This window comes from Populus alba, chromosome 12 (assembly GCF_005239225.2).
Source record: "Populus alba chromosome 12, ASM523922v2, whole genome shotgun sequence".
NCBI classification, from domain to species: Eukaryota; Viridiplantae; Streptophyta; class Magnoliopsida; order Malpighiales; family Salicaceae; genus Populus; species Populus alba.
This window is the reverse complement of record NC_133295.1, coordinates 3,222,567-3,283,514: the sequence shown is the minus strand read 5'-3', so window position 1 is coordinate 3,283,514 and position 60,948 is coordinate 3,222,567. Positions and strand designations below refer to the sequence as shown.

Here is a 60,948-nt window from a genome sequence, read left to right as displayed (position 1 = left end):
ATGCTAGGCACGACAGCCCTTACACTTTCGATTCGGACGTGTTTGGTCTACTCAGCTGAACATGTTCGTTAGATGTCTACTACATGTTGCCATGTATGCCCAAAGTTGTTGTTTAGTTATGGGGTAAATTGAACAAAATCTTAAACTTGGAGGACCGCGTAAATGTAAATTACCTGAGACATGTATGATGTCCATGGCTAGCTGTTGTTGAGGATATATCCCATAATCCGTGAATCCTTATGCCATGACAAATAACAGCAGAAGAAAGAAAGAGAACATGAATAATTGGACTGAAGGATGGTGGTGTGTGTCTTGTTTTTATATCCCATGTCGTATATGTCTCTGTACTCATGTCATATGTTTGTCTTTCCATCCAATAGGAAAAAACAAGAGGAAAAAAAGAAGAAAAAAGAGATATGTGATTGTCCATTGCTGTGTTCGGATCCTTTTGTTGTTATTGCTTTACACATAGCATCACAAGTTGACGAATTGATCAATAATAGTTTGCCAAAATGTTACTGTAGTTATAAGATTTATAAGGGCAAAGTTGCTGAAATTACCCCCACCTCCTTCCCCTCCAAATTTGAAAGAGGATTTCATTTCTCTACTTACTTTAGGCTGTCAACTACAAGTCTCCAAGTCCACTGCATGCCTAAAAGTCAACAAACATACATTTTCTTTGTTGGGTGGGTAGCATTTGTGCTATTACTTCAGCATAAATTTGGTCTTTTGGACTTGAGGTTGCTTCAAAACTCAACTTGCATCAATAGTTTCCCATCAACTTTGGCAAACTATTATCTTTCTCTGTTTTCTTGCCCTGCTTTCTCTGCTTCTTTTTTTATGGAAAGCATGGACCGCCGCCGCCGCCGCCGCAAACAAGCTAAAATTAACAATTCTGAGTCTGAAGGTTAGCTTCATTTCTTTTATCTTCGTGGTGAAAGACTGTAGGTTTCAACTTTTTCTAGACCTTAAAACAGTTTATTATGTGTCTTTGTAGGTGTGTAGGATCTATCTGCACTGAGATAACTTATTGTTAATCTATTTATTTTCTTTTTTTATGCAGAGGTCAGTAGTATTGAATGGGAGTTTATAAACATGAGTGAACAAGAGGAAGACCTCATTCACAGAATGTATAGGCTTGTTGGAGAAAGGTAAGCTAACAGTATATTAAGAATCTCTCACCACATTCTGCTTGTCCTCATGACTTTCTTCTCCATCATCTTCAAGTAGTTTACCATTTCTGGTATCCATTAGTGTTCTTCGAAGGTGGTTTATGCAGAAGCAAGCCTCTGTAAAAACCAAAAAAAAAAAAAAAAAACCCTCAAATTGCCTGCTCATGAAGAAGGGAAGATGCCCTTATCAAGGAAAAGGGAGGAGCAGAAGAAATGGAGTGTTATAGTAGAAAGTTTTGCCTCATTCTTTTCCCCATTATCCGTCAATTTACCTGTCTTTTTTGTAATTGTACCATGGTATGAAGTCATTTACTGCTTCTCAACCCACTGTTTCTTTTTGCTACGTCCAGTCAACATCAAGGCATCAATATCCTTCGTACAAAAATACCTTATCCTAAGATCATTCCAGTATCAATTATTAAATGACCAGATCGACTGGTGGGTTGACAAGAAGTTGCCTTCTGCACTTAGTTGCAGACCGAAAGCTCATAGCATTTTATCCTCATTTACTCAAAAGTTTTTGTCTGGTCCTTCCCAGAACTTTAATCCTTTCAGCTTCAGCAATGCACATTACTTGTATACGCACAGTCATGTTAATGTCTACAGAGATTGATTCTTGGTATCATAAAATGGAGCTCATTTGCAGGTGGGATTTGATAGCTGGAAGGATTCCAGGCCGCAAAGCAGAAGAAATAGAGAGGTTTTGGATAATGAAACACCGTGAAGGTTTTGCTGAGAAACGAAGACTGCATGGCAAAGCGAAGTCTAAGACTTATCGTTAGGCATTAACTTGCAATGTTTTTCAAATAGGTTCTTGATTAATTTTGTCGATTGTTCCTCTTGTATTAATTAATTTTGTTGATTGTTTCCTTTTGTATTTGTATGTTGTTGTTTGGCTTCTAAAATCTGTGCAGGGTTTTGTTTTGTGTTTCTTTTGTCAGCAGAGACTTAATTAACGAAACTTTTCTTCGGAAAGATCAATCCTTACATTGGATAGGAGCAAAGGGAGGCATTGCCCTTCAACTTCAAGGCACATTTAAATTCTAGAGATGATGTTCATGATTTTTAATTTAAGAGTTCTTAATATTCATGTTATCCGGTGGTGAAATGGAATATTGGATTCTATGTAAATAGTTCAATCAACAACTATGTGTTATAAATATATTCTGAACTTGCAACACATGCCCTTTTTTTTAAATACTCCAAATTAAATAGATTAATTTTCAAAATCAAATTTGGTACACAAAAATTACTCATTTTAATCTCAACTCACTGAGATGGCCTAAGATCCGTGTCGGGGGTTTGCTAAATTATTCCTAAAATAATATTGTTTTAGTTGTTTTTTTAAATAAAATAGAGTTGGTTTGGATAAAAAAAAAAAAAAAACATTGCACCGACCGGGTCTCACGTGAGGAAGTTAGAGTGTTTGACAGTACAAGACTTTTTTTCCTTATTTTTTTGGCTAATTATCTGTTTTTTCATGCTTTCATTTTACCAAATAAGATGCAATTTTAATTTTTCCATATATATTGGAGGCCAATGTACTCATAGCAAAACACCAGTCTTACCGAGTTGCGCTATACTTCAGCATATCAAATTCAAAAAACAACCTGTAAAATAAAATTAAAAAAAAAAAATGAAATTGATATAAAAAATCTTCATGACCCAACTCCTTAACTAACTCGAGTTTAAAATTAAATTGTGTAGAATCTAAAAAATAATTTGCATAACTAGTAAAAAAAATTTAAGGATAAAATTAAAAATAATAATAAAAAATTAATAGGAAAAAAAACCCATAAACCTAACTAGTTGTCTCTGCAAGGTTTAAAATTATACCATAAAAATTTCTTTAATATAATTGAGTCGAGTTGGTTAGTTTAAAGATAACACGGATTATTATTTGAAAAAAAAAAAAAGTTAGAGAAAATGACAAAAAAAATAAAGGTTAAATTAAAAAAAAAAAAAAACAAATAATATTCGTGGTCAGCTTCCTTTATGTAAACAATGGTGCCAAACCAATTCTCATGGGGGCTGTAAACCTAGTGCCTGCCCCATCAACAAACCATTTCCAGCATAAATCCTCTTTTTTTTCTCTTGTTTTCTCTTTTCCAGCTCCCAACTGACCAATAAGATGACATGTGCTCAGTCTGACATTGTCCTCCCCATGAACCAATCTACTTGATTTTGACAAAAGTTTTTTTTTTTATGCCTCATCGAAAGATGAGTAAATCACTGGCGTGTAACAGTGAAAAATTTAAATTTAACATGCCTCCAAAATCTCAGTGTCATTCTCCTCTGAGCTCAGCTAAAAGACGGATCTCTGGGCTCAGTTAAGAGAAGGATTTTGTTTTTGGACACGCTCTAAAAAAGAACCCTCGTCTTTTGAACAACGTCTAATAAAATAATCATTCTTTTTTAGGTTACCCCAAGAAATGAATCTTACCTCCCCTGAGCACATCCAAAAAAATGAGCATAAGAGAATGAGCATCTTATGTTAGACACGCTTAAAGAATGAACTCAACTTCCTTTAAACACCCAGAAAAAAATAACCATTCTTTCTTAGATATGTCCAAATAAATGAAAGTTTTCTTCCTCGAACACATCCAAGGAAATGACTCCCCTCCATTGGACACACCCAAAACACCCAAGAAACGAACCCAGCTTCTCTTAGGTTTAAAAAGAAATAGGCTCAACCAAAAAAAGATTAACCTCTCTTGGATCTAACCTATAGAAAAAACTCAATCTTTGTAGGCTCGACTGCATTTAACATCTTAAATCATAATCTTTTTAGATCTTTTAGGTGTATAAAATCTTTAAGAATCAATCATATTTCCATCAAACATTAATATAAATGCAAGAGATATTTATTTATTATTAAAAGCTATCAGAGAAAAAACCACACTTCGGACTCTCCTTTTTATAAAAGAACAAAACTTGTGAGCTTATAAATATATCATAAAACCTTCAAAACAAAAATTTATAATCTTTATTCGCTACTGCATGTATATTTTCAGAACATCTCTTTCTAGAATGCTATTGTATATTTTCTCTAAAGAGATACTTATTTAAACATCGAAGTCCCTATCTCTATCAAAAAAAAACCATTTACAAGTACTAGCCACAAGATATATTGGCCTACAAAATACTAAGTATAAACTATCAACCACTTTGATTATGAAAAATAGATTAAATTACTAGTATCAGTTAATTAACTAATTATCTACCTTGAAAACCGTATTCTAAATTTTTTAGAACATGAAAATTTTGCCAACAAAGGAAATCTACTAAAAGTTATATAAAAAAATAAAAAATAGTTCTAACACCTTGTCAAGATAAGAATTCTTCTGCTAATCAACTGGATTATTGGGTCATAGTTTCTCCAGATGAGACCGTTGTTTAACGGACGGTCGAGTGGATAAGCATCACACAATCCTAAAATTTTGCATAGGGTGCAAGCAATCTGAGCCAAATTGCTTTTCACTGGATTTGCCCCAAGGCCCTGGCAGTCCGATGAGGAACCAGGCCGGGCTTGAAGACCAATTCTCCAGCTTGACCACCCATGCTGGTCCGAAGAGGCTAGCAGTTACCAAAGCTCGAACCCTATTTGAGTTATTGGATTTGTAACACCGTCCTCCAAGGCCACAGAGCATTGTTCATTGTAGTTTAGGTCCTCAATGGATACCCAACAAGATCCAATCTGATGGATTATTTATGGGAGGCATTTTAGCAAATGGACGACGACAGGATATATGCCTCGCGTCCCGTAGAGAACCCAAACCCAAATATAGATTTTCATTAGACATGGCTTACTATATTACTTTTTTATATAAAAAAATAATAATGTTTAGGTGACGTAAACATATTTTTTTTTATAAGAAAAAATAATTTAGAATTGGATTATAGCCTCAACGGGTTAAAAAAAGTTGACTTTTTTCTAATTATATGATATAAAAAAGCAACGAATGGATTAATTTAAAAAAAATATATGATAACCTTAGAATAAGAAAACATTTTTCCATTAGGGGAAAAATTGATGTAGTTTAATTTTCAACCAAATAAATATAGAATGATGAAATTTGATAAAATAAAAAAGATTAAAAAAACAATTAGCCCAAATCAACCTCAATTAGTATAATAAACATGTGATCTTGTTAATAAAAAGCAAGCTCATACCTATATTATCATGAAATCAAGATAACCCAATAGAAACAAAATAAAAAAAACTACAAAGCCATTATTATTGTTGAAATTTGAAATTAAAAAATATAATTAATAAAAAAAACAAATATAGGCTCATGTTAACTTTTTAAACTCATTATCCAATTTATTAAATTGAAAGTACCATATATGGAAATATTACGAAAACTCGATTCCTAACAAATCAAATATTGGAGGATGAAATCAAGGGGGAATCAATTATACAAAAAGATTCAAAATAAAAAATAACAATTAAAAGAATGAGAATAAAAACTGAAATAAAAATAAATAAATTAGAGAAAAACTACAAATTTTTGAATGAATGATGAAATTAAAAAGAAAAATAATTTTAACAAAAGGACAAAATAATGGGATCAAATTAGAAAAAAAATACTATAAATTTGGATTGAATGGTAAAATTGAAAATATTAATTTTTTTATATAAAGGAACCAAGAAAAAAAAATAAAAATCAAAAGAAGAATGCAAAAATTGAAAAAAAATAATATATGAAATATTGTGATTGAATGATGAAATAGATAATAAATAAATTTTTTTATAAAATGACCAAAAATAAAAATTAAAGTTGAAATATTAATAATAAAAAAGATTAATCTTAGTTTTACAGGAGAGAAAGAGAGAGAGAGAGAGGCTATCAAAAACTGCCCTGCTATAACAAATCAAATGACTTGACGGAAGGGTGTTTTTGACTATCAAAAAAACACCACACTTATCAGCTAAAATGCTAGTAATTTTTTTAATTTAAATAATATTTTACCTATATTAAAAGATTACATTGCTACTTATTAAGTTGGTAATAATAAAAAGCCAAAATGAAAAGATTCCTGGACAAAGGTTTTTTTTTTTTTTTTTTAAGGGTAAAGTTAAGATTTTACTGTATTTTGAAAATTTGCCAATTTGTAAAAGTTTTTTCCATGAAAGGCAATTTAATTATTTTAATGTGATTAAAAAAATAAAAATAAAAAAGCAACTTTACCCTTGATTAATTCTTTAATTATCAATGAACTATTTAAAAATACTGAAATTCCCTCAACACTACGAAAAATTGATTTATTTTATTTTTTGAAAGAAAAATAAGGTAATTACAATATTGTAGTTGATGTTGAGTCTATGTGCATAATATGTTTCCCTTCTCCTATAGTATGTGCATGCACATATATTGTTTTTGGTCTTTCATTGATATTTTAAAAATAATTTTTTGTTGAATTTATATTTTAATTAATTATATTTAACTATGTAAAGAGTTATTATAAAATTTAGTATTTTCATCTTTCATCTTGTATATATATAAAATAATTGGTATTTCAAAATAATTTTTTGTTGAATTTGTATTTTAATCATTTATATTTAACTATGTATAAGAGTTATCGTAAAATTTAATATTTATATGAACTTCATATTAATTTTTATATATATATTAACTATTAAATTCAAAAATAATTTTTTGTAAATTAATAGGGAAACCACAGGCTTTCCACCCCACCCCAAACTCGCCTCTCTGCAATCTCTATTCAGGTTTGTACACAGTCAATTGTCCGAAAGGTTAAGAGGACGCTTGTGAACTGTATAAGATATCATTGTATTATATAGGACAGACAATATTACATGTATAAGTGGTGACCTGAAATCTCAAACTCTATCTTGTCTATACTCATGTAGTTAAATATGCCTATGATACAGAACATTAGCATACAGCAATGATTGCTGATGAGGGATCATCAAGAGGGAGAGAGTTGTTTATGCGAACCTTGTGTTTCTGATCAATTCAGACAACATAGCGGCGAAGATAATCCACTCTAGTTGGATGTTTGAGCTTCATGAGTGCTTTTACTTCGTGCTTCCTGACCATTTCTCTTGAGATATTTAAGTTCCCAGCAATCTCTCCTAATGTTCTGTCTCCTTTACCATCAAGCCCGTATCTCTGTCGGACCACCAAGCTCTCCTTTGGTTTTAGAGAATCAAGCTGGAGAGGATTTTCAGAGATTAGATACGCATTACTATCAATGAATTAAACCACCTAATAATGTCAATTGCACTGACAGCTGAACTTTTTGCTTTTCATGTTCTTCCACTTAATTAATATCTCTAAGAGCTTTTCTACATAATGCACGGACGTATAAAATTACATTAGCTTCTATATGCAATGAATTTTATATATATTGGTATAAAGTACCAGTTAAAAGATTAAGGAAATAATAATGCTTGTGGAAGAGTTCTCAAGAGAACTGTTAGTGAAGGGTTTTGCACTTGTGAGCATTCTGCAGAACATAGTGATCTTGACTCAATCGAGGATAAACAATTAATGAGAGAAAGAAATGGAGTATAAAATCTGAGGGAGCATATAATGACTGCTTACCACATCATCAAGTGCAAGCCTGAGAAGAGCTGACTGCCTCCGGTCATCACCTCCATCAACATCAGCAATTCCACCAATAAACTCTTCCTGCGTTGTTTTGTGTCTTGAATGGAGAGACAAAACGGGTTTTGAGGCCCTCGTAACTTCATGGTACCTCTCAGGGGAGATCCCAACTTTTTCAATAATCTCATTCTCCAATGGTTGTCTTTTAAGTTGAAACCACAATTCAAGTTTTGCTTTCTGGATTTCAGACCTAATCTGCACAAGTTGAAGTTGAGTGTTACAGCATGATCCCACTGAGCATCCAACACTAGCTGTACACATTGAATTCAATGGAAGTAATAGTTCTGGATAAATATATGCAATGTTTTCCATTCAAACTCCCTAACCAGAGCACATTAGATGCAGAATTAAAACTAAAGAACTGGACATGGTGAATCATAACATTCACAATACTTGGCCTACTACCATGCACATTGCTATTGTGGTCAATTTCATGATGACGTGTATCTAGGTTGAGAAAATTCAAATATTTGGCCTGCTATGGTGCTAACCTAAGATTACTGTTCCTTTCTTGCAGAGCAACAGCCTAGTTCACAAATTTAAGTTGATTCAGTGCCCTATTTCTTTGAATGATGAATTTCTCAATCTCTACCAAGAACGCACCACTCTCCCTTCTCCAAGGAGGGAAAGAGCTTCAAACACTTATTTGGTGCTTTCTTGCAACTAGAAACAAAAGGAAATGTGTAAATTATTGTGATGTTCAGCAAAAAAGAAAACCAGTTCATGTGTCTCAAAATATCATACCGATTCCAGGCCAAACGAAACGCGTGTAAAGCTTGAGAGTGTCATTGATCGTATGATGGAATGTCTAATCCAAAATAGCCCATAAGTGGAGAGCCGGAATCTCCTTTTGGGTTCAAAGCGATCAATTGCTGTAATAAGTCCCTTCACTCCCGCCTGACAAAGATCTTGAAATTTTGTCCCTTTTGCGATGTCTTGAAAATATTTTTTGATCACAAACAATACAAGCCGAAGATTGTGCTGCAAAAGCATTGAGAATTTACAGTAAATCATTTTATCCCAAGTCATTTAAGTCCTTAAGCATCAGAAAGGACACTGGCAATGTCTTCTGACTTAAAGTTAAAAGAAAACAAAAATACTCGACAAGCACCAAAATCCCGTATAAATTATTTGATCTATTATTACTATGAGAGCCCATGCTTCCTCAGTAAATTGAGTTACTTTAATACAAGTCGATGTCACTATTTGGAAATAAATCGTTACCTTAATGAGCTTGTTCCTTGCAGCTCGACCAACTGCTATTTTCTTTCTTACTTGGAGCACATCCATATTTGTTGCTTTAGCTAATTCAACGTCAGTTGGTTCTCTCCCCAGATTTTCTTGCAGATGCTCTTTCACTTGAAGGAGTGCCTGATATAAAAGAAATGGAACTAAGCCCCAGAAAACTACCTATTCTTACAGCAAAAAACCACAACCTATATGAAAAACTTGAAAGGCATCAGGGGCAAGGGTCAGTACTCACTTTCATAGGCTGCATCAACTTAAATAACCAGACATGCTCTGATGAAGTAAGGACCGGAGGTATCTTCATTTTTTTCCAGTCCAAGCTGACCAAATCAGTTGAAGCAGAATACTCCCTCACAAGCTCATCAATCTTTTCATTTTCATTTTTTCGATCTTTTCTCTTCCCAGCTGAAGTCACCAATTTTTCTTCATTCTTGATCCTCAGAGAAATCCTTTTCTCAAGGCTCAATCGTTTAGCCTTCTTTGCCCGGTTCCTAACAATGATTTTACTAGTTCTATCCTCGGCTTCCTTGTCACCTTCACTAATTTTCCTTTTCCTTTGCCTACCTCTCCTAATCACACCACTTGCGTCTTCCACATCAGAAGTATCAGTTCCAGGGCTAAGCTTGTATATGTTTTCAAGTTTCGCAGCAGCTTCATTGTAATCCACTAACAATGTACACGGAGAAACTTCAGTACGGACAGCTTTTAATCTATTAGAAGATTTTTTGCTTTTTCCAAGTCTCTTCTTCCCCTTCGTTGTTTCTACAGGCAATGGAATTTGTTCATGTGGTGCAACCAAAGATGTGTTGTTGGATTTGTCGGCTTTAAATGCTACAATCAAAGGCCTTTTTGCTGTAGATCCGTAAGTTGAAAACTTTGTGCTCAATCCTAGTGGTGTCCGAGAAGCTGAGCTCGAAACACTTACAACTCCCATGCCAAGTAGTGTTATTACAAGATTTTGAAAGAGTATGAGAACTTTCTCACTGCACAAACACTGCAAACAAAAATGTTGCATTTAGTTGGAATTTATAACTTCACTCGCCGCAACATACGCATACACAAAATCACATAATTCGAATACCCTAGTCCTTAGTTTTGGATAAATTGTTCGAAATTTCTCCTAATCAAATAGTGGCAGCACAGTTTCAACAAAAATAAAATCATTTATTTTGTGTGCATTATGGTTTGCCGTCTTTGATCACATGCATCAACAAGAATATTAACCATCAAAAAACAAATTTCCATTGAAATCCATACAACCTTCAACAAATTTTGGCCGTTTAAGTTTCCTTCAGGATAAATAGCAGTAGACAAATGATTGCAAATCAAGAAATACAACCCCAGCTGAAAGATCGAAGAATTTCCAGCAAACTGTTCCAAAATCACCATTGAAACATCATACAACACCCTCAAAGAATATAATACCCACTTAGCAGCAGGCTAATCTTTCAAGGGATACTTATTGTATTTACAGAACACCAACAATGTCATCACCAAGAAAACATTAAACACAGCAACAAAATTTTGCAATAACTAAGCAACGAATACACACAAGGAAAAAAAATCCCACAAAGAAACTACAAGGATCAAAACATTACAACATGCTACGACATAAAAATCCGAGCATACCTCTGTGAAAAGAGCAGTAGCCTGTAAGAGTTGGAACAAAATCTTGCTCTCTTGTAACAGGCAAATCTTGTTAGAAATACAAGCACGCAGACAGTTTCTAAAAACTCAAATTTTAACATCAGCTCGTAAATTATGGTGTCCGCCAGTTATTCTCCTTAATAATCAACGGCTAGAAAGTTGGGGTCGTTCTAAACAACGGTGGAGAAGTGTCCAGGTATGATAGTGGGACAGGCCGTGGCGAGTGGTGAAGCCTGGTGGACTTACGTGGCAAGTTAGGAGAGGAAGGGAAGATATTTTGTAGAGAGTTTATGGATGAGGTTTTCTACACGTGGATGGTTTTGACTGGGTGCATTGTTGACATTTTGTTTGTTGGACCCTGGAACTTTTGTGGTGGTCTAGGTGCTCTCTACGTTTCTTAATCGTGACCATTTAAAGGAGTGAAATTCCAAAAACGAGAAGCAAAATTACATGTGTGTGAAGATTAAGTGAGATCTTATATTTAAAGTATTTTTATTTAAAAATATATTAAAATAATTTTTTTTATTTTTTAAAATTTATTTTGAAATTAATATATCAAAATAATCTAAAAGTATAAAAAAATATTTAAAATAAAACTAAAAAAATAAAAATTTAATAAAAATATAGTTAGATTATAATACCAAATACCAATCATTGTTATTAGTTTAATATTTTTAACAGCACGTGAATTAGATTTTTTAACATTATATATCTCTTAAAGGATTAAACTGAGTCGTATATATAAAATTGATTAATAAAAAAGGTTTAAAAGTATTTAAAAATACCATCATAATTAATTTAATATTCATAGTACCAATATTCTTCCAAGAAACTAAATATTTGAGAGGAATTTTTATCATCGTTTCTGTATTTTCTTTCCCAAAAAGAAGATGAATTTTCCATGCCATGTCGACGAGATTGAGTACAAACTAGACAAGCATATTTGGTCATCTCTAGCCAATCTTGTGAAGCCACAACCTGCATTCCAATTGTATTCATAGATTAAAAAATATATATAAAGTAGCAACGTGAATACGTTGAAAAAAGAGAGAGAGGGTGTGTATAGATTTTGAAATTTATAAAACTCAAACTAATAATTTTTAAAAAATAAATATAAAATTTGATTAGTTCAATTAATATTAAAATATTACCATATTTAAATATCGAGAAGATTTAGATAGTTTTTTCTTAGTATCTATCATAAAAGCATCCATCTTAGCTTATTGTAAGGGAAGGAGAGACATATTTATTTATTTTATATGCTTTACTGACATAGCATTTCTAATTAAAAAAAAAAACCGAATCAAATTCTATTTTAAAAAAATTTAATTGCTCATGAACACAATCGAAACCAAACAGAGCCTTACCTGATACATTTATTGGATTATGGTATCATTTGGGCTACCTATTCAGTTTTAGGAAATCAACTAAGTAGGTCGGATTAGTGCTAAAGAACATGGGCCTAACTATTGTAGGCCTTCCGATTTCTATTGAGCCTTTTGGGCTATCTATTCAGTTTTAGGGAATCAACTAAGTAGGCCGAACTAGTGCTAAAGAAAATGGGCCTGACTATTATGAAGATGGCCAGCCAACATCCCGAATGAATCATTTAAGGATGATGCATCAATTGCAAGGTTTCAGCCCTCCCTTCATCAGAAGATGGACCTCAATTGAAGCTCCGGTTTCTATTGAGCTAAGCAAAGTGTTTTTTCACCCCTAATTGAATGAGACACATTAAAATTAGTATAGGAAATTCATAATATGATATATTTTTAATATCTAATTAAAAATGAATAAAAAATAATTATATTTTTAAATAGTCTTGCATTTTCAAATTTAAAATGGATTATCCAGGATCCATGTACAACAAATTAAGTTAAAAAAAAAACTAATTTTCCTAGAAATGTTATTGTTCACCAAGATTATAATAGTAAAATTTTGAAATTATTCATGAACAAAAAAACCTTTAAACTAGGTATTTGAGACAAAGTGGTCCTTTCACCATGACACAATTATCTCTTATAAATTGTATGAGGTTAGATTATTAATTTTATCTTTTTTTTATAGTAAAACTACTAATTTAGCCTAAGAATAAAATAATTAATTTAATGCCTACTATTCAGAGATATATTTATAGTTTTATTTTTTTAGAATAATATAATTATTTTGATATATGTTTTTAAAGACAAAACCAACAAAACTCTTATCCAATGGTTTTTTTTTGTCATTTTATATTGATTTTATTGTAGATTTCAAGAGTATTCAAGGGCATTGTTGTAAATTTTATATATATATATATTGAAGGCGAGCCAATTGCCATCTCTAAGAATAATGTCCAAGATCGAGGTGTATAATTAGAAGAATCATGAGATTATCAAGTCAAGGATGAAAAACATTAATATTCAACAATTGGAGACTAAGTCGTAAAATATAAAACAACAAGGACTACAATGAACTTTATCGTCTTCAATCTTCTGCTAAAGTGCAGCGTTAATTTGACCCTCTTCAATATAACAAAAGAAAGTCATCTATCATGACATAAAAATATTTCAGACCCTACTTCTTTTTTGTTTCTTCTTCTTTTTTGTAATGCTTTTTAGTATTATTATAATTTACGAACTTAAAAGTATACCACAGAAGGAAAAAAGAAACCCTACAAGAATCTTAAGTTACACGTCAGAATAGTCCTTGATATATTATAATTAAGTGGACTAAAATAAACTGAATTCCAACTTTAATTTACTAATAATGAATTGAGGTATGTTACAGCTTCAAAATATAATTTTAAAATCTAGCATAACAAGTTGATCAAGAATTTAGCTGATTTAGGGCTGAAACCGAGCTAGATTTTATGAAAAAATAGGGATAGTTAAAAAACTCGAATGACCTGACAAGATCCGGTCAAAAAGCGGGTTGCAATTCATTTACTATTTTTTTATTTTTTACCAAATCAATGTTGTTTTAATTTATAAAAAAATAAAATTAACTTACTAGCCTGATGAAAACCTATTGATCTAATTAAAATTCATGAATTGAGTTTTAAACCGAATGGTCAGGTTTAAAAACATTACTTTAAAAGCCAAAGAATTTCTACCTCAGCTGATTATGCTGAGCATCTATGTCAAATTCACTAGCAATCACACTCAAAGTCTGAGAGGGAGAGAGAGAGAGACTAAGAGGCGTGCTTTTCTCTCTCTCTCTCTCTCTCTCTCTCTCTATACATATATACATACATACACACACATATATATATATAGTTTTATTTTAAATAAATTTAAAAATTAATTTTTTTTAAACTTTAACGATTCAATTAATCTAACAAAATCTAGATAAGATTTAGTTGGATAAATTTAAAATATTTTTTTTTAAATAACATCATCTTAAAATTTATTAAGATTCACTAACAAATTCACAATCTAAACTAATTCATATTCCAAATTTGACATGTTCAATGTATATTATATTTCTAGATAGAGGCATAACAGGAGAGAGGTCTTTTATTAAAAAAATTCCTTGCAAAATAACAGATTTTTGGTACGCCACTCGAACATGATCCATGGAATAATGAATTTATAACCAAGTTATCCTCCCTAAACACTAATCTAAGCATTGGGTAAGAACAACTATTGCTTTCTCAATCCTACAATCATCTTTAACCTTCAACAAACTAATTAGTTGGGTGATCAATGGGTCAAAACGGATCTGGATACAATAGCGTAGCCTATATATCTTGTATTTCTTATAATCGTAGTATGACACCATGTCACAATGTGACCTCCACGTTTTGTACTTCTGTCTAAATTTATCATTTTATATTTGGTAAGATTGCCGCTTGTCACAAACTCGACGTTCAAAAATAGAAGTTCCATGCAAGAAGACACGTATCCTCAACCCTACACAACATATTGATTCCATCTTGCTCAAAACTTTCAAAGATATAGTTCAAAATTTTCAAGTCTATATTACAATTCTTGAATTTCTCGTGTCCTTTTAGCACTGCAAAATATTTGTTGACAATGGTGAAGCTAGCATCAGCTAGAGAGAGTCGAATGTATGGGCCAAGGCTATCTAAAAACAGGGCAGAATACATGAACGCAGGGCTCTATGTGTTTGCAACTGTTGTGCTTATTTGTGGGTTTGTGGCTGAATTGTCAAAGGAAACCAAACCAGGTCTTGTGCTTTTGCTCATAGCTCTCTTACTTATTATGGTGGTCAATCTTCATGATCTTGTTGCCCATCTAGCCGGGATTGATTATCGGTTGCGTCTGATGGCGTATGACACCCAGCTTGCACTAGTTGAATTCGCTGTTCCTGTGATTCAGGCCTTGGGGGCTTTGCTTTCTTTCTTGGGTATTCTTTTTCTTTTTATTCAGGTACTAAAATTAATTAGTAATCGATTTCTTTGTTTAGTAGCAATTTTAGTGTACGAACTGTTATATATAGTAATTATAAGATAAAAAGGTTAGAGTTTTCATCATTCAAGGGATCGATTTTATGTCAAATGTGAAATATTGATGCTGTGACCTGCGTCCACAATTGCAGGAATACAAAGGATATGGTCACTTCAAACTGGAAAGGCATGCTTTAAACTTGCTTGTCGCAGGACCAGCTTTCTGGGTGCTTGGATCCTTACACAACTCATGTCAAATATATGAAAGAGCTGATGGGCATGTGCAAATCTTGCAACAGAGTGTCCACATCCCGTTTTTAATAGGAAGCTCGTTGTTCTTGGTGGGATCCATTCTCAATATTCGTGAGCAAGCAGGATGGGGTCACCATGGACTGGAATTATTGGTAAGCTGCGTTGTTTATTTTTTGGAATATATAATAAACTGATAGAAGCCCAAAACAAAACACCAATCTGCTTACTTAATGCATTGTTTAATCGCGCAATTTAAAGAGCCTGCTTAGAGCTTTGGTAATGGCAAGAGTCAAATTGTATGGGAAAAGCTGGAGGTTTAGGCATAACAAGGTTTCTTAATGCAGGGCAAGGCTTGGGTCTGGATAGGCATCTTTGGAAGTCTAATGTTCTTTATTGGGGGTTTAACAAATGTAGTCAAAGTGTTCGAGATGCAGCAAATTGATGGACTCAGGTTAGAGAAATTGCGAGGAGGAGCTCAAGAGCGTTTGAGACGAGAGAGGGACGGCCAGGCACCGCTAATCCTAGCGGAGGAGAGGAGGGGGAAAAGGATAGCCGGAGAAACAAGAGCAGCGCCTATTCCTACACCAACTCCTTACAAGGATGTACTTGTTGGCCAGTCTTGATTACTTCAATAATTTCTGTGCATCATTCTATGTTTTGTTGGTTTCCTGCGTTGCTTTTTCATCTGATCCTAGTGGGGAGCAGGAAAAGTAGAGAGAGGAATTTGTCAAAAGCTTCCCGTGCAATTATGTTGACTTACTTGGGCAACTTTAAAATAGATGAAATACATGAGCTAAAAGAGTTCTCTAAATCAGCTAAACTCTCTGGTTAGAGATAATGTAAACTCCTTTCTTTTCATTTATGAATTTCCAATTTTTTTCCTTCCCAACCTTCTTCGTTTATATATAATCTAAGAAGATAGCTGTGAAAGTACCAAATATTTCATTAAGTAATGAAGCCAATGAATGGGTCTTTTAGGCAAAAGAAGCTTTGCCAAAACATATATAACATGGAGTAGTTCATAAATAGAAATGAACTAGTGGCCCGCAGCGGGCCAGATGGACTAATTTTTTTTTACCTATAACCTAAAAAATATATTTAGATAATAATAATAATTTCTAAAGAAATAAAAAAATATCAAACTTAGATTATTGAATTGGTACATCTAATACAAATATAAGAGAATATTTTCATCAGTAAAAATTTATTATAATTTATTGATAAAATATTTCTATTTATATTTATTGATTTTCTGGTAATGATATATATATATAAAAAATTATATAAAACTTTTTTTTTATCATTTTTAATGGATTTTACCTTTAATGTTTTTCATTATCTATCTCTCTTTACAAAATGAATTCATAAAAAATAATCAATAAGATATCACATATACTTAGATAGCATCATAAAAAAAATTCTTCGAGTGCCTCAATATATAGAAATTAATCTATGTAACTTAATTACAGAATGAGTAAAGTTTTGATATAATTAATTAAATCACCTTCATTGACTAAATAAAAGGGCACCGTGTGCCTCGATGTGGCATCATCGATCTTCGTTCAATTGGACATTTGAGTTTAAATAATCGAACTCTGACTTGACTTCCTTTTTTGCCCTCCTTTTTGAAGCATTATCATATTGTTCTAGAAATTGCTTTAAAGATGTTGAAGGACGCACGAAACCGCATTTATGTTTTCACGGCAACTTCATTGTCCTTAAACAACCAAATATAGCTCGATCTTTGCATCCTCTTTTGAAATTAAACCACCTTCTTCCTTATTTATATTAATTTTATAAATATTGTGGTTAATAGGATAGACAATAGATCTATTAATGGAAAAGTTAATTTATCTTGATAAAAAAATTATAATTTTATAGATTTAAAGATAGTTAATGAATAAAGATTTGTTTTTTAAGCTTAAATTCATTTTTTGCTAAATTGATATATAAAAAAAATTAAATTGTATATTTGTTAATTAGATATGCTGGCGAAGAGCTGAATAGTTGTTGTTTAAAACTTACTGTTTTGTAGATAAAAAAAAATTAAAATTTGATTTTTTAAAACCACATTCAAAATGTTAAATACACAACAAATTAAAATATTGTGTTTTGGTAAATTTTTAAATCCAATCCTCGTACAAATCTTACTTTTAAACCCTTGATGCAAAATAGAAACACGGTCCTGCAAACTTCCTCTTTGAATGTATTTTATTTCCTTAAAATTAAAATGTATGTTTTAGATGTACACACAAAGGAGGGCATTTTTTAGTGAATTTTTTTTTTTTGTGCTTATAGTAGTTGTCTTTCTTTTTTGATGTTTTAATAATTTAGAGGTGCAAAATAGGATTTTATGACATTTATGTTGATCCGCGAGTTCACAATGTTTGGGAATATGGTGCAAACCGTATTCCATAAAAATTAATTTGTTTTGTTAAAAATTAATTTTTTATGTGTATTTTAGATTGTTTTGATGTGTTAATTTTAAAAAATAAAAAATAAAATAATTTAATATATTTTAATACAAAATATATTTTAAAAATATTTTAAAAAAATATAAAAAAAAAAACTAAGGCAAACTCGAAAAGAAAAAAAAAAACATAATAAAGGGTACTGTAGCTACTGGACTCTTAGTTCGGAGTCCAATGCAGTCCTGGGTCTTTTGACTTCAATCATGAAGTGGTTTTTGTTTTTGAAAAAAAAATAATAAATCTCATGTGTTTTTTTAATTTTTTTTAATGTAAAATATTTTAAAATTATTTTGATATATTAATTTTAAAAATATTTTTTATAAAAAAATAATTTTTTATAAATTTTAAAATAAAAATTATTTTAAAAAACATTTACAATCACTTAAAAAAACAAATTATATCCTGTTGTTTAAGACTACGTGCTAATATTTTAATAACAAGTCTTTATAATCTCCCTCTTTCCTGCCAGCCTTTGACCCAAGTTTAAGATCCTTTGGTTTGCCATGTTTTTATTATATATATATATATATATATAATATATATTATTTTATTTAATGGTATGTATGACACCCCTCATATCCATTTTAATAATTTTATTACAGCCAATATATATTCTTGTATATGGCTAAATTCTAAAAAAATATATGCTTACTTTATTTTTTTTATAAAATAAATACATATATAACACCATTGATGTTAGTGTTAATACTTTGTTAACAATTGTAAAAGGCTAAAATAAAATAGTATTATGATAAGGAAGTTAAACTGCACTGAGCATATATTAGGTATAATTAACCAAATATATATTCTGCCCTATGTCAATGTATTTTTTGTCCAAAAAGATGTGTGGGCATGGGTCAAATCTTATTAAAAAACCAATGCGTTAATAATAATAAATAAATAAATAAAATACGTACGCAGGTGTTCGGTTTCCATGGCGATTTGGTTGACAGATTGCATACTTTAACATATATTTTGTGTTGGTCCCAGGCGCAAGAAAGAGATAGATAAATAAATAAATAAACCCTAGGAAACTTCTGGGAAGTTCTTCGAATGAGTTTATGTTGATGTCCTAGGACGCAACTTTACTCTTTTTTTTTTTTTTTTTTTTGTATTAATTAAGCCGGTTTAATCTCATGTTTTTCTACTTTTCATTTGTTCTACTTTAAAGTAAAAGAATAATAATAATAATAAATAATTTTGGTTGATGTTTGATTGAAATGACCATTACGGTCTTTGTAGCGTTAAGAAATCAACTTTATTTACAAAATTTTATTATTTTATCTAAATTTATATTACGTATTTACAATCCATAGTTTAAAATTAATATTTTTGTATTTTTTAAAAAAATATTTTTGATATTTACACTAATTTAAAAATACTAAAAAAATTAACCATGCCCCTTTTTCCTTCCATCCCTATGGGATTTTGCACTCCTATATATGTGTCAAAGGTATTTTTTGTCAAAAAAGATGTGTGTGGGCATGGGTTAAATCCTATGATCCTAGCCTATTAAAAAAAATTAAAGAATGTGTGGGCAATGGGGGAAATAAAGGCATCAATCTTAAAAGACGAAGACACATTACACAAACTCCAAAAACTCTATTTTCGTTTACAATTATATAAGGTATTTTGAAAAACAACTCTAAAAAACTCCTAAATACACACTAAATCAATAACTCCCAAAGGATTCAATACTTAATTAAATGAGTAAAAAAAACTAAAAACTCTGAGGAAAACTAGATATGGAACTAAAAATAATATATTTAGTTGTAGTCAATTCAATCCTTGTAAATAAAATAAAATTTCCATTGTTTATTGTTTTTTTTTAAATATTTTTTCGCTCTGGGAGGGCATTTGTTTTGTCAAAATACTTAATGGGAAATTATTTTTAATTCTCCTGTGTTATTTTGAAAAGGTCCTGTTGTTTTTTCTCCTTCTATAAAAAGTAGAAACGGGAGAGTGCACATGCACATGTTGCTTAAAGAGAAGTAGAAACGCCACTGCGCCATGCAAAATTAGTGGGTTGTGTTTTGTTTGAAGATTTTTGAAAAAACAGATTAAAAAATTAGAAAAAAATGCTGATCTTGAAATTTTTATTATGAGAAAAAAGATAAACTATTTATCTGCAGCAATAAAGTGGATATAACCAATTAAAACCAGCAGTCGAGGCGCGTATCCATATGCTGCTATAAAAGCCTAAAACAGAGAATTAACAAACGTAATGGGACCCACGCGTACTTCATGGATTGCTACCTTGATGAAGAAGAAGACCTCCAATTAATACAGAAACAATATTAGAAAATTTTAAGATCCTCATTAATCTGTATGAATCTTAATCAGCTTCAACTTCTTATTAATTACGTGCTTATTTCTGAACATGGAAGTGCATGGCTTTCAGAGTCCCTCTATTGGGGCTTGGAATCACCACCAACAATATATATGGCACTGATCAGATTTCCAGGTGCAAGGAGGAGAGAGATGAGACCGTCTCCTCCTTTAGCAGCTATGGAGTAATATGTGTTCTCACTTCCTTTTTCGCTGGGTAATTTTCTTCAAACCATAGGTGATACGTATTTGCAGCAATTGGTTCCGGACAAACTTTAATCCACCCTTCCGGGCCACTAAAATGGGATTGAATTGTGAAACCTCAGGCGGTTAGCACTGCTATATATCATGAAACAAGTTCGGTGATCAAATACATCTTTTGTGAATGAATATGATTTGTCTGATCGATCTCTTTGAAAAGTTTATCGGCATCGACCTCGATCTGAGCAGCTACCACCATCTTAATATCCTTTATGGAAGAAAGCGGTCGATAAAGTACGTGGGGGAAGAAACAGGAAAGAGAAGGTGGGGTGAAGCTTTTTTTTTTTCTCGTGTGATTTGATCCATCTCCATAAAGTGGTTTGATCCATCTCCATCTCCATAACAGTAGCATCCACATTCTGGATCTGGGGTGGCAGAGCAGTCCTCGAGCAGCTTCACTTTCACTTTCAAAAGGTAGGTAATGTTACTCGTTGATCGTTTTGTAACCTGCCATGGAATTGTGGAAATCAAAGTGGCAAATGGATTGGTTAAAAACAGAAAACGTAAAACCAAAGTATTCATTTAAAACCAACGGAATGGAAATTCTGCTGTTGATCTTGAGCAAGCCAACTATGTGATCACCGCGGCACCATAATCACCTCATATATCTGTGAGCATTTGTATCAGGGGTGTGTTTCATTTTTTATTTTCATCTTTACGAACAGAACCTTATCCTAGAAAAAAAAGGGAAAGAAGAAAGATAGGATGTGAGCGATGGTTTCAGCTGGGTTTCAATGTCAATACAACGCAAAGAAAACAAAAAAAGGATGAACATAGTGGACAGAATGGACCAGACACGAAGGAGAAGCAGAATCTAATCTTGTCTGTACGTGAGCTGCTGAATAAAGCGTTGTGTGTTTTATTGCACAATCTGTCAACATGAATCCAGAAAGAAGAGAAAAAGAATGGATGCCCCATTGCAACAGCGGCCAAAGATCTTGTTTGCTATCTTTTCTGTTGGAAAAACGAAGAAGAAGCACAGAATATATAGCCTGAAGGCATGGTCTGCTATTTCTGCCCAGAATAGTCCATGCCATAATCAGCAAGCAGTCGAGTAAACTTCAGGCTCTTGAAAATCCTACATTCAAAAAAGAAAAAAACAAAACCCATAGAATTATCACTCAAAAGCCCGAAATGCAATCTGATCACACCTCACCTCACATGTCCTGACAGGGAAAAAAATGGAGTTCAAGGAACCAAAAATCATAAAAACATTTTTTATATTAGAAAAAAGGAATTCGGTTTTTCACCAAAAGATCGAACAAAAAATCAAATTTTGTTTCCCAACAGAAGATTAATGCCTATGTACTCAACAAAGCCAAAACCCACGGACCCCCACCGCAACCCATCTCCCCTTGCAGTTCTCACCTCTCTCTCTCTCTCTCTCTCGAGAGAGAGAGAGAAACACGACCATTGAACCAGTTACTAATAAAACCACAAAACCACCGCATAGCCGTCAACAAATTAAGAAACGATCCAGCTGCCAGGAGCAAAAAAAAAGGAACACGAAAAGCGAAAACACCGGCAGACTCAAGCGATCACGACAGCCAACGCAACCGTACGTCCAGGCCCACGCCGCTAGTAACTCCACCAGCGGCGGAAGGCCCGCGAAAATAAAAGTGAAAGCAACAGAAGGCAGAAAGACTGGATAGCTGCGAGAAAGACCGCCCTCATGATCAACGTGCAGAGGAGATGGAGTTGGCACCGATCTGACACTCAACGCACCGAAACACCATCGGTTTAAAAAAGAGTCGGATCTGCGATATCGATTTAACAGAGAGTTTCGCTTTGACTGCTGTGCATGGTGAGTGATTGTTTTATGGACGACGTCTTTCTTTTCGTTAAAAATAGAAAGCTCCTAAATCAAGCCCCAGCAAAAAAGAAACGTGCCCTTGTTAAACCCCCCAAAAAAATAAGAAGTAGCAGTAAATTGATAATAGAAAAACGCACTCCAATTAGTATAGTAGAACAAAAGAATTAAAGAAAAAGCCCACAATTCCTTACGATTTTAATTGTAGATATTATATAGTCTAACTCCAACACAAAACTCACACCAACACACACATATATAAAGTACAAATTAAAATGGTCTGATCTCGAATGAGAAAGCAGACCAAATATTTATTTGCAGCAATACAGTACTACATATAAACCAAAAACCAACTGTCGAGGCGCCCGAATACTTCATGGATGGCTACCTTGACGAAGAAGACGACCTGCAATTAATACGAAAACAACATTGGGAAATTTTAAGAACTCATTGTATGAATCTTAAGCAGCTTTAACTTCTTATTACATGCTACCTACTTATTCCCCAGCACTCATGAAGTGCATGGCTTTCGGATTCCCTCCACTGCCCTGCTTGGAATCACCATTACACTCTGTTATACAGCTGCAGCGGCCTCTCATGAGTATATAAATTAAGATAGCAAGGAGGAGCAAGACGAGACCAGCTCCTCCTTTATCATATAAGGAGGAGCCTCCGCTGGCTGAGTCTTGTGCAGGAGGAGGGGAGAAGTTGGCATCATCCATAACTCAAAACTACAAAAACAAATAATTAGAAAACAATGAGTAATGTTCGAAGTAAGATTAGAAATGGATAGTATTGATAACATTACCGAATATTAGAAAACAGTGAGTATAGGGTTTGTGAATATGAAGATGGTGGTGCATAAGTAGCAAGTGAAGAGTAATATTTTTTAATATATTTCTGAATAGAAAATATTATGGAAAATAACCACAAGCTGCTGCTTTAAGCTTTAAGCACCCCTAAAGCAGGGTGACCGAATATCACGCGTTTATATGGAGCGTGGAGGTTAGGTGACTATCCATGGGGGAAACATTTCACTTAATCTCATCATTTCGTTATTCATAGATAGTGGTGACTGAATCCTAGAAGACAGAACTCCAGACTCCAAGGTACACTTCCAATGAATTTCGTAATAATTACATTTCTACCTTAATTTCAGGCTTTATCAGACTCTGTCATCAAAATGAAAAATTGTGTTTACACTCTTCACCGTGCCTAAAAAGCTCTTTTTGTTTAATTGTAGAATAAAACAAAATCATTGTTTGGCACACTATGTTTGATTATGTTTGATTTTAGAAGAGTTAGAACATAATCCCTTCTGTTTTGTTCGACAATATTTTGAGGAAACTGAAAGGGATTTTGAACTCTTGTCTTATTCTCGATCTACTCTACGGTCCTTTGTTTTCAGGTTTTTACAGAACAATAATACTTTCCGAACTCTAAATAATCTTATTGGTAAACCTGGACTGAATCTCTGGTGTGATTGAATGCACAAAGGTTTTTTTTTTTTAATTTTATTAATGCTACTAGTTATTGACCAAATATTCTCTGCCCCTTTTTCCTTACATCCTTTTGAGATTTTGCACTCCCATGTCAATGTATTTTGTGGAAAAAAAATGTGTGGGCATGGATCAAATCCTATGATCCTATCCTAGTAAGCAAATTAAAGAAGAAATGTAATGTATTTTATTTAGAATAATGTCTATTGGATTTTTTATTATTAATTAATGAATTCGTTACTTCACAAACTCCCCCTTCAGGCAATCCTAAAATTAAATTTAAAAAACTAAAACAAGCTTCTTAGATTAATATAAACTTCTCATGCAAGTCAGATCGCCTAAGAAAATTAATATACATTAGTAAACTATACAAATATGGTCTATTTTCTGTAATTGGTTTAGAGTTATCTGATATATATTATTTAAAAAAAAATTAATACTATTAAAAACTCTATTAAACTAAACAATTTCATGACCGAGAGGAAACACGCTGGCCTAGTACAGTCCACTGGAAAAACATGGTACAAGTTTTTATTCCTTAAATACTATACAGTATAGATGATCTTTGATATCTAAATTAGCAAAGTATTTCAGAAAAATAATATATAAAAAAGAAGAACCAAAATACGGAGAGCCTTCTTTTAAATCATTTTGAGTATAAATATATTATTCAACTTTTCTTATACATCCTTGAATATTTATATACCACTAAACTATATGACATTTTATTATGGAGTTACAGACATCCTATGCATCCTCCTCGTAGAATTAACTTGTGAAACAAGGCATTTAGTTAGATGTCAGTGTCACAATGATAACTTGCAGAGGTCCTAAACGTGCCTCGAACCTCGTAATGCCACGTTTGATAAAGAATTTAGTGTTGCTGACACAAAATGGTTCAATGGGCTTATTGGTTGGATTGGGTGCCCTCCTCATTCATTGGGCTTGGTTGGGCCACTTGTCTCCTTTCTTATTTTTTTTCCTTTCTTTTTTTCACTCTTTCTCTTCCCCTTTTCTCCCCCCCCCCCTCTCTCCTCCCTCCTCCCTCCTCCCAGTTAGGCTTCCTTTGACCTTTGAGAAATTAAACCACACTTAACATAAAACTCTCTTCTATGCCTAAGTATTTCAATTTTGTTTTTTTTCTAAGAGCTTCGAAAATAATATTGGAGTTTTTATTGTCATTTTCTTCTGTGCATTAATTAGTAAATTTCTTCACCGAAGATGCTGGAAAGATGGCACAAGATCTCAAGAATTGCATTTTTCATGGCCCCGAATCATTTGGAAAGTTTGGATTTTTGAAAGAACCACAGCTGCAGTTACATTCATCAAAAAATATTTGTTGAAATAGTGTTTTGTGTATTCTTTCTTTCATTTGTCTAGTTTTTTTCTTCTTTTTAGTTTACCCTTCGAACAACCCAATCCTTTTTTGTTGAGTTTCCTTTTCACTTTCATTTTCAATTATTAGATAATTTTAAAAATTATGCCTTATACCATTTTTTTTAGGTCTCATTTGCTCACGATTGCTAATCAAACTCAAAAAAGTTAGGCCTGATCCATCACTTGTTTTGGATGCTCAGTCTGAAACACACTAAATCTCTATTTGATCTCATTGTTTTGGGCCTTGACTTCTCGCTAAGTTTCTCTGTTGCCTTAACCCCTGCAATCATGGGCCTTCAAGAAAAGGAAACCTTTTTAGAACAAAGTATGTCTGATCCATCACTTGACAATTTCAATTGCAATTAGGGTTTGAAGTGAAACTGTCATCATAATTTGATAAAGAACATGGAGTTGACTTGAAGGAGCTAGAGTTTTCTTGCATTTTACGTGGACAATAATATTTCTTAATTTCTTGAGATGAAAGATTGACAACAGTCTATCTTCAGTAATTTTATTCAAAAAAGAACAGGAAAAAAAAAACTATATTTTTCATAAGGTTAGAACATGTTGGCACAACGGGACTGTATAAGGGGGGGCAACTGCATTTTGGATAGGCATGCATTGACCGGTGATTGTTGCTTTAGGAGATCGACCTGACCTGACATGCATTTTAATCATGTCTTAAACTACCAACAAAATCTCAGAAACTACTTGGCTGATCTGTTCATATTTTCCTGGACCGCCACCGCAACCCATCTCCCCTGGCAATTCTCATCTCCCTCTAAAAAAAAAAAACCCAACTGCCCAGCGCAATTCTGCCATGGCACGCCCAACACCAACATAGCCATTGAACCAGTTACCAACATAACCACCAAACCACGGAATAGCCGTAAACGATGAAACGATCCAGCTGCCAGGATCGGGAAAAAATAAAAGAACACGAAAAGCGACAACTCCGACAGACTCAAGCGATCACAGAAGCCAACGCAACCGTCCAGGTCCACGCCACTAGTAACTCCACCAACGGCGAAAGTCGCGCAAAGACAGATGGGAAAGCTACGGAAGGCAAAAAGACTGGACATCCCTCGTTGGATGGCGACGAGAAAAACCGCCCTCATCAACGCGCAGAGGAGATGTAGTTGGCACCGATCCGACGCTCAAACACAAAATTCACACCATATATATAAATCAAACTGATAATAGAAAAATCAAACCACACGATCCAGCTGCCAGGATCAGGAAAAAAAAAAAAAGAACACGAAAAGCGACAACTCCAACAGGCTCAAGCGATCATAGAAGCCAACGCAACCGCAGTGGCAACGCCACTCCAAGGATAGAAAAGCCCATAATTCCTTATCTGTTTTGACGATTTTAATTAAAGATATTAGTTTAACTCCAACGCAAAATTCACACCATCCTTTATTTATATACAAAGTACAAAGTAAAATTGTCTGATCTCAAATGAGAAAATAGACCAAATATTTATCTGCAATAATACAGTAGATATAACTAAAAACCAACTGTGGAGGCGCCCGAGTACTGAATGGATTGCTACCTCGGAGAAGAAGAAGACCTGCAATTAATACGAAAACATTAATATTGAAAGATTAGAAGAATCTCATTGTATGAATTGTAATCAGCTTCAACTTTTTATTACATGCTACCTTCTTATTTCCCAGCATGGACGCTCCTTTATGCATTTCAACGTCCACCTCCACCATGGACGCTCCTTTCTGGCACTTCAACATCCACCTCAAATCTCGCACGAGCGGAGCAGTTTCGGCGCTTGAAGAATACATAAACGACGATAGTAAGGAGCATGACGAGGACAACAGCAAGTCCTCCTTTAGCAGCTGCGGAGTAGCCTTCTGTGGCCGAGTCTTGTGCAGGGGGGTGTGGGATGTAACCATCCATGGCTTAAAACTACAAAGAGGATCGAATGCTTAATTAGAAGAAAATAAAATTTGAGAAAGAAAACAGAGGATGAGGTAATTAGCAGAGCAAGAGAATACGGTTTAAATAGTAGTGTAAGTGTGGAACTTGGTGTTTTTGTGTGCTCTTAAATAGAACTGGTGATGCCTTGGTGTTTTTTTGGCGCGCAGAACTGGTTTTCGTGCTCTTAAAGGAACGATTAAATTAGAGAAAACAAATTTAGCTTAAAGGAACTTTTTTTTGGCGCGCAGAACTGGTTTTCGTGCTCTTAAAGGAATGAAAAAAAATTCAGCAGTGTCTAAACCCTAAACAAACTAAAACAAAAGAAGAGGAAAAATCTTGTTCCGCTTAAAAGTTTTGCATCCTTTTATCTTCTTTTTCTTTGGTTCGGCAATAATAATCTTGAGAGAGGCTAACATGTGTTTTTTACAAGGGCCTGCCCTTGTAGGAAAAATCATTTTGAAACTAAGACAAACTAAACTGAAAATAAATGTTAATTGCATAATAATGATTAAAAAACATTCCAAATAATTAAAATTAAATTTAGTTAATATCACACCTTTTAATTAGTCCAAATAATTTTAGCTGTGGTCTTCATGCATGTACAATGGTAACCCTCCAAAAATTAACAATACCATGTATTTGTATGAATGTGTCTTTTTTATTCAATAATAAAAAAATATTCTCAGTCAATATTTATACTAATTAAAATTGCAATACCGAAAAATAAATAATAAAATTGAATTTTATTTTCAAATAATTTTACAAAGACATCCTGCGCAACTAGCCTTTTATCATCGACAAGAATCTATACAAACTAGCTAGATGAGCAAGCGAAGGGGTCCACAGCATCCAAATCCGCGCCTCTGATTCCTTTTCCTATTGTATTGTTCCACATGTATCCATTTAACTTAATTTAGTTGTTTTAAATAAAAAATTATATATATAAAGAAAAATCTACTTGGCTGATCTGTTTATATTTTCCATTCAAACTACGGTAAAGTCAATAATCTCTTAATTTTATGAATAAGGAGATTTACGTATGCCTAGCGCAATATTTTTATTAAAAGAAAAGGAATGGAGTTACTATGCCTTTACACAAACAATTCATGATTTTAATGTTTTAATATATAGATTTGAAGTTTTAAGCAGTAAATTGATAATAAAAAAAACCCACTCCAAGTAAAGTAAGAAAAAAAAGAATTAAAGAAAAAAACCCAAATTTCCTTATCTGCTTTGACGATTTTAATTGAAGATATTAAGTTTAACTCCAACACAAAATTCACACACACATATATATAAAAATTACAAATTAAAATGGTCTGATCTTAAATTTTTTATTATGAGAAAGGCAGCAATACAGTAGATATAACTAAAAAGCAGCTGTCGAGGCGCCCGACTACGTACTTCATAGATTGCAGCCTTGACGAAGAAGAAGACCTGCAATTAATACGAAAACAATATTGAAAGATTTGAAGGAAAGGCTGTTTCCACTGGGAAAAGTTTGGGATGGAGGCAAAGATCACCCTTTTATTTTATTTTTCAGCGACTTTGTCATTTATCTTACCACGTAGACACCTTCTGGACCCCACGGATCTCGACTCCCTCCACTCATCAACACCCACCTAACCAACTCCTCCGATCTCAGTTACCCCACTGGATCCCTCCACCTCCCCCGCCACCCAAATGGCTAAATCCATCCTATATTATAATTCCTCCAAAATATTTCTAATCGTGGCGCCTCTGAAAAGGTTTCCAAGTTCCGCCCCTCCATAAAACTACCACGAAACCCTTTATTTTCATTCTTTTTTTTGCTTTTGGATTGATTGCTAGATAAATTGTATGTTTATATTTGCATGCTAAACTATATAGATAGCCCGAGTTTCACTGTAGGCCAAGCTGATCTTTTTCTGCAGTGTAAAAAAAAATACCCAGGGGCTATTATTGGATTTTAAAGAATAATAATAATAAAAAATCATGACTCAACACCATAGAAAAAAATAAAAAAAATAATAATAATTATGATCTTCTAGAAAAAAAATATAGAAGAATGAAATAAAATAATCAATAAAAAAAATTAAAAAATAAAGCACTAGCAAAATCAAGTAGGGTTGTCAAAACCCACGAGCAACACTGTAGATTTGTTATTTTTTTATTATAAAATAAATATTGAGAAGATATATATTTAAAAAGAAAAACAAAATCTAAGATTATGATCATCATTCAAGATCAAAAACTATTAAAAAATAATAAAAAAAAATAGTTGAATTAAATTTAATAAATTTGTTGAACCAATAACTGTCTACATGATATTAGAATTAAAAAAAAAAAAAAGAGGAATGATTTAATTAGAGGGAAAAAAATCAGTAATGTCTCAAGTGAGATTAGAAAGAGATAGTATTGATAACATCACCAAATTTTGAGAAAGAAACAGAGGAGGAGGTAATTAGCGGAGCAAGAGTATACGGTTTTAGAGGAAGTCCGTGTCCGTGTAGTGTGATGGTGAATAATTTTTAAAATAATTTTTATTTAAAAATATATTAAAATAATATTTTTTTTATTTTTTTAAAAAATATTTTTGATATTAGTGTATCAAAATAATTTAAAAATATCATAAAAATATTAATTTAAAAAAATTCAATTTTTTTAAAAGTGCTTTTAAAATATAAAAAACAACCGGATCCTTAAAATTAAACTGATTGGCGTGGTGGGGTATTCCGACTCTATGTTAATTTTTATGTTTTAAAAATATTTTAAAAATATTTATTTTTTTTTCAATTAATATTTTTTGTGTTTTTAAAACATTTTGATACAATGACATTTATAATAATTTTTTTAAAAATAAAAAATATTTTATTTTAATATATTTTTAAATAAAAAATTATTTAAAAAACAATTATTTCCTCGCACGTAATTAGTATAAGTATAGGGCACGGTTTTGTGATTTCGTTTTCTTCTCTCTTTTTTTTTTTGTCGTAACAGCGATCCTCCGTCCCCTTTCTTTTCATCTTCCAATATATATATATATAGTTTAATAAAACTATTCTAGGATTCTCTTCATTTGTCTCAATTTTTGCGTGTAATTTTTTCTAACCCCACCATTAACCTCTCTCTCTCCCCTTCTCTCAAACAAGAAAGGAAGGGGAAATTATAAAAAAAGCATATATACATTATTATAAAAAAAAAACATACATAGGAAGATGCTCTTAAACAACCAAACATAGCTTTTCGCATCCTCTTTTGAAAGTAAACCACACCCAAATAACAGATGTAGCCATAGGCATGCATGTGTCCCCCACATTGGTAAAGGGTTGGACTCTTAGATTTTAGCTTTTTACAAGCAATGTTCATAGATTCGTTGCCTATCCTCTTATCTTTAGCTAATAAAAATACTTTTGTAATTCATCATAGCCTCTTTTGAAAGCAAACCACGCCCAAAATGACAAAGGGAGCAAAAGGGATGTCATTCGCATTGTTCAAAATGGTTTTTGTTTTTTTCACATAACATGAGCAATACTTGAAATTATTAGAGAATAATATAAATTACATGTAGTTTAAGTTATTGGGTTGAAATGATGTTTTAAACATGATATCCAAACCTTGAAGACCAACTGATCACGAGTTTAAATTTTATCATCCATATTTATTTGATAAAAAAAATAAGTATAACATAATGTAGTTAAGATAGTTCTTTAACAAAAATGGCATATAAAATAAATAATTTTGTTGGTGATTTTATTGTAATTCTTTATAAAGTAATTCACTGTAGTGTTTGAAGTAATTTTATTGTAATTCTTTATAAAGTACTAACAAAATAATTTTATTTATGCGATAGTTAAAATAACATATATACAATGACATGGGAGTAAATGTTTTTTAACTATATGGAATATACTAAAATTCATATGGAACATTTGTACGAACTTAGATACAGAATATTATATATATGTAATTGTTTGAATAAAGGTAGTCGTGCAGGTCATGTGGATTGCCAACAAAATAAAGCAAAGTTATAGTGAAACAACCAGGAAGTACAAGTCATGGATCCTTTATAAGTGTACTGTTGCATCGATTGTAAATTTCCAGCCTACTTCCCGATCCAAGTAAACACAGTGCAATTTCTTCGAAGGCCAGTGCACAAAAAGACAGATTTATTCGAAGCTAAATATCAAATATCTCATCAAATTATTGAATTATTATCAATTTTATATCCAAACTATTTTCTTAATCAATCTTACCATTACATTATATGAATTAAGATTTCATATTGAGATATTTAATATAAAACATTAATTTCTCTACAAAAAGACCATTTGAATAATAGTATAATTTAGATAAAAACATCGTCAGAAAGCTTTAAAATATATGGAAGTATTTGGTTAATTTTTCTTAAGATCCTGAGGGTAAAATTAATATAAAATAATTTAGTATTTTTGAGGTTTGCTCTTTATTCAAAGGTGCTAATTGGATAATAGCAGTCTGTGCATGTCTACTAATTTTAGTCCACGGAGGCTTAGGACTAAGAATTGATGCATAAACTCACATGGATTTATTTCAACCTATGATCCATTACTAGAATGTTAATGAACGGAGCATTTGAAGCGGGCACCTTGACTCAATTAAAAGGAAAATTAATATATGTATTTATTGAAGATAAATCTAATCCTAAGATACACTTAGTCAAACCATGATAACTATCCCTATTATCTTGCAGCAACAACTCTGTTACAATTGTGATTGTATTTTTGAGTTTTGAATAGCTAAAATATAGGATACAGTATAGGATACAGTTATAAATGTTTGTGCTTAAATAGACAATTATTGTACATACTGAACATTGAGGAAAACAAAGGATTATTTTTCGTTCATCTGTATCTCTCTCTATTTTGATTTAAGTTTGAGATTCTTCATGATATCAGAGCTTTTTTAAAGACTCACGTCTAAATCCTTCTTCAAAAATGTCTGTCTCTCAAACCTCTTCAGCTTCTCCTAATACTGCAAATAATCTTCCCATCTTTAATCCATCTTCTCCCATTCACCTTACCAAACTCACACGGTTGAATTATCCTACCTGGAAAGCTACCATGTTACCATATCTCAAAGGTCAAAAAGTATATTGTTATGCTGATGGCACTATTCAGAAACCTTCAAAGACCATCACTCTCTCTGATGGTTCTACCATTTCCAATCCGGCTTATGATATTTGGGAAACTCAAGATAATCTTATTCTTAGCTGCATCAATTCTTCTCTCTCTGATGAAGTGCTTGCTCAAGTTGCTCATTGTAGCACCTCTGTTGCTGTTTGGCTATCTCTTAGTTCTGCTTTTATATCACAATCTCGTGCTCAAGCAGTTCATGTTCGCTCCCAACTTTCCACTCTGCGGAAAGGAAATTAATCAGCAACTGAATACTTTATGACTATCAAACGTCTTACTGATGACTTAACAATTGTTGGTCAACCGTTGAACTGTGATGACATTATCACTTATTTGCTTGCTGGTCTTGGTCCTGAATATGATACTCTTATTTCAATGATCTCTCACCGAGATAATTCTCTAACTTTGGACGAGCTTTTCTCTATGCTCCTCACATGTGAAGCTCACATTCAGCATCACAATCAGACCTTATCTATTCCTATGGCTTCAGCCAATATTGCAAGTCGCCAACAATATTATTCTGGAGGCAAGAACCGAAACAAATTCTCTGCTCCTCAAGGCAGGGGCGTCCTCAATTTATTGCTCCTCGTGGCAATTACCGTGGTAATAATCCTATTTTATATCAATTATGTGACACCCCTGGTCACATAGCTTCTCGTTGCTGGAAGCGTTTTGATCCAAACTTCCAAACCCCACCACCACGTTCACGTCCTCAAGCCAATCTTGCCTCTCATAGGTCTCAGCAGCAATTACATGAACAAGAGTGGCATCCTAACACTGGCGTGACTCACCATCTGACTAACAATATGAGTAATCTGAATATCCAAAGTACTGATTTTTCTGGCAATGATCAAATTTGCATTGGCGATGGTTCAGGTTTGAAAATCACTCATACTGGAACTGCATCTTTATCTACCTCTTCTTCTTCTTTTGTTCTTAATAACATTCTTGTCGTACCACAAATTACCAAAAATCTTTTATCTGTTCAAAAATTTGCTCAAGACAATAATGTTTATTTTGAGTTTCATAGTTTGTTTTTTTTTATTATTAAGGATTACTCAGGGAACGTCCTACATAAAGGCTTTATGTCTGATGGTCTCTATTCGTTCTCTTCACCACTTCAACACAGCCTTCCATCTGCATTTCTTGGTGTTCGGATCTCTATCCAAAATTGGCATCGCCGTCTTGGTCATGCCTCCTATAGTACTATTAAACATGTTCTGCACAATAATAATTTACCTGTTAGCTCTACTATGAGATATAATATTTTTCCTGAGTGTGCAATGGCTAAAAGCCATAATTTACCCTTTTCTGCTTCTATTTCAATTGTTTTAAGGCCTCTTGAATTAATTTATTTTGATGTATGGGGGCCTAGCTCGATCATTTCTACTTATGGATCTTGATATTACGTTTGTTTTTTGGATGCTTTCACCAAATTTATTTGGATATTTCCTTTAAAATTAAAATAAGATGTTGAACCTATCTTTATTCAATTTCAAAAATATGTTGAACGACATTTTGATTTAAAAATTAAAGCAATTCAAACGGATTGGGGGGGCGAGTATGAAAGTTTAAATAATTATTTCAAATCATGTGGGATTCAACATCGTATATCATGTCCTTATACACATGAACAAATGGGTTCTGTTGAACGTCGACATCGTCAAATTGTTGAAATGGGCTTAGCCTTACTAGCTCACTCAAATTTACCTCAACCGTATTGGGAAGACGCCTTTTTAACTGCAACATATTTAATCAATCGTCTTCCCTCTAAAGTCATTAACAACAAATCACCTTTTGAAATGGTTTATCATAAAAAAAACCCAACTATTTGTTTCTACGTGTTTTTGGATGTGCGTGCTGGCCGCACTTGCGTCCTTCTAACAAACATAAAATTGATTTTCGTTCAAAAACTTGTATTTTTCTTGGATACAGTCTTTCACACCAGGGCTATAAATGTCTTGATTTAGCTTCAGGTAAATTATATGTTTCCCGTCATGTTATTTTTGATGAATCTTTGTTTCCTTATCAAAAAGACCCCTCACCATCTACTCTTTCCACACAAACTTCTCATTTACCCCCTTCCTTAAATCAAACGAGTATTCCTAACAATCAATTAGGATCCAATTCATGTTCCATTACTCCACCAATCACTCATCTCATTCCACTGCATCAGGGTCCTTTGAATATTCCGAATACTCTAACTTGTTCAGCTGGTCATCCTGCGCTAGTAAGGGACACTTCTCCGCGCTTCAATGTTATTGCAGAATCTCCCAGTGACAATCTGTTTCCACGCCGGATGATTACTAGATCCCAAACACAATCACTCAAGCCAAAGACCCTTTATGTTGGTATAGCACGGTACCCACTCCATCACTATTTCTTAACTAATCATGTTTCCTCTGATGCAGAACCTTCTTGCTTCTCAGAAGCTAACAAACATCGCCACTAGCGTGATGCAATGAACCTTGAGTTCAACGCCCTTATAACCAATGGCACATGGGATCTTGTCTCTCCTACACAAGGTATAAACATTGTTGGAAGTAAATGGGTGTTCCGTGTCAAACGCAATGCTAACGACAGTATTGAGCGTTTCAAAGCGCGACTAGTAGCCAAAGGTTACCATCAACAACCAGGTCTGGACTTCACGGAAACTTTTAGTCCAGTGGTTAAAGCAAATACTATACGCTTAGTATTATCTTTAGCAATTACACGTCAATGGACCATTCGTCAAATCGATATACAAAATGCATTCTTACATGGCCACCTTCAGGAGGAAGTTTATATGCAACAACCTCCAGGCTATGTTCATCCTGACTTTCCTCATCATGTGTGCCGTCTTAAGAAGAGCTTATATGGTCTTAAACAAGCACCGCAAGCCTGGTTTTCTCACCTAACAGAAATATTGCAGCAGCTGGGATTTGTTGGTTCTAAAGCAGATACATCTTTATTCACACTTCATCAGCCCACCTTCTCTATCTTCATCCTTATATATGTTGATGATATAATCATCACTGGATCCTCTTCAATTGAAATTAATATCTTCATTTAGCGGCTTGGTGATGTATTTCTTGTCAAAGACTTAGGCATTCTGTCATATTTTCTTGGTGTGGAGGCACTGTTTGAGGGACCTGATCTCTTTCTCACTCAACGTAAGTATGTTGCCAACCTGTTACAGAAAGTTGATATGCATGAAGCCAAGCCATGTACAACTCCTATGAGTACAATGTGCAACATATCCAAGTTTGAAGGTGCCGATTTTTCTGATCCACAACTTTACAGAAGCACCGTTGGTGCTTTACATTACTTGGGTTTCACTCGCCCGGATATTGCTTTCGCAGTCCACCGTGTCAGCAAATTCATGCATCAACCTAAAGATCCACATTGGCAAGCTTTTAAAAGAATTCTTAGGTATCTCAAACATACGGTGGCTTATGGTCTTCATTTCACAAGTGTATCAAACCATTCTCTTCATGCATACAGTGATGCCAACTGGGCTGCCGATAAAGATGACAGACGTAGTATTGGAGCGTACTGTATTTTTCATGGATCTAATCTTATCAGTTGGAGTTGTAAACAGCAACAAACTGTTGCTCGCAGCAATACAGAATCCGAATACAAATCTTTGTCCAACACAACGGCTGAATTAAATTGGATACAATCCATTCTGCATGATCTACGGTTCCCTCTGCCAACCAGTCCACAGTTATGGTGTGATAATATTGGTGCAACATATTTGTCCTCTAATCCACTCTTCCATGCAAGAACTAAACATATTGAAATTGATTTTCACTATGTACGGGATCAAGTCTTGGCAAATAAACTTCAGGTCTCATTTCTCTCTACAAAGCAGCAACTTGCTGATTTATTAACAAAGCCATTGTCCTTTGCTCGTTTCCAGCTTCTACGTGCCAACCTTCATGTTCAAGATTTGCCCATTCGGTTGAGGGGGCGTATTGAAGATAAATCTGATTCTGTTGAAGATAAATCTGATCCTAAGATACACTTAGTCAAACCATGATAACTATCCCTATTATCTTGCAGCAACAACTCTGTTACAAGTGTGATTGTATTTTTGAGTTTTGAATAGCTAAAGTATAGGATACAGTTATAAACGTTTGTGCTTAATTAGACAATTATTGTACATACTGAACATTGAGGAAAACAAAGGATTATTTTTCATTCATCTGTATTTCTCTCTGTTTTGATTTAAGTTTGAGATTCTTCAGTATTAAAGCGTTTTTATGAAAAAATATGAGGATAAATTTTTTTAATTAAGAACTTATTTATATAAAAAATATCAAGTAAATATAAAGATCCAAATAACTTTCTTTTTAAACATGAAGGGACTAGAATGAATGACTAAGCATTTTTTTAGTGGGAAATAAATAAAATAAGCAGCAAAAAAAACCTAAAGGAAAATATGAAAATTCCCCAAGAAAACATAAGTACATTTTGAGATTAATATAATATTTGTTCAGTTTAGAGTTGGAATTTAATGACATTTTTGGGTACGACATCTTTTTGCGCCCTATTTGTACTCACTATTTCTACTCAAATGACATATGACATATGGTATGACGCCATTTAATGGTATGATGTCATTTGAGAATGTGGTTTATTTTATTAAAATTTAAAATTTTTTTATTAAAAATTAATTTTTTAATATATTTTTTATTGTTTTAATATGTTAATTTTAAAAATAATTTTTTAAAAATAAAAATATATTATTTTATTATATTTCAGTACAAAAAACATTTTAAAAAACAACTATAATTACACTCCAAACATGCCATTAAATAAAGGTGTTGGCAACAAAAACTTTGTTATCAATTGGATCTCTTTCTAATCTCACTTGAGACATGGATGGTACCCTGCACCCCTCTGCAGAAGACTCGGCCACCGGACGCTACTCCTCAGCTGCTAAAGGAGGAGCTGGTCTCGTCTTGCTCCTCCTTGCTATCTTAATTTATATACTCAAGAGACGCGGCTGCGCCTGGAAATCTGAGTGTAATGTTGGTGGTGATTCCAAGCCAATGGAAGGCCTCTGAAAGCCATGCACTTCCATGCTCAGAAATAAGTAAGTACGATGTAATTACAATCAAGCTGAACCCGATTAAGATTCATTCAAATGAGGTTCTTAAAATCTTCCAATATTGTTTCATTATTAATTGCAGGTCTTCTTCCTCTTCGTCAAGGTACCATGAAGACCACGTGGACATTACGTTTGCTAATTCTCTGTTAATTTTATGCTGTTGTTGCAGCATGAATACTTGCCTACACTGTTGGTATCTGCTTTATTGCTGCAGATAAATATCTGATCTGTTTTTTATAGTAGAAATTTCAAGATTGGACCATTTTAATTTGTAATTTATATATGTGTGTGAACACGCGTGTGTGAACAAGCGTGTGTGTGATGCCGTGATGGTGTGAAATCTTCAATTAAAATCGTCGAGGCAGATAAGGAATTGTGGGCTTTTTAAAAAAAAAAAAAATTAATTAACATGATGTACGAACCAGTTTTCTTTTAACCCTTTTACTTTCCTTAGAGAGTGGATTTCACTATTAGCAAATAAGTTTCTTATTTGCTGGGGCTTGCTATCGAAGCTTTCTTTTTATAGCCTCTTTAACGAAAAGAAAGTCGTCGATAAAACAATCACTCACCATGCACAGCAGTCACAGCCAAACTCTTTGTTAAATCGATCGCATATCCGACTCTATGTCAAACCCATGGTGCTTCGGTGTGCGTTGAGTGTCGGATCAGTGCCAACTCCATCTCAATCTCCTCTGCGAGTTGACGAGCGCGGTTTTTCTCGCCGCTATCCAGACTTTCTGCCTTCCGTTGCTTCCCTTTTGTTTTCGCGCGCCTTCCACCGCCGGTGGAGTTACTAGCGGCGTGGGCCTGGACGGTTGCGTTGATTGTTGTGATCGCTTGAGTTTATCGGAGCTGTCGCTTTTCGAGTTTTTTTTCCCGCTCCTGGCAGCTGGATCGTTTCGTCGTTAACGGCTATGCCTTGGTTTGGTGGTTCTGTTGGTAACTGGTTCAATAGCTATGTTGGTGCTGGGCTTGCCATGGCGGATTGCGCTGGGCGGTTGGGTTTTTGTTTTTTTTTTTTTTTTTTTTTTTGAGAGGGAGACGAGAATTGCAAGGGGAGATGGGTTGCGGTGGTGGTCCGTGGGTTTTGGCTTTGTTGAGTACAGAGGCATTAATATTCTATTGCAAAGAAAAAATAGCAATGGAGGAAGGGAGAGACAGAAGGAGATTAAAACTATCGACCTTGACTGGTAATTTTCTTAAATGGATCTTTGAATTAATTGTTTATCAGTACCTATATTGGTTGGTTAATAGTTCCTCCCCAGTGGAGGAGTGTTGTGTTGCAGTGATGGGGCATTCTAATATCTATGTTTTAATAACTGATTGGTTGAATGAGATGAATTGGCAGACTATGGAAAGGAGCAGGACATGGAAATCGAAGCATTGGAAGCCATGCTTATGGATGATGAATTTAGAGGTGCTCCTCCCTTTCTTATTTTTTCAAAGTAAACGGACCAATGATATGCAATGGCAGATATTCATTCTAGCGAGAGTGGCCTTGATACTTCCAACCGTCGCTTCAAAGTAAGTGTGTGTGTGTGTGAGGCATAAATCAAAGCTATTTCCCTCCTCAAATTTGGTAATGTTATCAATGCGATCTCTTTCTAATCTCACTTGAGACATTACTGATTTTTCCCCCTCTAATTAATCATTCCATTTTGTAGTTTTGAGTCATGGATGGTTACACCCTGCACCAGACTCGGCCACCGGAGGCTACTCCTCAGCTGCTAAAGGAGGAGTTGCTGGTGTCGTCATCACGCTCCTTACTATCGTCGTTTATGTATTCTTCCAGCGCCGAAACTGCCAAGTGAAGGTTGTTGGGGTGAGTGTTGTTGAAATGCAAGAAAGGAGCGTCCATGCTGGGAAACAAGTAGGTACCATACCATGTAATAAGAAGCTGAACCCGATTAATATTCATACAAATGAGATTCTTCTAATATTCCAACAATGTTTTCGAATTAATTGCAGGTCTTCTTCTTCGTCAAGGTAGCAATCCATGAAGTACTCGGGCGCCTAGACAGTTGGTTTTTAGTTATATCTACTACTGTATTGTTGCAGTTAAATATTTGGTCTGTTTTCTCATTCGAGACCAGACCATTTTAATTGAAGTTTTTTAAGTCATGCTAGTTAATTTCTTCAACAACGATTATAAGTCGTCAAAACCAAATCAATCAGTTCAACCCGATAATGAATGTTATTCTTACCCTACCAACCCGATTATAAGGTTGTCCCCCCCCATTGGTCAAGTATGCAGCATGTAACTGGATTTTCTGCCGGCGCTCCACTGCGGGTTAGGGTTTGAATTCCATGTTTAACTAAGAACGCAGCAAAATCAAAAAGCTTTTTTTTATTTCATAGAACATGAGCAAGGTTGGAAAGCGAAGCAACAAATCAGTTTTATGAGTTGCTTCAGATCCTTTAAAGTAATTACATGTCTCATACACAGAAAAACCAAGAGGTTGCCTGGATCCAAAGTAAACTACTTGATCCTTGTCACAAAAATTAAGTGGTTTGATTCATTTCCATAGCAGTAGCTGTAAAAAAAGCTGATGATGAAGACCACGGCTGCATCCACATTAATCTGGATGTGGGGTGGCAGTGCGTTTGAGAAGAGAGAGGGAGGGCCAGGCGCCGCTAATCCTAGCAGAGGAGAGGAGGGGGGAAAGGATAGCCGGAGAAACAAGAGCAGCGCCTATTCCTGCACCAACTCCTTACAAGGATGTTCTTGTTAGCCAGTCTTGATTACTTCAATAATTTTTGTGCATCATTCTATGTCCTGTTGGTTTCCTGCGTTGCTTTTTCATCTGACCCAAGTGGGGAGCAGGAAAAATAGAGAGAGGAATTTGTCAAAAGCTTCACATGCAATTATGTTGACGTCCTCGGGACATAATTAATGAGTGTCGACTATCAGGCTTGGTGTTACTAAAAAAACAATTAATTAATAAGACAACTCAAAATAAAAAATTAAATTATAATTATAAAAATTAAATTTAAATTTTTTTAAAAAAATTAAAATTAAATGATTATGGATTGAATTAAAAAATAAAATTCAATTAGAAAAAAAATTAAAAATAAAGATGATAAAACAATTAAAAATAAAATACCAAATAATTAAATTAAAAACAAATAAATTGTATCTAATACAATTAAAATATTAAAAATCACGACTTTGCAATTTTACCTGACCAGTATATTTTTTTAATATGTATATTAAAAGCCTTGCGCTCACGCAATCTTATCCTCTTATTAATCTTAATGGAACCAAAAAAAGACGAGCGCCAAAAGCTGTTATAATTAAAGGATCTTCTTTGTAAGACACTTCAAGATTCAAAGAATAAGACACGATAGGCCGAACCAGAAGAGAAGAAAGAAAACAATAAATAAAGGGTACGGAAATAATGTAATATAAAAAAAATTAAAAAAAACTTTAATTTAAACAAAAATTTAACCTCTTTTACTCTTTCTTCTTCTCCTGTGATGTTTTTTTAACTCTTAATACTTGGATTTATTTTCTATTTATAACAAGTATCCATGCCTTTATCTTGCAAAAACATCAATTTATGTTAATTATTTTTATTAAAATGATGTGTTTCGGTTTTCTTATGCATGTCTTGGATAAGATGATTTTGAATTTTAAAATTAGATGTTAGTAACCTAAGTTTAAACAAATTTAAACTCGTTGAGTTATCAAATAATTTTGATGTTTTAAATGCAAAAAATAACTTGATAACTTAACCCCAAACTAGGTCTAAAACACGGTACGATAAGGATAAGCTAAATTAAAAAGGCATAACATTAGGAGGGATGAATAAATGGTTAAAATGACGTGTTCTTTCCTTAACCATCAATCAGAATTCAGTCTAAATTATGAGAAATGCATTTTATCATGAAGAGGTAGATTTAGTCTCCATGCTAAAAAAAGATAATAGAAAAAGGAAAGTAGGGACAAAATCTCAACAGTTTCTTCTGAACTGTTTTTATTTTATTTGAAATGCATAATAAACAAACAAAGAGCTTTTTTTTTATTATTTTTATCTGTATTTTAGAATTGACCAGCCTATAAACAAAATAGAGTTGCAGATAGTAATAAATTAAGAATTAGAGAGAGAGATTATCTCTTTCCATGTGTCGGCGATGACACGGACGGTGACCGTAAAGAAAGAAAGCAAATGAAGATAGAGAGTGGACCCCTCAATCTTTCCATGCTATCAATTCTTTTTCCAAATTGAAATCCTTAAATGAGGTCTCGGAATTGTACGGATGCCTTTTCTAATAGCATGGAAAGATTGAGTGGATGTCCACTCTCTATCTTGACTAATATACCTATAAGGTTTTGACTCTTGTGTTGGCCTATTGAGAATCATGATAGGCATATTAGTGATTGTGTGACTAGAAAGAGAAATTTTGCAGGGATACAACAACGTGATTTCGTTGGAACATGATTGTCTTAAAGTGGCTTCGTTAAGGGGAATCTGACAGAAATCTGGAGCATGACGTCTATCGGGATCTTGTTCTCTCAGATATATAGAATGTGTTTGTCTACGTTGTTGCGTCAAAACGCAGATGCAACAATGTTTGGCAACAAAAAAAAAACAAAATACTATTTATTGATCCCACCAAAATTCATTGAAACGCTAAAAAATAAAAACAGGTTCTACCTGCTGCTGCACCATGCAGCATCTCTCACTTTAGGCATTAAACAAACCTTTTTCCTATGATCCCAATTCCCATGATCCTATCCACTAGCCTCTCTCTCTCAAACAAGAAAGGAAGGGGAAATAGCACTTGAGTTCTTGGCATATCGATGAAAGGAGTTTTTTCTCTTTTTTTTAACAGGTTCAAATTTTACTGTGCATGGTGCCTTATATATGTAGAATTAATCGTGATACGCGTAAACTGACCCGAACATTCATATAAAAAAAAAAAAAGGAAAATAAAGGCATCTTAAAAGACGAAGACAGGGGACACAAACTCCCAAAACTCCAGTTAACTGGCATGCTTCGGGTTTGGATAGCACGAATATATATTGGACTGCCCAATCTCACTGTTTTCATATATATATATATATTCAACTGCCCAATCTCACTGTTTTCATTTAAAATGAGAAAGTATTTTAAAAATCACCTCAACTACAATCCTAATTTTTGCCTTTTTTATTTTTTAGTTTTCCTGAGAAATTGATTTTCAATCCCTACTTATTTTTATATGAAAATCAAATATTATGGCCTTTATGAAAATCACGTCTTCCCAATCAACAAAGCCAAAACCCACGGACCACCACCGCAACCCATCTCCCCTGGCAATTCTCATCTCCCTCTAAAAAACAAACCCCAACTGCCCAGCGCAATTCTGCCATGGCACGCCCAACACCAACATAGCCATTGAACCAGTTACCAACATAACCACCAAACCACGGCATAGCCGTTAACAATGAAACGATCTAGCTGCCAGGATCGGGAAAAAATAAAAGAACACGAAAAGCGACAACTCCGACAGACTCAAGCGATCACAGAAGCCAACGCAACCGTCCAGGTCCACGCCACTAGTAACTCCACCAACGGCGAAAGTCGCGCAAAGACAAAAGGGAAAGCAACGGAAGGCAAAAAGACTGGACATCCCTCGTTGGATGGCGACGAGAAAAACCGCCCTCCTCAACGCGCAGAGGAGATGAAGTTGGCACCGATCCGGCGCTCAACGCACCGAAACACCATCGGTTTGACATGGAGTGGGATCTGCGATCAATTTAACAAAGAGTTTGGCTGTGACTGTTGCGGTGAGTGTTTGTTTTATGGACGACCAAGAGACTATAAAAAGAAAGCTCCTAAAGCAAGCCCCAGCAAATAAGAAATTACACGTGGTTAAAACCCAAAAAAAAAAAAGAGTCGCAGCAACACAGTAAATTGGTAATAGTAAAACCCCACTCCAAGTAAAGTTAAAAAAATATAAAAAATAAAGAAAAAGCCCACAATTCATTATCTGCTATGACGATTTTAAAATAAAGTGGCAGCAACACAATTCAATATTAAGTTTAACTCCAACACGAAATTCACACAATCATTTATTTATATATAAAGTACAAATTAAAACGGTTCGATTCTGCAACAAAACAGTAGATATAACTAATAAGGAGCAGTCGAGGCATCCGTGTGCTTCATGGATTCCTGCAATTAAAACAAAAACAATACGGGAAGATTAGGAAAATCTCATTTGTATGAATCTTAATTAGTTTCAACTTCTTATTACATGGTATGGTACCTCCTTATTTCCACGCTTCTTTCTCCTATTTCAACAATATTGATCACCTGAACGTTCCCGGGGTCGCCCTCCTCGAGGCAGTTTTGGCGCTTGAAGAATACATAAACTACGATAACAAGGAGCATGAAGAGGACACCAGCAAGCCCTCCCTTAGCAGCTGAGGAGTAGCCTGATGTGGCTGAGTCTTGTGCAGGGGGGTGTGGGATGTAACCATCCATGGCTTAAAATTAACTACAAAAAGGAATGGTTAATTAGAAGAAAATAAAAGCAGTAATTTCTCAAGTGAGATTAGAAAGAGATCGCATTGATAATATTACCAAATTTGAGGAGACGAGCTAGCAGAGCAAGAATGGATGCTTAATGTTGTGAGTAACAAGGAGATGTAAGTATGTATAAAAAGGAGATGGGAGCATTTGTGCTCTTTAAATAGAAGGAAAATTGGACCTGGACTACTCTTTTTGCCGACTTTCCTTCTTGCTCCCATCTTCCCTTTGCTGAGCCATCCCTTTCTGCTTCTTCCCCTTTGTGGGTCCCATATCCCCTTTTGTGGGTCCCATATCCCACTCTGTGCTGACCTGTAACCTCCCATTTGTTGCTGACCTGTAACATCCCATTTGTGGGTCCCATATATTTCCTTCTTGCCCCCATCTCCCCTTTGCTGACCCCCCTTTTTGCTTCCTCTCCCCTGCGGAATCTGCGGAATCTGCGGAATCTAGGGCTTCCGAACCCACGTGCTATTATCTATTTGGTTTACAGTCCTTTATTTTTCAGGTTTTTACAGAACAATTATCTCACCGGCCGTATTATATATAATCTTATTGGGAAACCTGGACTGAATCTTAGGCGAGCTTGAATGCTCAAACGGGTTTTTTTTATTATTATTATTATTAATGCTACTAGTTATTTACTGGTAAAATTATTTTTTTTAATATATGATAAACTTGAATTGAGTGATAAAATTAAAAATTAATAGAACTTTTATAAAAGATCCAAAAAAAAACAAATTAAAAATAAAAATCAAATTGTAATTAATTGAAGGACTAAATTTAAAAAAATGAAATTTTTATAAAAGAGTCAATGACAAAACTAAAATTAAAAAAAAGGAATAATTTTTTTTATTGAAATGTTAAATTTTTTAAAAACTTAACTCATAATATGAAGCTAAGCTAAGATTCACTGGCCAACAATTTATATGAAGCTAATCTAAGATTTTTTATAGGATTACCCTTGTATTTTTCATCCTTTTTTATTTTGATATTTAAGCCAAAGAGGTCTTTTAACATATTAAAAAAAATTATTTATATTTTTTAAAGTCATCGCGATGTCGAGTGTGATATTTATTAGATTTTTTGTATTAATTAATTAATTAATTAATTCTTTACTTTATTTAATTTTTTATAAAAATAGCTCTTTGCATCCTCTTTTGAAAGTAAATCACACCCAAATAACAATGGGAGCAAAAACGCATGTCCTTCGTATTGTTCAAAATGCTTTGTATTTGGTAACTATGCATGTGTTTTTCTAAAATATTTTTTTAATTAAAATGATGATTTTTATATATTTTTTATTTTTATCATCAATACATTAAGATTATTAAAAATTTCAGTGTAATTTTTTAAAATAAAAAATAATTTAAATTATATATATATATATATATATATAAATGCACCGAAAAAAATGTTTTAAAAAAAAACTAAGAAAAACTAAAATTTCCATTTCGAATGTTTGATGAAACTCCGTATTTCATCAATAAGATAAATATCAATGGGATGTAAATTGTAAAATGCAGGCAAATAATGGCAAAGGCAGCCTCTAGGTGGTGGAAAAGTTCAAAAAAAATAATCTTATTGGGAAACCTGGACTGAATCTTAGGCGAGCTTGAATGCTCAAACGGTTTTTTTATTATTATTATTATTAATGCTACTAGTTATTTAGATTATTTTTGCTGGCTTTCCTTTCGCTGATGCTGGCTTTCCTTTCGCTGATGTACTGTAGATTATTCCTTTCGCTGAAGTACTGTAGATTATTCCTTTCAGATTATTTTCGCTGGCTTTCCTTTCGCGGAAGTACATTCCCCTTTTTGCCCTTTTTTGCTCTCATCTCCCTAGGGCTTTTTGAACACCAGCCCCACTTTCTTCCATCTCCCAACAAGATCTACAGTCCTTTATTTACAGAACAATAATTTTGATGTTAGATATCAAAATTATTTTTAATGTTAGATATTAAAATAATTTGAAAATATAAAAAAAAAATAATTTAAAAAAAAAATAAATACTTTAAAAAAAATACTTTTAAAATACAAAAATAAACAACATCTAAATATTTATTATTTTTTTTATCCTTCCTTCTTTTCCTTTTGGAATATGAATGGAGTAATTGCAAGAATTCTAATGGGAAGCTACGTTTAGCAGTTTACTGGCGTGGAAGTGGAAGCTAAGTCGCGGAGTGGATAGACATGGCACGTCAGCATCTGTCCATGACTTCACAGAGTCACCAGCAACAACAAAGCTATGTTTCTTTTTATATTTTAAAAAAAATTATTTATTTTTATTTTTTTATTTTAAATTAATATTTTTTTGATGTTTTATTTGATTATATCTGATTTAATTCTAATCTGTGTTTTATTTTTTCTAGCAGCTGTAGAATTTGTTCGAGCAAAATGAGCACAACAAAACCATCACCGACATGCCCAAAATTTATTTCTGTTGAGGGAGATGACATTTACTCCAGAAATAAACCTGATGGTAATAAGTTCTTACTGTATTATTTATTCTCTTGCAGCAGTTTTTGTTTCTTCGTTTCTACGATGCCTTACCTTGTTAATGCAATTTATTTATGATATTTCAGGTGTTAGATTCAGTCTTGTCTCCTATAACATTTTGGCTGATCAATTTCTTTTCCTTTATTTTTTTGTGCTGATCCTTCCTTTTCCTTCATGTTTTTCATTCCTTCCTTTTCCTTCGTTTTTAAAAATTAGTAAAACTGGTCAAACTCGTTTAAACTTGGTAAAATTGGATAAATTTTACAAGTTTGAAAAAAAATATAAAATTATGCATTATATTAATCTGTACCTTAACATTTTCATTGTTTTAAATTTATATCTTGTAAAACTTGTGCAATTTGATCAAAGGCTTGATTTTAACTATAATTATTATAATTTTTTTTTAACGATTCAAGTTATTTGTAAATTTTATTTCCGTAAAATTAAAATACCTATTCATTCTTCATAATTTCTTGTATAAACTATTAACATATCAATTAATTTGTTTTAACTGCCAAATATATATCATAAAAGCTGTAAATTGGCATGCTTGATCCTTGAAGTAATTAATGTTAAATGGTCTATCAAAATTTGAAGGGACTCGTTTCTTGTAAATAAAAAAATAAATGGGTTGATTTCTCCAAGAAATAAAGGAATCAATGTGAACAAAATAAAGGTGTTTGAACTTTTCTATTGTTTATTTTATTTTTATTTTAATTATGTTATATTATTAATTGCTACTTGATTGAAATTGTTAATATATAATTATTTAAAATATTTTACTTATAATTTTATGATTTTACAATTCGAATTTATATTGTATATTCCGTGTCGTTTTAAAAAAATATTTTTGATAACCTTGATTGTGACAAGGTTGGTGTGACCATCTTGGATCATAACTGGTCCCGCACATGTCGTGATCCCGCAGCCAAAAAAACAAGTCTCATTTGCCAAAAATTCAAAGCCACTGTCAAAATGAATAAGCAAATAGTAATGCGATGGTTTATTATGTTGTGTTTGAGAATATGATTCTAATTGTTTTTCAAAGTGTTTTATACTTGAAAATGTATTAAATAATATTTTTATTTATTTTTTGAAAATCATTTTTGATATTAACACATCAAAATAATTTAAAAATACAAAAAAATATATTAATTTGAAGTAAAGAAAAAAATAAAAAAAAAATAATTTTTTTTCAAAAGCGTTTTTGAAACATATAAACAAATAGGGGAAACTCATTGTACACCAATCATTCTACAATTTTTTATTATTATTATTCTTAGACTTTGTTTATGGACATGAGTACTATTTAGAAAGAAATTAAATTTAATTTTTTTTATGAAAAAAATAAGATTAAAAAGAGAAGGGATCTAAATAAATAATACGACAAATATAGATGGTGTACCGTAAGTTTTTAAAAAACTCCATTTTGGTACATGGATTCATTTTTATTATTTTTGTGTTCTTGATTGAGAAAGAGAGGTCGCTGAATTTCGACAGTAAAAAAAAAAAAAACTTATTATTGACACCGATTTAAACCATCAAAATTAAAAAATTTTGTGTAAAATTGTTCAATTTGATAAGAGGGGTTTATATTAGGTGTTTTTATATCTTAAATATTTGTTAATAAACAGATCTGAACTCAAGTTGATTTTTAGTTTCAGGTTGAATTTGGTTTTTAGAATATATTTTTTATTATTTTTTAAAGCCATAAATAAATAAGTTTGTCATAATTTCTAAATGTTTTTATAAATATTTTGAATAAAAATAAATTGTAAAACAGATTATTGAGTCAGCTTCTAACAGACAAAATCTAGACAAGGACAGAAAATGCATCATTTATTACAGGCATAAAATGTTAGATCCAGATACCTGGATTTGATACAGATACCGTACTACCTCGTACGCTTGGTCTGTCGTTACTTTACAAAGACAAGCCATCAGATTCGTCCTTTCACTGTTTATTGAATCTTTTGGAAGAATAATAGTTTACTTAATTCATGTAGATAGAATTAATGTTGATTTCAAAAGGTTTAATTAATTAATTAAACTAGGCATCGACCAAAATTCCTTTCTCTTTTAATTAATTTTATGGTCAAATTCTAACACTGACAACTTTTTAATTAATTTTTTTATTAACAAAAATCTCATAAAAAATAAATATAAAAAAATAAAATTTAATTTCTAATAAATTTAATACTAAAAATATAAATAAAATTAATATATATATATATATTTATATATGTTGATAGATAATAAAATCTCCTCCAGTAATAAATATTGGTTATTTAAAATCGAAAGAGAATGGAGAATGAAAATAAGAGTTTTCGCATGTTTTTTAGTATTATGTTGCAAATGCTTTTACTTTTCGTTAAAGAGTTTAAAAATGTATCGAATATATTTTTTAATTTCAAGAATCTCTTTGATTATTCTGAGCACAAATCTTTTCTTTTTTTTTTTTTCTAGAAAGAGAGTTGAAGATACTTGCAAGCTTGCAAGCATCACCATATAATTGCACATGGAAGAAGCAAGCTTACAAGCATCATCATATAATTGCAATCCCCTGTCCACAGTTATTACACTGAACTCTCACATTATCACATTGAAGGCATCAGAATCCCAGCGCATTATCCTCAGCCTCTATTAGACTTTGATCAAACACCTAAAGGACATAAGTTTTTGGTTCGCATAACCTATAATCCACTCCACCTTTATCAATTAATCTGTAGATAGAATTAATGTTGATTTCAAAACGTTTAATTAATCAATTAAACCACCTTTTTAATTAATTTTTTTTATTAACATGGATATTCGAGTTAGCTTTTAAGCATTTCAATTAATTCCACGGATCTTAAAGTTAATGACCATGTAAATTTACAGTGACCCAGAGAGAACTCGAATTCGTGATCATTAGGAAGCAAATCCAAAGTCTAACCGGTTCATCTAATCCTTAGGGTTAATTAATTTTTTTTAATTAATAATATACATAGCCTCTTCTAAATAATTATTATTTTCTTTGAAATGTCATAAAATAAGATGATATGATTTATATTTTTTTAGTGGCCAACACAAAATTTAACAGGGGAAGGGAGAGAGAAGAGAAAAGGAAAAGGATTGGGTGGCGGACAATAAACTATCATTGTAACAGTACCACACATGTTATCCCACGTGAAAGAGAGCGATGTAGAGCTTCAAATGTTATAGTGTAAGATAAAAGAAAAAAAAAATCAAGCACTATCTATTTTTTCAAAAAAAATAAAAAAACAATATTTTAAAAAAAACTTTCATCATCAAATAAAACTTATTAAAATAAAAAAATAACTAGTTTCATTACCAAAAAAATATCATTAGTAAATTTCTCTTTCCTATTTGATTTTCAACAACTCTATCCTCTCTTAAATCCAATGACTAAAAAACAAAAAGAATTAGATTTTAAGCCAAAATATTCAATTAAAAAACTGATTGGATCACAAGTTTTTTTATGAAATATTAGACAACTAAATTGATTTTATCAGAAAGAGACAGAGAGAGAGATATATATTCTTTTTAAGGACAGGTGTTTTTAAAGATTTAAAAAGCAAAACATTTCAATAATATCTTATGCTTCATGCTAAATAGGATTTGTGATGAGATGATGAAACAAGGTCACCAATTCGTTGAAACCTTCATAAGTGAGTGTTTTATTTTCTTTGCAAAACAAAACAAAACGGACTGTTATTGGACTTTGATTATATTTTTTTTTAAGCTAGGCTTGGCTGCCAGTACACATTTTCCTCGTAAAAACAAGACCTTTACATAGCTAAATTAGGAAATTATAGAAGAAAAAAATAATATTTGAAAGAAGAAGAATCAAAATGCAGAAAAATGTTCTTTTACGATTTCAATTTTGGTATGCAACTCAAGGAATTCCATATTGATTCCTCACGTTTACTTTCTCATATAAGAGCTGTCGAGCATAATTGAAATTTGGTGAGGATGCCTGTTATGTTTTTACTATTAGTTGGCACTGATGCATTTCTATTACTTTATTTAAATATTCAAATCTCTATCTGTTCTCATTGTTATATATAGGCCTTGACTTCTTGCTGAGTTTTTCTGTTGTCTTAGCCACTGTGATCGCGAGCGTTCAAGAAAATACAAAATATGTCTGATCCATCACTTGGCAATTTCAATTGTGATTAGGGTTTAGAGTGAAACTGTCAGTGTAATTTGTTAAAAAATATGGAGATAACTTGAAAAAACTCGATTTTTCTTGCATTTTGGATAGCCATGAATTGACTGGTGATTGTTGCTTTAGGAGATCGACCTGACCTGACATGCATTTCAATCATGTCTTAAACTACCAAATACAGCTCTAATTCGCATCAAAATCGAAAAGCTAAACAACAAATCAGTTTTATGAGTTGCTTCAGATCCTTTAAAGCAATTACATGTCTCATACACAGAAAAACCAAAAGGTTGACTGGATCCAAAGTAAACCTTCTTGATCATTTAAAACCAAAAGTAATTACATTGTACTTACAAAAATTAAGTGGTTTGATCCATCTCCATAACAGTAGCTGTCAAAGTATTCAGTTAAAACCAACAGAATGGAAATTCTGCTGTTGATCTCGAGCAAGCCAACTATGTGATCACCACGGCACCATAATCACCTCATGTATCTGTGAACCTTATCCAAGAAAAAAAAAGGAAAGAAGAAGATAGGATGTGAGCAATAGTTTCAATGTCAATACAATGCAAAGAAAACAAAAAACAAAAATAAAGGGATGAACATAGTGGACAGATCAATGGACCGGACACAAAGCAGAATTTAATCTTGGCTGTGATCGAGAAACTGAATAAAGCATTTTGTGTTTGATTGTACAATCTGTCAACATGAATCTCAGAAAGAAAAGGAATGGATGCCCCGGTGCAACAGCAGCCACAGATCTTGTTTGCTATCTTCTCTTTTGGAAAGTAAAAGAGCTCAGAATTGCCTGAAGGCATGGTCTGCTATTTCTGTCCAGAATAGTCCATGCCATAATCAGCAAGTCTGCGATCTCAGTCAAGTAAACTCTTGGCTCTTGAAAATCCTAAATTCAACAAAAAAAAAAAAAAAACATAGAATTCTCACTCAAAAGCCCAAAATTCACTCTGATCACTCCTCACCTGCCAGGGGGAAAAAGAACACAGGGAACATAATTATTAGGCAATCACGATGACACCTTAACCAAATAAAAAAGATTGAAACTTAATGACAAAACTATCGATGTTGTTAGAAAATAAACGTGTTAGAGGTCAAAGTTTTGCTGGCTGCTATCAATTATGATGCCATGTTGGAGTCGATTTCCATGGCAAACTTTAGCAGATAAAATAATAATTTAGGGAGATTGAGCATACACAGCAAACCATATATAGATCTTGATAGAGCTCACAGCTCCCTGTTCACCTCCTTTTCCCACTGGAAACAAAACTGATCGAGCTAAGAATCCAAAACAGCACAACTCAAGGAGCATACCATAAGAACATGACCAAACTCCGGGGAACAGAAAAAAACACAGCACCATGATGAACAGCCTAACCTGTGGAGATATTGATATCTTGAAAGAAGTATCAAGGCCATTCTCGCTAGAATGAATTTCTGCCATTGCATGTCATTGGTTTGTTTACTTTGAGAAAATCAAAAAGAAAGAAAGGGAGGAGCACCTCTAAATTCATCATCCATAAGCATGGCTTCCAATGCTTCCATAGTCTGCCAATTCATTTCATTCAACCAATCAGTTATTAAAATATAGATATTAGCATGCCCCATCACTGCAACACTCCTCCACTGGGGAGGATCTACCAACCAACCAATATAGGTAATAATAAACAATTAATTTAAAGATCCATTTAAGAAAATCAAAGAAAATTACCAGTCAAGCTCGATAATTTTAATCTCCTTCTGTCTCTCCCTTCCTCCAGGTCGCGGTTGCTAATTTTTCTTTGTAATGAAGATATTAATGCCTCTGTACTCAACAAAGCCAAAACCCACGGACCGCCACCGCAACCCATCTCCCCTGGCAATTCTCATCTCCCTCCAAAAAAAAAAAAAAAACAACTGCCCAGCGCAATTCCGCCATGGCACGCCCAACACCAAAATAGCCATTGAACCAGTTACCAACATAACCACCAAACCACGGCATAGCCGTTACCAATAATGAAACGATCCAGCTGCCAGGATCGGGGGGAAAAAAAGAACACGAAAAGCAAAACTCCGACAGACTCAAGCGATAACAGAAGCCAACGCAACCGTCCAGGTCCACGCCGCTAGAAACTCAAGCGATCACAGAATCCATCATATCCATAAGCATGGCTTCCAATGCTGCGATTCCCATGTCCTGCTCCTTTCCATACACTGCCAATTCATTTCATTCAAACCAATCGGTTAATAAAACATAATATTAGCATGCCCCATCGCTGCAACACTCCTCCACCGGGGAGGAGCTACCAACCAACCAATATAGGTAATAATAAACAATTAATTCAAAGATCCATTTAAGAAAATCAAAGAAAATTACCAGTCAAGGTCGATAATTTTAATCTCCTTCTGTCTCTCCCTTCCTCCAGGTCGCGGTTGCTATTTTTTTTTCTTTGTAGTAGAAGATTAATGCCTCTGTACTCCACAAAGCCAAAACCCACGGACCGCCACCGCAACCCATCTCCCCTGGCAATTCTCATCTACTTCTAAAAAAAACACCCAACTGCCCAGCGCATTGCCGCCATGGCACGCCCAACACCAACATAGCCATTGAACCAATTACCAACATAACCACCAAACCACGGCATAGCCGATAACAACGAAACGATCCAGCTGCCAGGAGCCGGAAAAAAAAACACGAAAAGCGACAACTCCGACAGACTCAAGCGATCACGGAAGTCAACGTAACAACGGAAGCCAAAAATACTGGGCATCCCTCGTTGGATAGCGACGAGAAAAACCGCCCTCATCAACACGCAGAGGAGATGGAGTTGGCACCGATCCCACACTTAACGCACTGAAACCCACGGACCACCACCGCAACCCATCTCTCCAAGCAATTCTCACCTCTCTCTCTCGAGAGGAAAATATAAATAAACACAACCAATGAACCAGTTGCCAATAAAACCATCAAACCACGGCATAGCCGTCAACAACGAAACGATCCAGCTGCCAGGAGCCTAAAAAAAAGAACTCGAAAAGCGAAAACTCCGACAGACTCAAGCTATCACGACAGCCAACGCAACCGTCCCGGACCACGCCGCTAGTAACCCCACCAGCGGCAGAAGTTGAGCGAAAAATAGAAGAAGAAGCGAAAGCAGCCGAAGGACGACCTTCTTTTCGTTAAAAAGAGACTATAAAAAGAAAGCTCCTAAAGCAAGCCCCAGCAAATAAGAAGCTTAGACGTGGTTAAAACCCACAAAAAAAAAAAGAATTAACGAAAAAGCCCACAGTTCCTTATCTGCTTTGACGATTTTAATCGAAGATATCAGTCCAACTCCAGCACAAAATTCACACCATAAAAGGTACAAATTATCTGGAACTGTTTTATTGTGAGAAAACAGACCAACTATTTATCTGCAGCGATACAGATGATGAAACCAAAAACAAAGGGTCGAGACGCCCGAGTACTTCATGGATGGCTACCTTGATGAATCTGTATTTAATACGAAAATAATAATATTGGAAAATTAGAAGAATCTCATGGTATGAATCTTAATCAACTTCAACTTCTTATTTACCAGCAGCAGCATGGACGCTCCTTTCTTGCATTTCAACATCCACCTCAAATTTCATGGAGCAGTTTCGGCACTTGAAGAACACATAAAATACGATAGCAAGAAGGAGCATGACGAGGACACCAGCAAGCCCTCCTTTAGCAGCTGAGGAGTAGCCTGCTGTGGCCAAGTCTTGTGCGGGGGGGTGTAGGATGTAACCATCCATGGCTTAAAATTAACTACAAAAAGGAATGATTAATTAGAAGAAAATAAAAGCAGTAATGTCTCAAGTGAGATTAGAAAGAGATGGCATCGATAATATTACCAAATTTGAGGAGGAGACAAGTTAGCAGAGCAAGAGTGGATGCTTAATTTTGTGAATAAGGAGATGTAAGTATGTATAACGAGGTTTGGGTGCACTATTTATAGAAGAGGTGACGCCTTGGTGTTTTCGTGTGCTCTTAATTAGAACTGGCGATGTCTTGGTGTTTTTGTGCGATGTCGTAATTAGAACTGGTGATGTCTTGGTGTTTTTGTGCGATGTCTCGGCATGTCTCGGTGTTTTTGTGCGCGTGTGATTGAGCGCGTGTTTTTTCTGTTGATGCCTCGGTGTTGGTGCACTTTTTTGTGGACATATTAATTAAGTAATATACTACGAGCCCGTTTGGGGCTGAGGTCGAACCTGCTTTTGGATAAATTTTGAAATTTTTTTTTTTTTTTACTAAAATTGAGTACGGTTTGTATTTTTTTGATCGTTTTGATGTGCTGATATTAAAAATGATTTTTAAAAAAATGAAAAAACATTATTGGCATGCTTTTTGACACGAAAAGCTATTTAAAAAGCAACAGCTACCACACTCCCAAACACCCTCTAAAAGGCGTGGGGAAACTACTGTAGCTTCCCCACGCCTTTTACTTATTTTATTATTAATATATTATATTAATATAATTATTATATTATAACATATATTAACTGTCTTTTAAAAAAAAAATTATTTTAATAATTTTTTTTGTTTGAGTTAGTTTATTAATGTTAATTTTTTTTATTTAGATATTAGACTTTTATGACATAGATCTCGGATTTGAGGGTTTAACCTGGTTTAACGGGTTAACCATGATTATTTTTTTTAATTTTTTTTCATTTAATTTAGTTTGTTAATGTTAAATTTCTTTCTATTTAATTATGACTTTCATGACACGTATCCCGAACTTGACGGGTTAACTTGGTTTAACAAGTTAATTATATGTAAACCCATCAAATTTTTTTTTCTATTTAGTTATCAAACTTTCATGAAGTGGATCCCAGGTTTGATGGCTTAACCTGGTTTGACAGGCTAACCCAATATTGTTTTTCTTTTTAATTAATTTTTTTGTTTAGTTTAGTTTGTTAATGTTAAATTTCTTTCTGTTTAATTATCAGACTTTCATGATATGTATCTCGGGCTTGACATGTTAACTTGGTTTGACGGATTAACCCTGTTAATTCTGGGTAAACCCGTTAATTTTTTTCTATTTAGTTATCAAACTTTCATGACGCGGATCTCGGGTTTGACGGGTTAACCTGGTTTAAAGAGTTAACCCAGTTAATTCAATATTTTTTTCTTTTTCTTCATTAGTTTTTTTTTCCTATTGGTTTTTTTTTTATTTATCTATTTAATTATTACGTTTTTATGACACAACCTTATAGCCAAACTCACATCCAATGCTCTTGGATCCGGTGTTTACTCTAGGGTCAAATACTACAGTCAAACCCAAGACTCTTGGGTATAACTTTGAATAAAAACCTAACACTTTTAATTTTTTTTAATATTTTTTATATTAAAAAATTAACCCGCGACATCACGCGGGTCATGTAACTAATTATTAGTAAAAAAGGTAGAATCACATTGGAGAAAATATGCGAGCGCGGTAGCTGAGTCTGTCTACAGCGACCGGGGGTTGCTACACGATGAAAAGACAAATCTTAATATCTAAATAGTAAGATTTGAGATTTGTTTTTTTATAGATATAAGTTTAAGTCTTCTTGAATTATTAAAAATTTATATAATTATTAATTTTATAATTTATAAAATTAATCGAAATATATATAAAATAATTTAGATATTTATGTTAAAAAAAACGCTTAAAAATAATTGATTTTAGAAAATAAATTTATATAAAGATAATTATCATTTTAAAAAATTTATAATTAAAAAAAATAAGAGGTATTGATCTAAAAATAATTTCAAAAAACATATAAAAAATAAAAAATATATGTGTGTGATCTTCTATCTCTATTCTTTTTATAAGAAATGAAACATTGTGGCTTTCATGGAAGCATTTTTAGATGATATTTTCTTGTTATTTATTTTTCCAGATCGTGAAATAATATTCTTGATGAAATTGCTTTGGCTTTTGAGAAATTAAACGTTACCTAACATAAAACTCTCTTATATGCCTCAGTATTTCAATTTTGTTTTTTTTTTTTGAAAATAATACTAGGATTTTTATTGTCTTTCTATTAGTGTATGAACTGATTTAGATATTCATATTAAAAAAAAACACTTAAAAAATAATTGATTTCAGAAAATATATTTATATAAAGATCATTATCATTTTAAAAAAAAAATTATAAATAAAATAAATAAGAGGTATTGAACTAAAAATAATTTCAAAAAACATATAAAAATAAAAAAATATATATATTTGATCTTCTATCTCTATTCTTTTTATAAAAAATGAAATATTGTGGCCCTCATGTAAGCATTTTTAAATGATATTTTCTTGTTATTTATTTTTCCAGATCGTGAGATAATATTCTTCATAAAATTGCTTTGGTTTTTGAGAAATTAAACGTTACCTAACATAAAACTCTCTTTTATGCCTCAGTATTTCAATTTTGTTTCTTCTTTTCGTGTGCTCTTAATTAGAACTGGTGACGTCTTGGTGTTTTGTGGCATGTCTTAATTAGAACTGGTGATGTCTTGGTGTTTTTGTGCGATGTCTCGGCATTTCCCGGTGTTTTTGTGCGCGTGTGATTACTTGGTGTTTTTGTGATTGAACTGGTGATGTCTCGGTGTTGGTGCACTGTTTATGGACATATTGGTAAAAGATGTAGAAATGGAATCACAATGGAGAAAATATGCGAGCACGGTCGCTGAGTCTGCTGACAGGGACCGTGGATAAACACCTGAAAAATGAAAAAATAAACGCTTAAAATCTGGGTTAGATTAGTACATTTTGGATTTGTTATCAATAATTTTGCCATTAAAAAGGTTTATATAATTATAATTTTGGATTTGTTTTAACTTCATGGATGGACTTGGAACTAGAACCAGCTAGGTTGAAGAAAAATAAAAGAAGAAAAACTTGGTGTGATCCTGCCGACTCAATTGGTTGAGCCGGCAAGATCAGGTTGCAACCCATTGATTTTATTTTTTTATTAAAACAATGTCATTTTGATTAAAAAAAATAATTGACCGAGGCAATCCGATTAAAACCCAAAACCTAGGTCGAGTCTAAAAACTATGTATATAATTGTTAATTTTAAAGTCTGCAGGATTAATTAAAGTGCAAACAAACTGGCCCGGAAATCCATGTTAATAATTAAAAAATATATTTCATTTGAGAAATAAATTTATATAAAAATAATTATCATTTTAAAAAATTATATATATAAAAAAGGGGTATTAATCTAAAAATAATTTCAAAAAATATATAAAAATAAAAATAAAAAATTTGATCTTCTATCACTATTCTTTTTATAAGAAATGAAATATTTTGGCCCTCATGGAAACATTTTTAGATGATATCCTCGATGAAATTGTTTATGTTTTTTAAAAATTAAACTGTGTTAATTTTAAAAACTTATAAGCCTAATTAGTGACTAAACTAAAAGCGACCTATATGGAAAACCACCATTTTAAACTTGAGTTTATCCAATGGGTTGACCAGTGACCCGAGACTTGGAGTGGGTTGGTTTTCAAAATAAATTTAAGGAGAATTGCCTCAATGTGAAATGATAAAAAACACGGGTTGACCCGTGACTCGATGAATCAATGACAAACCTAGTCAAAACTCATTGACTATTTTCCTTCATTTTATTTTCAAAATAATGTTATTTTTACTTTTTTATAAAATAAAAAGATTTGATTAACCTAGTTTAACTCGAGTCAATCCACCTGCCTCATGACAGGTACTTGTCCTAGATCGACTCCCGGGTCGACTCCTAAAAAATAAGAGGACAACCTAAAATTTTGAATTAAATGACAAAATTAAAAAATAAAAAAATAAATTATCAAAAAATCCAAAAAAAAAATCAACAAAATAAAGATCAAATTTGAAAAAATACAAAACCAAGATTATAGATCCATGTATGAAATTGAAAACAAATTAAAATTTAATAAAAGAGCTAAGAATCAAAATTTAAAATAAAAACATTAAGGGTCAAACCTTAAATATCATCAAACTTTAGATTGAGGATAAAATTAAAAAGAAAAAAATCAAATTCACTAAAGTAACCAAAACAAAAACAAAAATTAACGAGGAACCAACTTGAAAAAAATTAAAAATCAATATTATGAATCTAAGGATACAATTAAAAACAAATTAAAATTTTATAAAAAGGTTATGAATCAAACTTATAAATCAAAACATTGAAGGACAAACATGAAATGTTATGAAATAAGAGGACATGATTTATATTTTGTTAATGGTCAGCACAAAATTTAACAGGAAAGAGAGAGAAAGAAAAGAAAAGGAAAGGAAGGGGTGGTTGATAAGAAATCATTATTGTAAACACCACACGCATCGCCCCGCGTGAAAGAGGGTGTTGTAGAGCTTCAAATGTCGTAACGGGAGATAAAAGAAAAAAAATTAAAGTCCGATTTATTTCTTTCAAAAAGACAAAGGAAAAAAAATATTTAAATAATATTATCCTCATCAAATAGAATTCGTTGATACCAAGAACAACTAGTTTCATCATCTAAAAATGTCATTAGTTAATTTTCTCTCTCTTACCCATTTTTCAACAAATTTTTTATTTTTCAAATCCAATCCAATGAATAAAGAATAAAAAGAATAAGATTTTGAACCAAAAATATTCTATTAAAAAACTGAAGGGACCACATGTTTTTTCTTATGAAATATTAAATGAATAAAAAAAAAGAAAAAATATACATTTTAAACATTGACATAAAAAGAAAAACCATTAATACTTTCCATAATATAAAGAAAAACCATTAATATTTTCCATAATATCAAATTGGATCCCTAAATTTATAATTTTTTTCAATCAGCATAATCAAATTGTTTTTTTTCTGTTAAATTAAATATCAATCAAATATTGTATGTTTCTTTGATATCCAAAAAAAACTATAGAAAAAAACTAAAATAAATTACGAGCTTGAAATTCCATACAATTCAAATTGTTTATTGAGACAACTTGTTAATTTATAAAACGACATTTAAATAGGCATCCGCATCACTGTGTACTAACATCAAGAAACATAGATCTACTGTCTTATTGGTGAAATCTTTTTTTTTTTCTTTTTGGGTAGATTGTTAAATAAATTATATGTTTATATTTTTGTGTTATATTTATTTATCTTGAATGTTTAGATCATTAATGTTATTTTATAATTGATTGGAAATTTGAAATGATTTTTCTTTTTAAACAACTTAATGAGACAAAAATTATATATTTTAACATATCAGTGATGAATATAAATGATCTAGCTTAAGATAAAAATGCATAACTAAAAACTATAAAATCATTTTCTATATAATAAAGAAAAGTAATTTTGTTTTTCACCGAAAAATAACAAATTTTGATTCTAAAAACTTAAAAAACTGAATCACATTAATTACAAATTAAACCGAATCTATTGAAACCAAAAGTGAATAACTAAATAATATTAAAATGAATGAACATATATAGATATACCAACTCACAAGTAACTAATAAGATTTGAAGACCTCATGTTGAATGAATATTATTCTTACCCTATGAACCATGCTTTTATAGATCAAATTCAAAAAATGAAGAAATTTCTTGTCTTCAAGCTCGTTTTGATTTTATCCCATGACTCTAGATTCTTGCAATGTTGACATTGAAGTTTTTTAAGTCATGCTAGTTAATTTCTTCAACCACAATTATAAAATTGTCAAAACCAAACCAGTCGGTTCAACCTAATTAATAAACCATGAATCAAGTGTAATATTGACTTGTTTAATAGAGACGCGTTAATTGACAAAAAAGAACTGATATTTGCTATATGAAAAATAAATTTACAAAGATGAAAATTCTAGAAACGTCAACTTTTGTCAAAGTTTGGTCGAAAAAAATAATCTTAATGTAGTTATTGATAAAAAAGGATATTCGGGTTCACTAACAAGTGGTTGAGATTTGTAAAAACATTTTAAGTAGTGAATTTACATGATATTAGGATTCATAGTCTTATTACAAGTGTCCTGCGCTAATCACGTGCTACATCAAAAAAATTTCTAACATAAAAAAGATATACTCAAGTTATAGTTGTGTTTTTAAAGAAATAAAAAAAAATTATTGACTTGACTAAATCTCATAAGCTTGATTTATTTAATAATATGATATAAAAAAAAAGACATTGGTACTAGATAAATAAAAAGTAAATGATTAACTTAAAAAAAAAAATTGTTAATATCATATTCAAGGAAAAACTCGTTGGAGACTGGTAGTTGCTCTGTCATAGACATTGTTCCACCATCATAAAGAGCTGACTGAGACATTTTTAAAACAACTATAAAAGGTTGCATGATAATATCGAAAAAGGCCCCACACACCACCAAAGCAATGATATAGAAAGCAAAATAAAAACTATGACATGATCATCCCATGCTCATGTTTAATTAATTATTACAATCTAATTTATTTATTTTAAAAAAAACTAAATTTAACAAAGAACAAAAAATAGAAAGAACCAAG

The 60,948-nt window shown here is 32.7% G+C and overlaps 4 protein-coding genes and 2 long non-coding RNA genes across 10 annotated transcripts; 4 read left to right on the top strand and 2 right to left on the bottom strand.

Annotated features, from left to right (window-relative positions):
• The first annotated feature begins 569 nt into the window (after window positions 1-569).
• Window positions 570-2,352, top strand: LOC118044270 (transcription factor TRY). Of its 3 annotated transcripts, none has more exons than XM_035052505.2 (4): window positions 570-907; window positions 1,064-1,151; window positions 1,819-1,982; window positions 2,117-2,352. In XM_035052505.2, the coding sequence occupies exons 1-3, from the start codon at window positions 649-651 to the stop codon at window positions 1,952-1,954; spliced, it is 483 nt and encodes a 160-aa protein (XP_034908396.1). In that variant the 5' UTR covers window positions 570-648; the 3' UTR covers window positions 1,955-1,982; window positions 2,117-2,352. The 3 variants fall into 3 exon arrangements, with proteins under 3 accessions (XP_034908396.1, XP_034908397.1, XP_034908395.1); XM_035052506.2 differs by having other exon boundaries at window positions 2,114-2,352; XM_035052504.2 differs by having other exon boundaries at window positions 2,087-2,352.
• A 4,599-nt stretch (window positions 2,353-6,951) lies between these two features.
• On the bottom strand, window positions 6,952-10,839 carry LOC118044271 (RNA polymerase sigma factor sigE, chloroplastic/mitochondrial). The gene is made up of 6 exons (XM_035052507.2): window positions 10,685-10,839; window positions 9,291-10,049; window positions 9,032-9,178; window positions 8,552-8,788; window positions 7,745-8,002; window positions 6,952-7,351 (listed from the first exon to the last, which is right to left on the bottom strand). Exons 2-6 carry the CDS (start codon window positions 9,987-9,989, stop codon window positions 7,154-7,156), a joined length of 1,539 nt encoding a protein of 512 aa, XP_034908398.1. The 5' UTR covers window positions 9,990-10,049; window positions 10,685-10,839; the 3' UTR covers window positions 6,952-7,153.
• A 3,879-nt stretch (window positions 10,840-14,718) lies between these two features.
• On the top strand, window positions 14,719-16,073 carry LOC118044273 (uncharacterized). The gene is made up of 3 exons (XM_035052508.2): window positions 14,719-15,075; window positions 15,245-15,496; window positions 15,689-16,073. Exons 1-3 carry the CDS (start codon window positions 14,719-14,721, stop codon window positions 15,965-15,967), a joined length of 888 nt encoding a protein of 295 aa, XP_034908399.1. The 3' UTR covers window positions 15,968-16,073.
• A 15,907-nt stretch (window positions 16,074-31,980) lies between these two features.
• On the top strand, window positions 31,981-32,418 carry LOC140954358 (uncharacterized). The gene has a single exon (XM_073403686.1). The coding sequence runs from the start codon at window positions 31,981-31,983 to the stop codon at window positions 32,416-32,418; it is 438 nt and encodes a 145-aa protein (XP_073259787.1).
• A 5,591-nt stretch (window positions 32,419-38,009) lies between these two features.
• On the top strand, window positions 38,010-38,763 carry LOC140954340 (uncharacterized). Its single transcript, XR_012167520.1, has 2 exons — window positions 38,010-38,463; window positions 38,622-38,763. It is a non-coding gene; the product is annotated as an uncharacterized lncRNA (long non-coding RNA).
• A 12,201-nt stretch (window positions 38,764-50,964) lies between these two features.
• LOC118044274 (uncharacterized) lies at window positions 50,965-54,507 on the bottom strand. 3 transcript variants are annotated; one of them, XR_012167518.1, is made up of 6 exons: window positions 54,331-54,507; window positions 54,030-54,244; window positions 52,829-53,944; window positions 52,184-52,665; window positions 51,851-52,020; window positions 50,965-51,437 (listed from the first exon to the last, which is right to left on the bottom strand). It is a non-coding gene; the product is annotated as an uncharacterized lncRNA (long non-coding RNA). The 3 variants fall into 3 exon arrangements; XR_012167519.1 differs by having other exon boundaries at window positions 50,965-51,361; XR_004686758.2 differs by lacking the exon at window positions 50,965-51,437 and having other exon boundaries at window positions 51,513-52,020.
• Window positions 54,508-60,948: the final 6,441 nt, after the last annotated feature.

What these genes read in the sequence shown, in the direction of transcription:
- LOC118044271 (XM_035052507.2), bottom strand. Translation starts at nt 9,989, where the DNA reads ATGGGAGTTGTAAGTGTTTCGAGCTCAGCTTCTCGGACACCACTAGGA. An exon ending in AGTTGATGCAGCCTATGAAA is followed by an intron (nt 9,179 to 9,290) that starts GTGAGTACTGAC and finishes CTTTTATATCAG; the next exon opens with GCACTCCTTCAAGTGAAAGA. An exon ending in GGCTTGCACTTGATGATGTG is followed by an intron (nt 7,352 to 7,744) that starts GTAAGCAGTCAT and finishes AATCCTCTCCAG; the next exon opens with CTTGATTCTCTAAAACCAAA.
- LOC118044270 (XM_035052505.2), top strand. Translation starts at nt 649, where the DNA reads ATGCCTAAAAGTCAACAAACATACATTTTCTTTGTTGGGTGGGTAGCA. An exon ending in TAACAATTCTGAGTCTGAAG is followed by an intron (nt 908 to 1,063) that starts GTTAGCTTCATT and finishes TTTTTTATGCAG; the next exon opens with AGGTCAGTAGTATTGAATGG. An exon ending in TATAGGCTTGTTGGAGAAAG is followed by an intron (nt 1,152 to 1,818) that starts GTAAGCTAACAG and finishes GCTCATTTGCAG; the next exon opens with GTGGGATTTGATAGCTGGAA.
- LOC118044273 (XM_035052508.2), top strand. Translation starts at nt 14,719, where the DNA reads ATGGTGAAGCTAGCATCAGCTAGAGAGAGTCGAATGTATGGGCCAAGG. An exon ending in TTCTTTTTCTTTTTATTCAG is followed by an intron (nt 15,076 to 15,244) that starts GTACTAAAATTA and finishes CCACAATTGCAG; the next exon opens with GAATACAAAGGATATGGTCA. An exon ending in ACCATGGACTGGAATTATTG is followed by an intron (nt 15,497 to 15,688) that starts GTAAGCTGCGTT and finishes TTCTTAATGCAG; the next exon opens with GGCAAGGCTTGGGTCTGGAT.
- LOC140954358 (XM_073403686.1), top strand. Translation starts at nt 31,981, where the DNA reads ATGTCTGTCTCTCAAACCTCTTCAGCTTCTCCTAATACTGCAAATAAT.